Source organism: Salvelinus sp. IW2-2015, linkage group LG4q.1:29 (genome assembly GCF_002910315.2).
Source record: "Salvelinus sp. IW2-2015 linkage group LG4q.1:29, ASM291031v2, whole genome shotgun sequence".
NCBI lineage: Eukaryota > Metazoa > Chordata > Actinopteri > Salmoniformes > Salmonidae > Salvelinus > Salvelinus sp. IW2-2015.
In genome coordinates, this window is record NC_036842.1 from 82,664,793 (window position 1) to 82,736,881 (window position 72,089).

Sequence of the window (72,089 nt, forward strand, 5' to 3'; positions counted from 1 at the left end):
TTTCCTAAGCGCAATTGAGCAAACACCGCCTCCTAATCTGACCTTTGAATCTTGGTCCACGACCTTTCTTTGGAGGGCATATAAATGCCGGCCCTTGTGCTTAGAGTCTCATCTCTTCTGCCACACATCTATCAAAATAGCTCTGATCTTACATTTGGCCTCACCTCTACCCATTGGAACATTAATATCAATTATATCTCGTTTCAAAGCTCTTTTGGCTAACTGGTCTACAATTTCATTCCCTTCCACATACGAATGTGCTGGGACCAGGCAGAATCTCACTACTACACCCATTCTCTCAATTCTTCATAATAACATGAATACCTCCAATAGTAGGTCACTCCTATTAGATTTACCAGATGATAAACTATTCAATAAAGACAGAATCTGAGCATACTATAATTCTAACAGGTTGTATGTCCTCCACACACTGGAAGGCAACTATTATCGCCAACAGTTCAACTGAGTATACTGACAGTTCATCTGTTAGTCTTCTACATATCAGCACATCAAATTCAGGAACTTAAAACGTCTGCTCCTGTGCTCCACTATCTGGGTCCTTGGATCGATCTATGAAAAGTAGTAAAAAAGCATTAAAACTTCTACCAATGTAATTGTCAACCAGTTTCCCTATATCACTGACTTCTGACCAATCTTTCCTTTTCTCTACCAAGGTTAGATCAACAACAGGATCTGGGAGTAACCCACTCCCATCAGCAAGCTTTCCAAATGTCCAACCAAAACCACTGCCTTGTCTACTAGTATATTCCCAACAGTCATCTAACAGTAGCAGTGGGATGCTCAACCTCACAGCTTTTCAACCGAACCCAATAAACTAATGACCATGTTTTTGTATATCCAAAGGCATCTCACCTGCCTCCACTTGTAAGACACATACAGATGTTGATTTAAATGCTCCAATACATATCCTTAAAGCTATATACTGGATTCTGTCCAGCTTCTGAAGCCAAGTCTTTGCGCTGTTCCATAAACTATACACCCGTAATCAATTGAGCTTTATAAATATCCATCAACGATTGTCTGTCAGCAACCCATTCATAACCAGAGACCTAGCGCATAAGATTCACCACCTTCTTACACTTTGTTTCAACATTCATGACATGATCTTTCCATGAACGCTACTGCTCCAAAGTTTTAGAACACCTACTCATTCAAGGGTTTTTCTTTATTTGTAATATTTTCTACATTGTAGAATAATAGTGAAGATATCAGAACTATGAAATAACACATATGGAATCATGTAGTCATCAAAAAAAGTGTTAAACACATCAAAATATGTGTATATATATATATGTGTATATATATAAAATATATTTGAGACTCTTTGCCTTGATGACAGCTTGGCGCACTCTTGGCATTCTCTCAACCAGCTTCATGAGGTAGTCACCTGGAATGCATTTCAATTAACGGTGTGCCTTGTTAAAAGTTAATTTGTGGAATTTATTTCCTTCTTACTGTGTTTGAGCCAATCAGTTGTGTTATGACAAGGTAGTGGCAGGGGGGGGGGGGCTATTTGGTAAAAGACCAAGTCCATATTATGGCAAGAACAGCTCAACTAAGCAAAAAGAAACGACAGCCCATCATTACTTTAAGACATGAAGGTCAGTCAATACGGAACATTTCAAGAGCTTTTAAAGTTTCTTCAAATGCAGTTGCAAAAACCATCAAGAGCTATGATGAAACTGGCTCTCATGAGGACCGTCACAGGAATGGAAGACCCAGAGTTACCTCTGCTGCAGTGGATAAGTTCATTAGAGTTACCAGCCTCAGAAATTGCAGCCCAAATAAATGCTTCACAGAGTTCAAGGAACAGACACATCTCAACATCAATTGTTCAGAGGAGACTGCGTAAATCAGGCCTTCATGGCTGAATTGCTGCAAAGAAACCACTGCTAAAGGACACCAATAAGAAGAAGAGACTAGCTTGGGCCAAGAAATACGAGCAATGGACATTAAACTGGTGGAAATGTGTCCTTTGGTCTGGAGTCCAAATTTGAGATTTTTGGTTTCAACCGCCGTGTCTTTGTGAGAAGCGGTGTGGATGAACGGATGATTTTAGCATGTGTTTTTCCCAATGTAAAGCATGGAGGAATAGGTGTTATAGTGTGGGGGTGCTTTGCTGGTGACACTGTGATTTATTTAGAATTCAAGGCACACTTAACCAGCATGGCTACCACAGCATTCTGCAGCGATACGCCATCCTATCTGGATTCGGCTTAGTGGGACTATTATTTGTTTTTCAACAGGACAATGACCCAACACACCTCCAGGCAGTGTAGGGGCTATTTGACCAAGAAGGAGAGTGATGGAGTGCTGCATCAGCCTCCACAATCCCCCGACCTCAACTAAATTGAGATAGTTTGGGATGACTCGGACCGCAGAGTGAAGGAAAAGCAGCCAACAAGTGCTCAGTATATGTGGGAACTCCTTCAAGACTGTTGGAATAGCATTCCAGGAGAAGCTGGTTGAGAGAATGCCAAGAGTGTGCAAAGCTTTCATCAAGGCAAAGGGTGGCTATTTGAAGAATCTCAAATATAAAATATATTTTGATTTGTTTGACACTTTTTTGCTACAATTATTCTACAATGTAGAAAATAGTAAAAATAAAGAAAAACCCTTGAATGTGTAGGTGTTCTAAAAACACCAGTCTCAACGTCAACAGTGAAGTGGCGACTCCGGGATGCTGGCCTTCTAGGCAGAGTTCCTCTGTCCAGTGTCTGTGTTCTTTTGCCCATCTTAATATTTTCTATTTATTGTCCAGTCTGAGATATGACCTTTTCTTTGCAACTCTGTCTAGAAGGCCAGCATCGCGGAGTCACCTCTTCACTGTTGACGTTGAGACTGGTGTTTTGCGGGTACTATTTAATGAAGCTGCCAGTTGAGAACTTGTGAGGCGTCTGTTTCTCAAACTAGACACTAATGTACTTGTCCTCTTACTCAGTTGTGCACCGGGGCCTCCCACTCCTCTTTCTATTCTGGTTAGAGCCAGTTTGCGCTGTTCTGTGAAGGGAGTAGTACACAGCATTGTACGAGATCTTCAGTTTCTTGGCAATTTCTCACATGGAATAGCCTTCATTTCTCAGAACAAGAATAGACTGATGAGTTTCAGAAGAAAGTTCTTTGTTTCTGGCCATTTTGAGCCCGTAATCGAACCCACAAACTAGTCTAAAGAAGGCCAGTTTTATTGCTTCTTTAATCAGAACAACAGTTTTCAGCTGTGCTAACATAATTGCAAAAGTGTTTTCCAGTGATCTGTTAGCCTTTTAAAATGATAAACTTGGATTAGCTAACAAATGCCGAGCATCTGATGCCGAGCAGTTGCCATACCAGGCGGTGATGCAACCGGCCAGGATGCTCTTGATGGTGCAGCTGTATAACTTTTTGAGGATCTGGGGACCCATGCCAAATCTTGTCTCCTGAGTCTCCTGAGGGAGAAAAGGTGTTGTCGTGCCCTCTTCAGGACTGTCTTGTTCTGTTTGGACCATGGTAGTTTGTTGGTGATGTGGACACCAAGGGACTTGAATCTCTCTACCCACTCCACTACAGCCCCGTCGATGTGAATGGGGGGCGTATTCAGCCCGCCTTTTTTTGTAGTCCACGATCCGCTCTTATGTTTTGCTCACGTTAAGGGAGAGGATGTTTTCCTGGCACCACACTACAAGGTCTCTGACCTCCTCCCTATAAGCTGTCAAATCAAATTGTATTTGTCACATGCACTCCCTCTCCTGCCTCTAGGTCACCAGGCTGCTCGTTATGGCGCACACCTGTCACCATCGTTACACGCACCTGCACGTCATCTCTCACCTGGACTCCATCACCTTCTTGATTACCTGCCCTATATATGTCACTCCCTTTGGTTCCGGTACCGAGTGAATGTGCGGGGGTACAGGTTAGTCGAGGTAATTTGTAAAGTGTCTATGCATAGATAATAAACAGCGAGTAGCAGCAGTGTAAAAACAAAGTGGGTGGAGGGGCAATGTAAATAGTCCGGGAGGCCATTTGATTATCGTTGTCGGTGATCAGACTGTTGTGTCGTCAGCAAATGTAATGATGGTGTTGGGGGTACAGGAGGGGACTAAGCACGCACCCCTGAGGGGCCCTCGTGTTGAGAATCAGTGTGGGAGATGTGTTGTTGCATACCCTTACCACCTGACGGCGGCCTGTCAGGAAGTCTAGGATCCAGGTGTTTAGTCCCAGGGTCATTAGCTTAGTGATGAGCTGTGTGTGCACTAGGCTGTTGAACGTTGAGCTGTAGTCAATAAACAGCATTCTCACATTGGTGTTCCTTTTGTCCAGGTGGGAAAGGGCAGTGTGGAATGCGATTGAGATTGCGTCATTTGTGGATCTGTTGGGGTGGTATGTGAATTGGAATGGGTCTAGGGTTTCCGGGATGATGGTGTTGATGTGAGCCATGACCATCCTTTCAAAGCACTTCATGGCTACTGACTACGGGGCTGTAGTCATTTAGGTAGGTTACATTCGATTTCTTGGTCACAGGGACTATGGTGGTCTGCTTGAAACATGCAGGTATTACAGACTCAGTCAGGGAGAGGATGAAAATGTCAGTGAAGACACTTGCCAGTTGGTCCACTGGCAAGTGGTAAAGGCCAGTTGAAAGTGCTGAGCGTACTTTAATCCATACTTCTGATTCAACCACAAATGTGTCACACTCTCGAGTATAAAGTTCTTAACAGAAATAAAGATGGGAAAATATACAAGACATGAAATACATTATGTTAGAGCCGATTTGGACATATTTGTATAAATGACAGAACACACAAAGCTCCGTGTACATGTGTAAATATATTAATGTATATGATGAAATATTAGGTACGTACCTTTATGATTTATATTTACCTGATTGAGATATTGTCACGCCTTCCGCCGAAGTTGGTTCCTCTCCTTGTTCGGGCGGCGGTCGGCGTCGCCGGTCTTCTAGCCATCATCGATCCACTTTTAATTTTCCATTTGTTTTGTCTTGTGTTCCCACACACCTGGTTTCAATTCCATCATTACATGTTGTGTATTTAACCCTCTGTTTCCCCCATGTCCTTGTCCAGAATTGTTTATTGTAAGTGCTTGTGCACGTTATTCTGGTGTGCGACAGGTTTTGTACCCATTGTATTGATTGTTCTGTTTACGGTGATTTTTATTATTAAACTGCGCTGTTGTAACACAATGTTTGCTCTCCTGCGCCTGACTTCTCTGCCGCCAGTACGCACCCTTTAAAGATATATTATATTCCTTTGTTATTAGTGTAACTTAGTTTTTGCCCCCCCCCCATCGCCCATTCATTGTATTGTGGTAAGTGTGTTAGTGATAGGATAAATGCAGGAAGTTGGGCCTTCGGGGGAGGGGAGTCCTAGCTAAACACGGTAGCGGTTTAGTCTTTTGACCATATAGACATACTATGTATTTTTCACGTCAAGTAATCTATGCTTTAAATTGATTGGAGAATATTTTTTGGTTAGATATAAGAAGAATTAACCTTTTTGTTGCACCATATCCCTGGATCTCAATTAATGTTTTTCCGTTTGGAAACTTCGAATGTGGACTGTATGCATCTGAAACAACCCCGCTTCAGGCTTGGACAGTAGCTATGGTAAATTGGAAACTACACATTATTTTATCCACATCAACTGATAATTGAAATTTGTTTAAGTGCAGCTCATACAAACAAAAACAGTAGAACAGTAAACAAATCACAAAATAAAATAATAAACATCCATAAAAGCATTCATATTTGATGATCTTGAGGGCCTCTACATACTAGTGACAAGTGCTAACAAGAAGAGTATTGTCCGCACTGAAGTGCCTGTGAGAGGAACCTACTAAACTATTGAGACGCAGCCACAGTGTGTGTCCTCAAGGTGAGGTGTTGAAGGTGCCGCATAAGGGTCAGAGTGACGCTAAGGGGGAGAAGTCTATGCTCAGCCATCAACTCGTCCTGTAACACACACACACGTCAGGTCATGTTGGAAACTTAGAGGTTAGTGGTTTAAGAGTAGGGGGCTAGGTGAGAGTAGGGCTTAGTGGTTTAACAGTAAGGAGCTAGGTGAGAGTAGGGGGTAATGGTAGGGTGTAGGAAAAGACTAATAATATGTCGTCACCTTTCTGTCCAGGAACTTGGAGTGAATCTGCATGTCCTCCCACACCAGACGGCTCTTCTAAAACACTTGCTTAGCGTCCCTAAACTCCGACACACATACATGTAAATAGGGGAACATTCCTAACAGTGTGTGTGTGTCTGTGTACCTGTGTATGTGTGCAACTGTGTGTATTTGGGGAGGGAGCAGCCGGAGCCTCATCTTGACGGGAATGCCCACCTGCACTCGGCTGGCCAGGTACCTGTTCCTAGGCCGTCATTGAAAATAAGAAATTGTTCTTAACTGACTTGCCTAGTTAAATAAAGGTAAAATACATTTAAAAAATAAACACCTAAAAAGGAAATAAAATCACACAGGGAAAAAGATGGCAGGAGCAGTGGTGCCCTGTATGTCCCGTGTTACCCTGGTGTAGGCCGGATTACTGTAAAAGTGCTGATTTATTTGGATTCATTGATTGTAGAAGTGATGTGTACTTACCCATCAGGTAGGAGGTAGCAGTGTCCTCCACTGAGTCCACTGCCCTCTCCACCTCTCCCACTATCTGCTGTCTGGACCCCAGCTCCCTCTGCCCACAGTTTGACGTGCTGGCCCAACCAGACTCTCCACATTTGGGCGGAAGTGTCCGGGGAACGAGATTAAATCAAACAACTGAGAACACACATCAACTTCATAGAATAGTGAAAACACTTTTATGAGTAGGGCAGACTTAAACAACTGACGCGCGCGCGCGCAAGCACACATTGACACATATGTGGTGGTTGAGATTGTGTATCCTGGTGACAGAGCACATCGGGGCAACACTCACTCTGCACCCTTACCTCACACAATCACACACCACACAGACACACACACACAAATAAAACTCAGATTCTCATGCAGACTTTAAGCCTTTCTATGTGGAAATTATGACCATGTGTGTCTGTGTGTGCTCATCTGCAGCAGCTCCATGTCTATGGATGTTCTGCTGTCAACTGAACATGTGTAGGATAAGAGGGATTGTAAGATACTGTAATTCTGCATCCAGCATCTATGGAGAATGAAGCTTCTACACAGAGAGTCAAATACAAAGTCAATTTAGCTAATTGCACATTACACACTGTCCCTGTCCTTCTAGAAAAACAGATATAAATATGTTATTATACTCTAGTACGGGGATATTCAACTCTTACCCTAAGAGGTCCGGACCTTGTGGTTTTTCTGTTGTACCTCATAATTAATTGCACCCACCTGGTGTCCCAGGTCTAAATCAGTCCCTGATTAGAGGGGGGAAATTAAAAAAGGCAATGGAACTGGCTTCGGGGTCCAGAGTGTAGTTTGAGAACTCTAGTATATACAAAGCCATATCATGCAAGGCAAGGAATGGCATAAGTGTTGTGCAGAACCCCACCTGTTTTGAGCCCCACATTATTAGCAAAAAATAAATACAATTTGGTGGGGGCTTGCCTGTTTTGCATGTTATTTTGGCATTAATACGTGTCACATTTCAGTTTGCAAACAATGTAACCATTTTTTAAATCTTTGAGTTAATAAAGCCGCATACAAACATGGTCTCTTTTTTGATTTCTTGAGTAAGGCAACTCCAAAATGCAGGTGTTTCAGCCGAGCTCAGTGCTTTCTGTGGTGGTGGGGCAGCCAGCTGAAAATACGGAGCGTAGGGGTTGGTAATGTTCTCTAGTTGCGCCGTGATTGGCTCAGTGTTCTGTCACTCATGGAGACACTACGTCACCGCCAAGTGTAATGGTAGAGCTCAAAAATTCAAGCCTCTTGGTTGCTGCCATAGAGTTACAATAGAAGTGCCCATCCAAGAAGGCTCAAGGTCATTGGCCACAGATAAAATTACGTCTGGGATTAAGGCTCTCTTTTCCAAGCTTTACATGATAAACATTCAACATTGTCCATGCTGTCAATGAAGCATGATTTGTGCCGCGCTCAAAACAACTGTTAATGAAGGCTTGTGTACACTAGCATGTGGTAAATTGACGTGTGCTGTATTGGCCACCCAGAGTGGCTCGCTTGTGGGCGTGTTGCCAGCATATGGCAGCACGTTCGATTGTGCGTCAAAAATTCACCATAAGAAGTTTGTACAAAAGGTCTGGTTATTAAATGGGTAAATAGTTTAATCCATTCTCCATTTCATGAATTTATTCACAGATTTTTTAAATTTAACTAGGCAGTACGCCGCCCTATGGGACTCCCAATCAAAGCCGGTTGTGATACAGCCTGTTACCGTACCATGGTCTGTAGTGATGCCTCTAACACTGAGATGCAGCTCCTTAGACCGCTGCGCCACTCAGGAGCCCTAAACAGGTAAATAGTAATATGCTCTAAACCGCTGGTGACAAACAAACTCTGCTGACCTGTTTCCAATCGTCTATATGGCTGGAAGAATCTATTCAAGTAAGTTAATACATTTCGAAAATGTTTTTAAAAAAAAGATGTACAGTATTATTAGCTAACTAGCTACAGTGCAGACTAACTCAAATGAGCTGCTAACGTAGCTAGCTACGTTACATACTGAATAGAACTAGCTAAGTGAATTACATTTTACCAGCTACCTAACTTCATATTAGTTAGCTATCTTGATGTATTTACCACTGTAAAAAACAAACTCCATTTGCATTTGTAGGTAGCTAGCTCACAGCCATGGAGGAGGGTGAAAGGATACCAGCCCCAACTGTCAAAGTGAGAGAGTAGGCTATTCTGGAGAGGGCAGGTACTTTTGTGTAGTTCCAGTCCCTAGAAGTGAGGACAGAGAGAACATAATATACAGTGCTGTCTAATATATAATAATAATGAGGTATAATGAAGTCTGTTTCTTGTGAGGTTTTCTGTCCTCAGATACAGAAAGCCGTGAAAGCCTGTCTGCAGATGAAGAGCTCCCAATGAGGAGCAGTGGTTCTCAGTCCTGGCCCTTCGAAGAGGCTGCTGTTCCTTGGCAACACCATAGACTACACTATGCACAACCGAATGCTCTTTTAAGAGCACATTGTAATAAGAGTATTCTTCCATTTACTTAGCTATGTCAATGGCATGTATTAAATTCCCAGTTTCACTCTTTTTGATTTCTACTTCTCAGGTGAGGGTGCTGTTTAGGTAAGGGTGTAATGTCTGTACAAAAACAAAACAGGCTATTTTAAGTCACCCATATTGAACAAAAATAGAACAATTAGACACCCTATAACCCACACCTACACACTCATGTATCAATCTGATTGATMGATTGTGTTGTGCAGTAAGCAGGCTCAGGTGTATAACTGTGTCTCTTTCCACCTTCAAAGAACAGGCAAGAGGACCAACCATGGAGAATAGTAAGACACTTCATTATTTCTGTTTATATAACTACTCTATATTGTTTGTCATCGTGTGTCTGCAGCCATTTAGTGTGGACACCAGGTGAGCCCACATACGCACATTCCTGTTGAACATTGTCTCTTTAACTTCCTTATTTTCTCTCCTTCCCTTCATCCCTCTCCTTCTTCTCCCTAAATCATCTAGGTTATATCAGCTGTGTCGGTGAACTCCTCCTGCATCTGAACTGGCTGACACATAGAGGGCACAGCATGATCAGAGGTGAGAGGTCACTTGGTCGGGTCAACAGGAATATTATTAAAGAGATGCTTTACATTGAAATACAGATAGAGATGTAGTAGTCCCAGAGTTAATGATCCAAGGTCAGTTTTGCATTTCACCTCCTGATGATTATGATGACTGACAGTGTTAGAATAAAAAAAACAAGGCTTAATCATGCTCTCTCTATTTCCATCTGTCTCTCGTCTGCAGGTATGTTTTGATGTGAGAGAGGAAGCCAGTCCTGTCCTCGCCAACTGGGGGCCCAAGGCTGTTAGGAGACACCAGTAGAGACACTATTATGTAATTGTGATGAACTGAGAGAATATTAGGGTAGTAATTCATTAATCATATGGTGTCTTCCCTGCTCCTCTGTTCTTTCCTTTTCCTCTTTCCTCTTTCCTTTTCTGTCTTTTACACTCACTCATCTCTCTGCCCACCTCCTCTTTCTTCCTCTGTTTTTATGATGCACACTATATGTGCATTAAAGTGCAGCTTGAACTTGTATTTATAATATATTACAATTGTAATATTTATAATGCATGTATTATGTATTTATAACACTTGGATAAGGAACTTTTTTCAATAAAGCGTTTCACATTCTCCACTGGTTGAAATGAAGTCTCTCATTTGATGAAATACTACACCTATCCTGTGTCCTCAGATTAATTCAGATGAAGGGAGTCAGATATTGAGATGAACCGGTTTTAGAGTATTTACATGATGCATAGGAAGTGTTATGTACTGTTTTAAATTCAGTTTCTGTACATATGAATTACAAATCAGCATTTAACTACTTAAATCATGTTTTCGGGTCCAAATCAAATCAAATGCTTACTTACAAGCCCTTAACCAACAATGCAGTTAAGAAAACACATTAAGAAAAAATAAAAACAGAATAAAGATAGATTGTAACTATTGCATAGTTACAATGTGTGACCATTGATGTCTCAGGACCAGGAATGGTAAACACTGTTGAAGTGTATAATTGTAATACATTCATGCAGACACAGCATCATTCAAGGAATGGAGTTTGATACTCCTAGTATTGGATATGACTGAAAAAGAACGTCTCACAGACATTCATGCCTGAATCGCATCTTTATTTTCCAAGGTAGAGTACATGATCAGTGAATATATTCAATGTACAGGCTACACGTGGGGATCTCATGCTTGGTAATAACTACATGTATATACAGTTGATGTCGGAAATGTACATACAGCTTAGCCAAATACATTTCAAACTAGGTTTTTCACAATTCCTGACATTTAATCCTAGTAAAAATTCCCTGCCTTAAGTCAGTTAGGATCACCACTTTATTTTAAGAATGTGAAATGTCAGAATAATAGTAGATAATTATTTATTTCAGCTTTTATTTCTTTCATCACATTCCCAGTGGGTCAGAAGTTTACATTACACTCAATTAGTATTTGGTAGCATTGCATTTAAATTGTTTAACTTGGGTCCAACGTTTTGGGTAGCCTTCCACACGCTTTCCACAATAAGTTGGGTGAATTTTGGCCCATTCCTCCTGACAGAGCTGGTGTAACTGAGTCAGGTTTGTAGGCCTCCTTGCTCACACACTCTTTTTCAGTTCTGCCCACAATATTTCTATTGGATTGAGGTCAGGGCTTTGTGATGGCCAATCCAATACCTTGACTTTGTTGTCCTTAAGCTATTTTGCCACAACTTTGGAAGTATGCTTGGGGTCATTGTCCATTTGGAAGACCCATTTGTGACCAAGCTTTAACTTCCTGACTGATGTCTTGAGATGTTGCTTCAATATATCCACATAATTTTCTTTCCTCATGATGCCATCTATTTTGTGAAGTGCACCAGTCCCTCCTGCAGCAAAGCAACCCCACAACATGATGATGCCACCCCCGTGCTTCACGGTTGGGATGGTGTTCTTCGGCTTGCAAGCGTCCCCCTTTTTCCTCCAAACATAACAATGGTCATTATGGCCAAACAGTTCTATTTTTGTTTCATCAGACCAGAGGACATTTCTCCAAAAAGTACGATCTTTGTCCCTGTGCGCCGTTGCAAACCGTAGTCTGGCTTTTTTATTGCTGAGCGGACTTTCAGGTTATGTCGATATAGGACTCGTTTTACTGTGGATATAGATACTTCTGTACCGGTTTTCTCCAGCATCTTCACAAAATCCTTTGATGTTGTACTGGGATTGATTTGCACTTTTCGCACCAACGTACGTTCATCTCTAGGAGACGGAACGCGTCTCCTTCCTGAGCGGTATGACGGCTGCGTAGTCCCATGGTGTTTATACTTACGTACTATTGTTTGTACAGATGAACGTGGTACCTTCAGGCGTTTGGAAATTGCTCCCAAGGATGAACCAGACTTGTGGAGGTCTACAATTATCTGAGGTCTTGGCTGATTTCTTTTGATTTTCCCATGATGTCAAGCAAAGAGGCACTGAGTTTGAAGGTAGGCCTTCAAATACATCCACAAGTAAACCTCCAATTATGTCAATTAGCCTATCAGAAGCTTCTAAAGCCATGACATAATTTTCTGGAATTTTCCAAGCTGTTTAAAGGCACAGTCAACTTAGTCTATGTAAACTTCTGACCCACTGTCACGCCCTGACCTTAGAGAGCCTTTTTAGGTCTCTATTTGGTTTGGTCAGGGTGTGATTTGGGGTGGGCATTCTATGTTTTGTTTTCTATGATTTTGTGGTTCTATGTTTTGGCCGGGTATGGTTCTCAATCTGGGACAGCTGTCTATCGTTGTCTCTGATTGGGAACCATACTTAGGTAGCCCTTTTTCCCTCCTTTCGTTGTGGGTAGTTAACTTTGTTTGTGGCACTAATGCCCTGTAAGCTTCACGGTTGTTTCTTTCGTTTGTTGTTTTGTTGGCGACATTTTAAATAAAGAGGAAAATGTACGCTCACCACACTGCACCTTTTTTCCACTGTCTTTTTCCAGCAACAGCCGTGACACCCACTGGAATTGGGTCAGATACAGTGAATTATAATTGAAATAATCTGTCTGTAAACAATTGTTGGAAAAATTACTTGTGTCATGCACAAAGTAGATGTCCTAAACGACTTGCCAAAACTATAGTTTGTTAACAAGAAATTTGTGGAGTGGTTGAAAAACGAGTTTTAATGACTCCAACCTAAGTGTATGTAAACTTCCGACAACTGTAGGACTTGCATCCTTGGCACAATAAAGTTCTATTATATTCCACTCAATCCATAGGCTCCATTAATGTCATTCCGACTGTTTTGATGTCGATACAACAGGCTATGATAGCTGAGGTTCATAGCTAGGTTCTGAACTAATATTTATACCAAACGTTTTAGGGTCAAAACACAGATTGGCTACATAGCTAGCTACACATCCATAGGCATACAGGTATTTTTATCCTCCACTGCACAATAAGCAAGAAAATAGTTAGCTAGATACGTTACTTCATCTGCATTGCATGGGAAATATCAGCAAGGCAAGCTTACAAAATTGTACATTCAATTTGCAGTAAATGCTTTAACAAGCTTGATTCTTTACAGCCACTGTTTCACAAGACGACAGCTGGTTATCTCATGAGTCCCTAAAACATTAAACACGAATTACAATTTCATACTCATGTCACAACACCCATAAAGCTAGCTAGCTGGCTAATGTTAACTTTATGACAACAAAAAAAATAGGCATAATCGTTTGTCTCTACATCAGCAGCGACCCGTCATTCAGGGCTCTGCCCCACCTGTTTTGAGCACCACACTTTTTTTTGGGGGGGGGGGGGGGGGGCTTGCCTGTTACTTTGGCATTAATACGTGTCACATGTCAGTTTTCAAACAATGAAAAATATATATAATGGCATTGAGTTAATAAAGCCGCATACAAACATGGTCTCTTTTTGCTTTCTTGAGTAAGGCAGCTCCAAAATGGAAGTGTTTCAACCTAGCTCAGTGCTTTCTGTGGTGGTGGGGCTAGCCAGCAGAAAATATAGAGCGTTGTGCCTGATTAGCTCAGTTTTCTGTCATGATTGGCTCAGTTTTCTGTCACTCATGGGTCAGTACGTCATCCCCAATTCTAAGGTTAGAGCTCGAAAAATTTTGCCCCTTGGGCTCTGCCATAGCGTTATATTAGATGTGCCCATCAAAGAATGCTCAAGGTCATTGGCCACAGATGGAATGACAACAAACCACATTATATCAACAGTAGTTTTGATTGGATTTACTTTCAAAGTCTTAGCTAGCAGTCATCATCAGTTGTCATCAAGTCGACAAATATTTTTTTGTCCTTGTCATATGAAGAGAAATTATAGATAAAACGTATCGGTGTTCAATGGACATTGTACATAAAGATTACACAACAAGTTGGAAATCGCAAATTCAACAATGAGTTGTTTGGAAGGAATCAGTGGCTAACTGCAAGCATCGCAAAGAAACCACTAATGTTAGCCTGCTATTCAATAGAGTGGCTGTGTCGCCCCGGTATTGCCTCTTATCCGCTTGTCGTCCCCTTATGCCATAATTTGTACATCTAAATTCTCAGTAGAAGCCACAATTGTTTAAGCAAGTTTGCCAAATCAGCTATGTTTTTTTAAAAGGCAGTAAATGAGGCTGAATGAACTGTTTCGCTGCCAAACAAGTCTCCTCTGAAAGACAGGTTTAGCAGTGGTAAGGTGTTGGGACTCTGCTGTTGGGACAGTTTTATGTAGGCCCTAACAGTTTGTGGGCACTGTTTGTCGCCGTTTAGTGTTGTGTAGTGGCTTTGCTGGCACGCCTCCCACATATTATTTTTTTTGCCCCACCAAGATTTACATGCTAAAATCGCAGCTGGTCTACATTAAGTAACATATTCATCTCAACTGTACATTTTTTGCATGACTCGTTATGACATAATTACTTACATTTACTTCCATCGTAGTATTTTTGTCATCCATCTTAGCTGAAGAAAGTCACCAGCGATGGGTCGCATAGTGTCAAATTCGTCATGGGAACCACTCGATATGATTGGTCATTGCCCAGCGGTTGCCGCTGGTGGTTTCCATAAAGTTGGGAAATGCTGAACTTTCGCACCACCCAAAGGTCCACTGCCCTCTCCGCTTCTTACCGCTTTCCTTCCATTGAAAATGAATGGTGAAGCGGTGTTTAACAAGTAGTGTACACGGGCCGTAACGTCAGCTTTTACTTTGAGAACAGCTTGCACACGTATCCTGTTTCAGCCTCTCCTCTCTACGCCCACAGTCTCTGTTCATTAATTCAATCTTGTGGACGACATAAGAAAAATGAATTCATGCAGTCTAAATGATTATCCGTCTTAGTTGTTTAAGTTTGCATATTGATTGAACAAACCGCACACGGATCCAATAACTAGTAAAACAGTTCCGTTGTCATAGTCAAACATGTTCCCACAACGTTGATATCTACTTGGCTGAATGAATATTTGCTTTATTAGATTTAGCTATTAGCTATCTTTTTCAATATTAGTTTAAACCTAAAATGTAATAAATATTACTAGCCATTGGATCCATGTGCGGTTCGTTCAATCAATAATGCGAAATAAACAGAGGCGATGACATAAGAGACAAATGACAAAGCTCTGTCAAATAGTGTCCCTTCTTCTATAGTATAATGGCTTTCGTAACAATTTGATGTGCTTCCGCCACCTACTGTGCGGGTGAATAATAAGTATCACAAAAAAGGAAATAATGTGGGTAAAAATAAATCAAATATCATACAAACTATAAAAAAAGAAAGAAATTAACTAAACAAAAAACCTGCTTTCCCATAAAAAAAACGAATTCTAATCAGGTCCCTACACAAGCTCAAAAGACTCCTGTGAGGGCTGGACATTTCCTAGCAACAATAGTCCATGCAGTGCTTCTGCCGTGAAGTCTTGGAGCCCCAAAAACTTCTAGGCTGCAGATAATGATGTCCAGCTTCTTGGACTTCTTAGATACTTGTGCTTTACAATTAATCACTGTGGCTATAAAATCAACTTTCTTCACAATGAGTGTATCCATATCTTCAGCACTGTTGCCTCTTGCCTCTTTGACTCTCTTCACCGCCTCCACATAGGAGATCTGCTGCACAGCCCTGATCCTTGACACCTCGACATCCTTCACCCCAACAGGACACTCAAGGAAGTCTGGAGTATGATCCATACCACAGTTGCAAAATTATTTTGACAGACTCGTCAACACTATACTTCTCCCATCTGCAAACATGTCACACATGACCATATATTTGACAATTCCCACACTGTAATGGTTTGGACACAAATGCTCTCACCGCATACCTCACATATCCAAGCAGAGTTTCCTCAAACAACAATAATATCGATAGGCTTTTCTCCTTCCTTCCATTTACCATACGGGTCAGGCGACGTGCACTGACCACTCCTGGGATTTTCTGACTAAGGTACTCGTCATCTACAGTGCCTTCCGAAAGTATTCAGACCGCTTAACTTTTTCCACATTTTGTTAGGTTACAGCCTTATTCTAAAATGTATTAAATCGTTTCCCCCCCCTCATCAATCTACACATACAACACCCCATAATGACAAAGCAAAAACAGGTCTTTATAAGTTTTTTATAATTTATATTTAAAAAATAATGAAATATCACATTTACATAAGTATACAGACCCTCTACTCAGTACTTTGTTGAAGCACCTTGGCTGCGCTTTACAGCCTCCAATCTACTTGGGTATAACGCTACAAGCTTTGCACAACTGTATTTGGGCAGTTTCTCCCATTCTTCTCTGCAGATCCTCTCAAGCTCTGTGAGGTTGGATGGGGAGTGTTGCTGCAAAGCTATTTTCAGGTCTCTCCAGAGATGTTCGATCAGGTTCAAGTCCAGTCTCTGGCTAGTCCACTCAAGGACATTCAGAGACTTGTCCCAAAGCCACTCCTGCGTTGTCTTGGCTGTGTGCTTATGGTTGTTGTCCTGTTGGAAGGTGAACCTTGGCCCCAGTCTGAGGTCCTGAGCGCTCTGGAGCACATTTTCAACAAGGATCTCTCTGCACTTTACTCCGTTCATCTTTGCCTTGATCCTGACTAGTCTCCCAGTCCCCGCCGCTGAAAACAACCACACAGCATGATACTGCCACCACCATGCTTCACCGTAGGGATGTTGCTAGGTTTCCAGACGTGACACTTGGCATTCAGGCCAAAGAGTTCAATCTTGGTTTCACCAGACCAAAGAATCTTGTTTCTCATGGTCTGAGAGTGTATAGGTGCCTTTTGGCAAACTCCAAGCGGGCTGTCATGTGCCTTTTACTGCGGAATGACTTCCATTGTGACGTGATAAGAATGGACCCAGGTGCAGAGAAGAGACCCGATAAGGAATCAGTGGTTAAGGATAAACATTTACTGAGAAACAGTTGCCGCAGGATCACAGTACATTTTGGGGGAAAAACACACACAAAAAAAAAAAAAAAAACACTATGTCTCAAACCTCACTCAGGAAACGACCAGACACAGTGAACAATTCAAGCTTCTGCAAAGGACCACAGAAAACACCTATTTTAACAGGGACTTAATCATGAAATAATTAGACACACCTGATCCATTAAAAATCTCTAGGGCGGTCTCTGCCGCCCTCTTGTGCCAGGAGGAACCCTGACATCCGTCTGGCCACTCTACCATAAAGGCCTGATTGGTGGTGCTGCAGAGATGGTTGTCCTTCTGGAAGGTTCTTCCATCTCCACAGAGGAACTGTAGAGCTCTGTCAGAGTGACCATTGGGTTCTTGGTCACCACCTTGGCCAAGGCCCTGAAGTGTGTGACGGAACAATTTACGGATTTACCAATTTACAGATTACTCAGTTTGCCCCGGCATCCAGCTCTGGGAAGAATCTTGGTGGTTCCAAACTTCTTCCATTTAAGAATGATGGAGGCCACTGTGTTCTTATGCCTTCAGTGCTGCAGACATTTTTTGGTACCCTTCCCCAGATCTGTTCCTTGACACAATCCTGTCTCTGAGCTCTAAGGACAATTCCTTTGACCTCATGGCTTGGTTTTTGCTCTGACATGGACCGTCAACTGTGGGATCTTATATAGACTAGTGTGCCTTTTTCCAAATCATGTCTAATCAATTGGATTTACCACAGGTGGACTCTAATCAAGTTGTAGAGGCATCTCAAGGATGATAAATGGAAACGGGATGCACCTGAGCTCAATTTCAAGTCTCATAGCAAAGGGTCTGAATAGTTATGTAAATAAAGCATTTATTTTTTTAAATAAATTTGCAAACATTTCTAAAAACCTGTTTTCACTGTCATTCTGCGGTATTGTGTGTAGATTGCTGAGGATTTAATTTAAAAAAATATATATTTTAGAAAAAGGCTGTAATGTGACGAAATTTGGAAAAAGTCAAGTATATACTGTATATACAATGAGATTCCAGCTATAACTCCTTTGCCAAAAACACAGTCCAATAAGAAATGCATTATTGGACCAGTCCTTGTCTTCTACTTCAACTTTTGCTCGTGTTGTTCCATTGTTTGATTTCACTATTTTCACTTGCCGCTCTTTCAGATTCAAGTACAGTCACCATTTCCTCTCTCCAGCTCCCGACCAATAGTGTCCTTCCAACAAACATTTGAATAACTAGTGCAGTGTAGTGTAAAATAAAAATATTTAATTTAAGTATTCAAACATTAAGATCATTATAAAAACACATTTGAATAAATACTGGCAATTTTCTGACTTTGTTTCATCTTCTGATTTTCACTCGACAAAAACGGATTTCAACGTGCAAGCACAGAGTTTCTAACCGGTTTCCACTAGTTACCACAGCCACAAAGTATATATCATGAAAACCAAATTGTGCTTTTTGGTCTTAATTTAAGGTTAGGGTTAGGCATAAAGTTAGCAGTGTGGTTGAGGTTAGGGTTAGGTTTAAAATCAGATTTTAAGAAGAGAAATTGCAGAAATGGGCGGGTTTATGACTTTGCGACTGTGGTAACTAGTGACGACTTTTCTAAACCTAGAGGCGCAACATCGCGGGATCTTCTGGAAAGCTTGCGAGACAAAAACATACCAAGTAGACCAGGCCGGGGTTTGGGGTTTGAGAAGTCAATGAGAGAAGTGAACAAAATATTATTTTATTGGTTACTTTTATGTAAATCAAAAGACACAACCTAGATTCGAGCCAATGTCTTAAGTAGTTGAACATGTTATTACTCCAATCTCGTGAAAGTGACAAACTGACACGTTTTCATTTTCGTCAAAAACAACTTTATATCGAAGGAGTGCCTTTGATTTGACGGTTTGCACATGCGCCGTACGGCTGGAGAATACCTTTAGACCCATTGATGTGTTACTGCGCATGAGCTTAACTAGCAATGTCGCCATGACATTGCCTACAAGCGTTATCCGGGATTTCAGTTTCTGCCTATCTTTATAGTGTACTGTCTTTGGTGCAATGATCTAACAAATAGTCCATGAAATCCGGTTTCCGCCCTTTTCTTTCCTCTTCCTCCTCCGAAAGGTAACGTGGTCTCTTCGTGTGCTAGTCGTCGTATGCAAAAGTTACATTTTTGACCGGTCTGTTGTTTAGGTTGCTAATCGTTTAACAACATAATAACTTAAATTATTATTACATAGGTGTGATATTGTTTGTACCGATAATTTGATCGAATGTTTAATATAAATACTTCAAATCTGTCATTCTGCTGCTAGGCCCAACTCGGTCTGCTATGCTAGCTGGCGAGGTTCAGCCAATGCAAGAACCCGGGTCTTCGCTCTTTGTCCTCATTTGTAATCTGGTTACTGTCAATTTGATCAATTGTTGGCATGGTAATGCATTAATTTATGTCTTTAATCGGAAGGGTTTGACAATACCGTGTTAAGTCCCCACGCCACTGAAACATGTTCAATTAATTTATCTAGATAGCTAGCTACTGTAGCTTCCTACCCAATTTAATCAAAGTTAAAAAGCCCGTTTTACATCAGCAGATGTCAAAGTGCTATACAGAAACCCAGCCTAAAACCCCAAACAGCAAGCAATGCAGATGTAAAATTGTATTTATTTAACCTTTATTTATCTAGGCAAGTCAGTCAAGAACAAATTCTTATTTACAATGACGGCCTACCAAAGGCAAAAGTCCTATGGGGGCTGGGATAAAAAAAAGAAATGTGTGTATATATATGTACGTGTGTGTGTGTGTGTATGTATGTATTTATATATATATGACAAAAAGCACATCATGACAAGAGACAACAACATAGCAAGGCAGCAACACATGACAACACAGCATGGTTGCAACAACATGATAGTAGCACAAAACATGGTACAAACATTGGGCACAGACAACAGCACAAAGGGCAAGAAGGTAGAGCCAACAATGTCACGCAAAGCAGCTACAACTGTCAGTAAGGGTGTCCATGATTGAGATAAAACTGTCCAGTTTGAGTGTTTGTTGCAGCTCGTTCCAGTCGCGAACTGAAAAGAGGAGGACCCAGGGATGTGTGTGCTTTGGGGACCTTTAACAGAATGTGACTGGCAGAACGAGTGGAGGATGAGGGCTGCAGTAGATAACTCAGATAAGGGGGAGTGAGGCCTAAGAGGGTTTTATAAATAAGCATCAACCAGTGAGTCTTGCGACAGGTATACAGAGATGCCCAGTTTACAGAGGAGTATAGAATGCAGTGATGTGTCCTATAAGGAGCATTGGTGGCAAATCTGAGGGCCGAATGGTAAAGAACATCTAACCGCTCGAGAGCATCCTTATCTGCCGATCTATAAATTATATCTCCGTAATCTAGCATGGGTAGGATGGTCATCTGAATCAGGGTTAGTTTGGCAGCTGGGGTGAAAGAGGAGTGATTACGATAGAGGAAACCAAGTCTAGATTTAACTTGAATCGGCAGCTTTGATATGTGCTGAGAGAAGGACAGTGCACCGTCTAGCCATACTCGCAAGTACTTGAATGAGGTGCCTACCTCAAGCTCTAAACCCTCAGAGGTATTAATAACACCTGTGGGGAAGCACAGTGGCTAGGAAAAACTTGATAGCCATTTAGTAAATTAAATTTACTTCAGTTCGCCAACGTGGATGGTAAGTTAGGTACATTTTTGATAACTACAGGAAATGGGACTTAAACCGGTCCTGAAAAATTTATGTTTTATAGCCTGGTTTTTAGCAAACGTTAGAACAAGTACTGAGAGTAAGCTAATGTTAGTTTTTGGGGGAACATGTCTTTGGTTACTGTTATGTAACTTCTATTGACGCTTCTTGTCTGCCCCAGGTTAGTCAACATGTCGTCTCATCTGCAGTGGATGGTCATTAGGAACTGCTCCAGCTTCCTCATCAAGAGGAACGGACAGACCTACAGTACCGTGAGTACAACTGACAGATGGTCCTAGTAAGAGTACCCCACAATTGCACGTGGATCATGAAGTAGAGCATGCATGCAGTCACATGCTCTTTGAGTGTGTTGATATCTTCGGAATGTGTCTATGGTCTGAATGTACATGATTGACCATGCAGGGTCTTGTTGCAGGATTTGTTCTTGTTGCAGGATTTGAGGATTTAGGATTTGTTAGTCAAATGTATTTCTCATTTGTTTACCAGGAGCCCAACAACCTGAAGTCCAAGAACTCTTTCCGTTTCAACGGCCTAGTGCACAGAAAGACTGTTGGTGTTCAGCCTGCAGCTGATGGCAAGGGTGTGGTTATTGTGCTGAAGAAACGTGCAGGTAAACATGGTTGTCCAAAATACCAATGATAGATATTTTTAAGTCCTTTATACGAAATGGTTTCGGGTGCGTAGGAGTCAAATTTAGGATACTAGAAGAAATGGGAGACCTATTGAAGTTTTTGATATATCCCTTTGAGGCTTGAATGCCAAACTAAAGATGTTTATTTAGACCTCATAGTGGCCAAAAGTTTTATAGTGCAGTAAAGTGTATAAATAAAAGATGAAAACCAAAAGTTTTGGCATCAAGCAATCATCCGTGTGAAATGGCTGGCACACACACCTGGCTTCTATTTCAAGGATGTGTCACATGATCAAGCAAGAAAATTGGCAAGATGTATGTCACTACGTAGTACAATGGAATACATGATCTACATTATTCAGTGTTTTCCACAAGTACATGGAGTAGCCAGTCAAATGGAAAAAGTAGCCGGGGGAGCTCTATTTTGGTGGCCTCTGGTACATTCTAATGCCTTGATTCCATCCAAAATGCACACAATTATTGAATACTTGATAGAATTTCCCACCCAGATTTGAAAAATGTGTTGCACTATTGTGTAGAAAGACAAGACTTTTACAATTTTAATTGCTGAAAATTAGAGATGTGCATCCTTTCATGAAAGACTCAAAACATGTATAGATGCATGTGCTCTGATATGATACAGGAACGATACGGTTTGACTAGGGGGCATGAATTGATGAGGTACAATTCAATGTACTAAATGTTTTTGCATGAACACATTCATATTCCATTTAAAATGAATTGCTGCTGATGGGAGCTCAGGAGCTGGGCCTCTAAGCTGGATCTTTCAGATTACTTATCCTTGCCCTGTGTGTCAGTTAATGGTTTGGGTGTAGGCATGTGAGCTGAGCCATAGGGTAGACTGAGAATCTACCACCCCATTGTCAGATTGGAAATAGTTAGAATTTATGTTTATGCACAATATTCTAAATGGCTGTATCGCAGAATCAAGGTATTTTGTATTTTTTGTTTTTGAGCATTTATGTCCACTTGTTCTCATGTTGACTTTTTGGTCTGGTCACGTTCACACCTTCCCATTTACATCAGAGAGCTGTATTAGAGGTCGACCGATTATGATTTTTCAATACCGATACCAATTATTGGAGGACCAGAAAATAACGATTAATCGGCCGATTTTAAAAAATATATATATATTTTTTTATTATTATTTATAATAATGACAATTACAACAATACTGAATGAACACTTATTTTAACTTAATATAATACATCAATAAAATCAATTTAGCCTCAAATATATAATGAAACATGTTCAATTTAGTTTAAATAATGCAAAAACAAAGTGTTGGAGAAGAAAGTAAAAGTGCAATATGTGCCATGTAAGAAAGCTAACGTTTAAGTTCCTTGCTCAGAACATGAGAACATATGAAAGCTGGTGGTTCATTTTAACATGAGTCTTCAATGTTCCCAGGAAAGAAGTTTTAGGTTGTAGTTATTATAGGAATTATAGGACTATTTCTCTCTATACGATTTGTATTTCATATACCTTTGACTATTGGATGTTCTTATAGGCACTTTAGTATTGCCAGTGTAACAGTATAGCTTCCATCCCTCTCCTCGCCGCTACCTGGGCTCGAACCAGGAACACATCGACAACAACCACCCTCGATGCAGCGTTACCCATGCAGAGCAAGGGGAACAACTACTCCAACTCTCAGAGCGAGTGACGTTTGAAACGCTATTAGCGCGCACCCTGCTAACTAGCTAGCCATTTCACATCAGTTACACCAGCCTAATCTCGGGAGTTGATAGGCTTGAAGTCATAAACAGAGCAATGCTTGAAGTATTGCGAAGAGCTGCTGGCAAAACGCACGAAAGTGCTGTTTGAATGAATGCTTACAAGCCTGCTGGTGCCTACCATAGCTCAGTCAGACTGCTCTATCAAATCATATACTTAATTATAACATAGAAATACTAGCCTTGGGTCATTAATATGTATTTTATCTAACGGGTGGCATCCATAAGTCTAAATATTACTGTTACATTGCACAACCCTCAATGTTATGTCATAATTACGTAAAATTAGTTCGCAATGAGCCAGGCGGCCCAAACTGTTGCATATACCCTGACTCTGCGCCCAATGAACGCAAGAGAAGTGACACAATTTCACCTGGTTAATATTGCCTGCTAGCCTGGATTTCTTGTACATCTGTGTATTGATTTTAAGAAGGGCATTGATGTTTATGGTTAGGTACACGTTGGAGCAACAACAGTCCTTTTTCGCGAATGCGCACTGCAACGATTATATGCAACGCAGGACACGCTAGATAAACTAGTAATATCATCAACCATGTGTAGTTATAACTAGTGATTATGATTGATTGTTTTTTATAAGATAAGTTTAACCTTTCTAGGACACACGTTCCTCTAGCGGAACCCCCCCACAACATTCCGCTGAAAAGGCAGCGCGGGAAATTCAAAAATATTTTTTTGAAATATGTAGCTTTCACACATTAACAAGTCCAATACAGCAAATGAAAGATAAACCTATTGTTAATCTACCCATCGTGTCCGATTTTAAAAATGCTTTACAGCGAAAACACAACATATGATTATGTTAGATCACCACCAAGTTCAAAAAACACAGCCATTTTCCCAGCCAAAGATAGGAGTCACAAATAAAACAGAAATAGAGATAAAATGAATCACTAACCTTTGATCTTCATCAGATGACACTCAGGACATCATGTTACACAATACATGTATTTTTTGTTCGATAATGTGCATATTTATATCCACAAATCTCGGTTTACATTGGCGCCATGTTCAGAAATGCCTCCAAAATATCCTGAGAAATTGCAGAGAGCCACGTCAAATAACAGAAATACTCATCATAAACTTTGATCAAAGATACATGTTTTACATAGAATTAAAGATACACTTATTCTTAATGCAACCGCTGTGTCAGATTTAAAATAAAAAAAACTTTACGGAAAAAGCACACCATGCAATAATCTGAGACGGCGCTCAGATAAAAACAAAATTTCTCCGCCATGTTGGAGTCAACAGAAATACGGAATTACATCATAAATATTTCCTTACCTTTGATAATCTTCATCAGAATGCACTCCCAGGAATCCTAGTTCGACAATAAATTGTTGTTTTGTTCGATAATGTCAAATATTTATGTCCAAGTAGCTACTTTTGCTAGCGCGCTTAGTACACATATCCAAACGCTCGTGCAAGTCACGCATAACGTCGGACGAAAACTTCAAAAAGTTATATACAGGTCGAATAAACTGGTCAAACTTAGTAGAGAATCAATCTTCAGGATGTTGTTATCATATATATCCAATAACGTTCCAACCGGAGCATTCCTTCGTGTCTGTATAAGTTATGGAACGCAAGGCGATATCATGTGGAATGTGCGTGACCAGGAACTGGCAATCTGCCAGACCACTGACTCATTCCCCTCTCATCCGGCCCCACAACACAGTATAAACTTCAATCAACGTTCTACCGGCTGTTGACATCTAGTGGAAGGCGTAGGAAGTGCCATCAAATCCATATCTTCCTGGGATTTGAATAGGCGATGAGTTGAAAAACAACCAGCCTCAGAATTTCCAGTTCCTGTTTGGAAGTTTGCCGGCCATATGAGTTATGTTATACTCACAGACATAATTCAAACAGTTTTAGAAACTTCAGAGTGTTTTCTATCCAATAGTAATAATAATATGCATATATTAGCATCTGGGACAGAGTAGGAGGCAGTTCACTATGGGCACGCTATTTATCCAAAATGAAAATGCTGCACCCTATCCCTAAAAAGTTAATGCTAGCTTAGCAACTTACCGTGGCTTCTTACTGCATTCGCGTAACAGGCAGGCTCCTCGTGAGGCAGGTGGTTAGAGCGTTGGACTAGTTAACCGTAAGGTTGAAAGATTGAATCCCTGAGCTGACAAGGTAAAAATCTGTCGTTCTGCCCCTGAACAAGGCAGTTAACCCACCGTTCCTAGGCCGTCATTGAAAATAAGAATGTGTTCTTAACTGACTTGCCTAGTTAAATAAAGGCGGGGGGAAAAACAGCAAAATCGGCGTCCAAAATTACCGATTTCCGATTGTTATGAAAACTTGAAATCAGCCCTAATTAATCATCCATTCCGATTAATCGATCGACCTCTAATCTGTATATAATGACTAGATGCTCATGTCTCCGCCCTAACAATGGGATTCGTTGTCCCTTAAGCGGGAGGGCAGGCAACAAGCTTAGGTTCAAAATAAGTGCATAGAAACGCATTGGGATTATTTTGGACTGATTATGGCGAGAGTGAAACTTCTCGCTTCACTGCTATCTCCCAAGCCCCTCCCCCTACCACTCACAACAACAAAGATGAGAGATCACGTCTTCCTCTCTGACAAATGGTTTCAACTCGAACACAGATGTACACAGACACAGACACTACGAACACAGACGAACACAGACACTACGAACACAGATGTACCAATAAACATTCATTCTGGAAAATGAATGATCAGTTTGTCACGCGTGCATTACGGTACAACGTATCACTAGCAGTACTTTAGTCAAGAGTGTTATACTAGCTGTGTGTGCTGACCTTTTTACACTGATGATGGTGTGATGCCGAAACATTTGGTTTGTTTTTCACCCCTCCATAATAACAACCAGGAAATGCAAGAACTGTTCACATACCTTTATGTGGTGATGCTTTGATACATGTCATGATAATCCACCTCGGTCGTAAATCACCGTAGCAAAGTTGTCTCGCTACTTCGTGTTGTTGTAAAGATATTAGGTCGCTGTTGTGCCTGTGATCCACGTTCATGTGGATCTAACCGCTCATGACTCATTGCTTTAAGTCAGAGCGTACTCCGAGAATTGAGGGAGCTTGGTCATGTTAATGATACCTTTTCTTGTTATTCCTCAGGCCAGCGCAAGCCTGCCACTTCATATGAGAAGATCACCATCAACAAGAACTCCCGCGCCACTCTGAACAGCCTGAGGCACATCATCCGCAAGAACAACTACAGGAACGACCTGCGCATGGTGAGCCCTCTATCTACTAAACCTCATGTTTTTCTGTTGGTCTTCAATATTGGTCCTTGGGACCAACAGGGTGTGATGGCTTTTGTTCCAGCCCAGCACTATATGTTGAATCGGGTGTGTTAGCGCTGGGTTGGAACAAAAGCCTGTATACCTTGTGGGATTCAGGACTAGGATTGCAGACTGCTGTAGTGCTACCCAAGCTTACAGCCGAGACATTGAGTATCTATCTCACTGACGGTGAATTTTTTTCTTTTTCTGACATGGATTAATCCTGGCCCTGGACTAAAGTATGTTCAATGTCAGTTACCGAATGAAATAGCTTTTTTTAGTCCAGCTGTAGGCTTAATCAGTGTCCAGGAAACTGGCCCTTGCCGCTATAGACCTTGAATAAACCTGTAGGGCTTAAGGTTGTATTATGGATTAATGGTTAGACCCTAAGCAAGTAAAGCACAAGTCTCAAACTCATTCCACGGAGGGCTGAGTGGCTGCGGGTTTTCGCTCCTCCCTTGTACTTGATTGATGAATTAAGGTCACTAATTAGTAAAGAACTCCCCACGCCTAGTTGTCTAGGACTTAATTGAAAGGAAAAAAACAAAAACCTGCAGACACTAGGCCCTACATGGAATGAGTTTGACACCTTGAGGTAAAGATCGATCTCAGTCTAACATCTTGAGTCATTAGTTGAGTGGTGTGCTTTGTTTTCCTAGGCTGCACTGCGTCGTGCCAGCGCCATCCTGATGAGCCAGAAGCCTGTGGTGGTAAAGAAAAGGCGTTCCAAGGCTGCCAAAACCGCATAAATAGTTGCAAAATTACGACAAATAAATAAAAACTTTTTTTTTTGAAAAACACTACCCTGTCATGTCTTAAATGTTTTATATTTTAATAAGAATAAAGCGCAATGTGTTTAGCATGTTTGTAAGCTAGATAAATTGGCTAGCTAAACAGAAAAAGCTAAGCTACTTTAATTTGCCACGCTACAAGCTAGGCAATAATTGGATATACCAAATAGAGCTGCAAACCCAGCCTGACAATGACAATAAGCTAATTGTGTTTAAGTGTGGAGTCAATCGAGGGGACTATTTCATAAAGCCATTAGAAGAATGTTGCAGATCTCTATTTCGGCTGCTGCTGACAACTGCATGCGAGTTGTTCTACATTATAATTGTCTTCAAATTGTTTGCATATAATAACATTCTAAACTATGCTGGTATTCTTTTGTCCATTCTTTAATTGTTAAATTATATTCTTAGCAAACATGTTTAATAATAGCCATAATTCATAAATGGCACCATGCAGGGTTCTATACTGAACAAAAATATAAACGCAACATGTAAAGGGTTGGTCCCATGTTTCATGAGCTGAAAGAAAAAAAATCCCAGAAATGTTCCATACGCACAAAAAGCTCATTTCAAATTTTTGGCACACATTGGTTTACATCCCTGTTAGCATTTCTCTTTTGTCAAGATAATCCATCCACCTGGCAAGTATGGCATATCAAGAAGCAGATTAAACCGTGAACTTGTGCTGGGGACTAAAGGCAACTCTAAAATGTCCAGTTTTATCACACAACACAAAACCACAGATGTATTGAGGTAGCGAGCAATTGGCATGCTGACTGCAGGAATGTCCACCATTGTTGTTGCCAGAGAATTGAATTAATTTCTCTACCATAAGCCGCTTCCAATGTCGTTTTAGACAATTTGGCAGTACATCCAACCGGCCTCACAACCGCAGGCCACGTGTGACCACGCTAGCCCAGGACATCCACATCCGGCTTCTTCACCTGCAGGATTGTCTGAGACCAGCCACTCGGACAGCTGATATAACTGGGTTTGAACCAGTGAAGAATTTCTGCACAAACTGTCATAAACAGTCTCAGGGAAGCTCAGCTGCATGCTCGCCCTTCTCATCTTGGTCTTGACCTGACTGCAGTTCAGCGTCATAACTGACTTCAGTGTGCAAATGCTCACCTTTGATGGCCAATGGCACGCTGGAGAAGTTCTCTTCACGAATAAATCCTGGTTTCAACTGTACCGGGACAGCGTGTCTGGCGTCGTGTGGACGAGCGGTCTGCTGATGTCAATGTTGTGAACAGAGTGCCCCATGGTGGATATTGAGTTATTGTATGGGCAGGCATAAGCTACGGACAACAAACAGCATTTTATTGATGGCAATTTGAATGCACAGAGATACCGTGATGATATCCTGACGCCCGTTGTCGTGCCATTCATCCGCCGCCATCACCTCATGTTTCACAGCCCCACGTTGCAAGAATCTGTACACAATTCCTGGAAGCTGAAATGTCCCAGCTCTTACTTAGCCTGCATACTGTATTACTTCACCAGATACTGTATGTCACCCATTGAGCATGTTTTGGGATGCTCCGACAGGTACGACAGCGTGTTCCATTTCCCGCCAATATCCAGCAACTTCACACAGCCAATGATATGTACATAATGTTGCCGCTACTGTCTCTTATGACCGAAAATAACTTCAAGACATCAGGACTGCGATTACTCACCACGGACTAGCAGAATCCTTTTTCTTCTTTCACGACTCTGACGAGGCAGAGGATATACGTCTCCCTCGGGAACGGGCCCTGACCCCAGTGAACTGCGTGAAGAGGAGGCGGAGAAAGAGAGGCCGGAGAGCCGGCTGCCTTCTGAGAAGTCGGAGGAGATCGAATAAACCCCCACTTCCCTCAATTCTGCTAGCAAACATACAATCTTTCGACAATAAAATGGACAAGTTACTGGGAAGATTAAACTACCAACGGGACATTAAAAAATAACATCTTATGCTTCATGGAGTCGTGGCTGAACGACGACAATATCAACATACAGCTGGCAAATCTGACCATAAATCCATCCTCCTAATTCCTGTTTACAAGCAAAAATTAAAGCAGGAAGCACCAGTGACTAGATCAATAAAAAAGTGGTCAGGTGAAGCAGATAAACCATTAGACTACAAAGGGAAGCACAGCCGCGAGCTGCCCAGTGACACAAGCCTACCGGATGAGCTAAACTACTTCTAGGCTCGATTTGAGGCAAATAACACTGAAACATGCATGAGAGCACCAGCTGTACCGGAAGACTCTGATCATGCTCTCCGCAGCCGATGTAAGACCTTTAGACAGGTCAACAGGCCGCAGGGCCAGACGGATTACCAGGACGTGTACTGCGAGCATGCGCTGACCAACTAGCAAGTATCTTCACTGACATTTTCAACCTCTCCCTGTCAGTCTGTAATACCTGTGTGTGCTCAGCCCCCTCCTATACTCCCTGTTCACTCATGACTGCACAGCCAGGCACGACTCCAACACCATCACTAAATTTGCTGATGACACAACAGTGGTAGGCCTGATCACCAACAACAAGACAGCCTATAGGGACGTGGTCAGAGACCTGGCTGTGTGGTGCCAGGGCAACAACCTCTCCCTCAACGTGATGAAGACAAAGAAGATGATTGTGGACTACAGGAAAAAGAGGACCGAGCCCGCCGCCATTCTCATCGACGGGGCTGCAGTGGAGCAGGTTGAGAGCTTCAAGTTCCTTGGTGTCCACATCACCAACAAACTAACATGGTCCAAACACACCAAGACAGTCGTGAAGTGAGCACCACAACACCTTTTCTCCCTCAGTGGACTGAAAAGATACACCCCAGTACGTCACTGGGGCCAAGCTTCCTGCCATCCATGACCTCTATTCTAGGCGGTGTCAGAGGAATGCCCAAAATAATGTCAAAAACTCCAGTCACCCAAGTCATAGATTGTTCTCTGCTACCGCACGGCAAACGGTCAGGAGCGCCAAGTCTAGGTCCAAAAGGCTCCTTAACAGCTTCTACCACCACTTGCACATTGACTGGGTACCGGTACACCCTGTATATAGTCTCATTATTCGTATTTTATTGTGTTACTTAAAAACATTTTTTTACATTAGTTTATTTAGTAAATATTTTCTTAACTGCATTGTTGGTTAAGGGCTTGTCAGTAAACATTTCAAAGTAAGTTCTGTACCTGTATTCGGCGCATGTGACAAATCACATTTTATTTAGATTTTATTCTATTTGTCAAAGTTTACTAAGGGTTGGTAACAAGCTGATTGGTCGGCTGTTTGAGCCAGTAAAGAGTGCGTCGCTATTCTTGGTTAGCAGAATGACTTTTGCTTCATGAGGGCACACACTTTCCTGAAGACTTAGATTGAAGAGATAGCAAATAAGAGTGGCAATATCTTCCTCAGTAATATTTTAACCATTACGGCGCGAACGCATATGAAGTGGTTATGTTGAGCGTAAAACTGATGCTAGATTTATAGTCATTTGGCAACTTTAGTTGTGAATGATAGAAACCTTTGAATGTCTTAGAAATCAAAACATATATGGGCTTCATGGTGCAACTATAGGCTAGTGATGATTTGACAAAGTAGCAAAAAGAGCTTGCACTCTGCTCCTTGCCTCAGGCTGCACAGCTGTTCTCTAATCAAGTGATCATATTTTCAACCATCAGACTATTCTCAATTTAATCTCATCTTTACTACTATGTAAAAATTTGTTTCGATTTAGAATGGCCCATTATCTAATGAGCAGGAACGGGGGCATTAGAAAAAGTTGTCATCTGGTATGCACTTGAATAGCGAATGGAGGTCGCATGCTTTCCCACCGGTCCGTTTTGTAGGCTATTTCGGTTTTATAGCGGAGCTGTGCTTAATTTGAGCACCTTAAAAATAAATATAAATACACTTATTTTACTCCACGCATCAACCACTGATTGAGGAGCATGCTCTCACTGCCCCAACAGGTGATATTCCGCCCAAACAATGTATACCATGGGATCTCCAACCTTGTTCCTGCAGCTACCCAGTGCTTAATTTGGGAAACCAAGTTAAATCTGTTCGGGAACATCGAACAAACTGTTGACATCCCGTCTGCACGCTCGAGAAAGGAATAAAGGACAGAAGTCAACAAATGAGAGCACCTGGGGACACACAGGGCCTGGGTTAACCTTTACATCACCCGAGGAACAGAGGAGGAGTAGGATGAGGGTACGGCTAAAGTCTATCCAAACTGGTTGTCTAGTGCGTTGGGGACAGAGAATAAAAGGAGCAGATTTCAGGGCGTGGTAGAATAGATTCAGGGCATAATGTACAGACGGGTATGGTGGGGTGTGGGTACAGTCGAGGTAAACTGAGGCATTGAGTGACGATAAGAGAGGTTGCATCTCTGGAGGTACTAGTTATGCTAGGCGAGGTCACCCTATGTGTGGGAGGTGGGACAAAGGACGTATCTGAGGCATGTTGCGTGGGACTAGGGGCTCCACAGTAAAATAAAACAATGATAACTACCCTAAACAACAGTATACAAGGCATATTGACATTAGAGAGAGACATAAAGCAAAGCATAAAGTAATCACAGGTGTTGATTGGGAGAGCTAGCTAAGACAACGGGTAAGATAACAACAGCTAATCATCTAAGACAACAACAACAGGTAAAATGTCGATGAATGGGCAGAGAGGGTCAGTTAACTACACACAGGGCCTGAGTTCGAGGCTGGGGCCGACAGATAAACAAAATGGAGTACCGTGATTAATGAACAGTCCAGCAGGCATCAGCTATGTAGCCAGGTGATCATAGGGTCCAGTGAACAGCAATAGTTGGAACAGGGAAGTTGTTACACTCTAGCAAGCGGGAGACACGGTGTTCATAAAGTTAGCAGGCCGGGGCTAGCAGAAGCGTCTTCATCGACGTCCGACAAAGGCCGGTTGAGGGCACATCGGATGGAATTACGTCGGCAGCCCAGTCGTGACGGATCTGCGGGGCTCCGTGTCGACAAAGGGTCCAGGCCAATTGGCAAAAGAGGTCATGTAGCTGGAGTAATATCGTTTGCTAGCCGGGAGTTAGCAATAGCTAGCCTATAGCTATGAGTTCTATATTGGTTTAATTTCTGATGATCTTCATGAGTCCAGCGCTGGGTGCCAGCTGGTGACCAGGATGCATCTTACTGCCTAAACCTGGTGAGGCTCGTTGTGACAGAATTACCCCCATGGGGTACTGCCAAACAGGGTATGCCACTGATTGTCGTAGCCCCCAAACCCAGAGTGGACTGGGCTTCAGCCTAAAACTTAGCGCATACACATGGTTGTCTCAACCCAAAGTTCCACAGTGTTCATTGGTGTCAAAAGGGTTGCTTCTGCCACGTGGGTGCAATGAAAGTGTCTCTTCTCCACATAGACGGTTGTTACGGTTCATGCGTCCTGGCAATTGTTTCACCACCATCAACCTAAAGGATGCGTACTGTCATGTGCCCATTTGCCCCAGTCAAAGAAAGTCCCTGAGGTTCCATTACGAGGCGACAGCCTATAATTTTTTGGTCCTCCCATTCGGCTTGTCCCTCTCGCCTTGCGTCTTTTCACAGGTGGTGAAGACAGTTCTGGCACCCATGAGGGGCCAGTGGCTGAGGGTGTTGGCCTATCTGGACGATTGGCTGATAGCAGCAGAGTCAAGGGAACAAGCTGTGTTACACACATCCAGGCTAGTGTCCCATGTTCAGTATCTAGGTTTTATTGTAAACCAGAAAAAGAGCTGTTTAACCCAATTGCAGCGCTTTTCTATCCCCGGAGAAGATATCCGGGTTCCAGCGCTACTTGGCCCAATTTTGGTTGGGGAGCACAGTACGTTTTCACCAGTTCCCACGCCTAATGGGGATGATGGCTTCTATGATAGTGGTCATTCCCATGAAACTATTATTGATGCGGCTATTCCAGTGCTGGGTGCTATCCAGGCGCTTGGATGCATCTCGCAACCTAAACCAGTCGATTCAGGTGTCCTTGACATGTTTTCGGGGATGACAGGTGTTGTTCCGCAAGGTGGTCACAACAGACGTGTGCCCCCAAGTGTGGGGCGTGCTTTGCAAGGGTTGCTTAATTCGGGGAGTATGGACTGTGTCACAGAGTGGCCCTCTTCCTCAGGAGTCGAGACTACACACCTGGGTGGCTGCCCAGATATTGGGAGGGCTTATCATTGATTCTTGTGGCTCCTCATTGGCCCAGGCAGCCTTGGTCTGCAGAAATCATTTGCCTTTTAGGCGGGGACCAGTGGCAACTTCATTGTGCAGGGACCTGTTGTCTCAGGCGCACGGGCAGGTTTGGCACACGAGGCCGGAGATTTGGTTCCTATGGGCCTGGCCCCTGAGAGGGCCAATCTGATGGCTAGAGGTATACCTCTGAATCTCCATGAGAGGGCTTTATAAAAGGCTGGTTCCTTTTCAGTGCTCTCTTTGTGCGGTTCTTAAAAGGTGTACACCATTTCAGACCAGTTTCTAAACCTATTGCACCCACACAGTACTGGCACTGGTTTTGGAGGCACTGTGTGTGGCTGCACACATGCCTTTGAGCCTCTGGAGTCAGTGGATCTGAAGATCATCTCTTACAAAACCACCCTGCTCATGGCTTTGGCCTCGGCTAAACGTATCGGGGACCTCCACGCCTTATCCGTATACTCTTCCAATGATGCAAAGCTAAATAAATATAAAACTTGGTTTATCTATTTTTTCATGTTTCATGATGTCTGTCTCACTCGTACATTTCAACCCTGTTAGGCTAAATTATAGAGAAAATGTATCAAATAAAATAAAAAATATGTAAATACGTTTGATATAGAAGTTAAAATCCTTTTCAAGTGTTTACCATTATGCTAGTGCAATCTCAATCACCCACAGAGCTATTATACACCTAAAAGGGTGGAAATATGTCATGGTCCATGTGTGAACAATCTGCCTACAATTATTAGGATGTTAGTGCCTGAGCTTGACCAATATGTTTTTCTGAAAGTCAAACATGTTCTTTTTCTAATGGAATACTTATTCTCCAAAAGTTATGAGGTCCATAGTAGGTTTGCAGCTATCTAGGCAGCATATCAAACACATATCAGACACAGACACACAGTCTAGTTAGCGATGTAATGTTTCTCTTTCATCATCATTGCAAACATTGGCTATAGACAGGCAGTCAAAGTAGTAGTGTTCATTTTCAGCAACTTTGGCTAGTGGCTTCGATATGGCAGCAACTTAAAGATTAGCCTACATCATCAGACAAAACATGGATCGTTTTTGATTCAAAGCAATGTGTAGGGACAGCGTCCTACTTGTGCAACTGCAATATCCGTTACAACAGATGTAGCCTTCATAATATATACAGTGGCAAGAAAAAGTATGTGAACCCTTTGGAATTACCTGGATTTCTGCATAAATTGGTCATCAAATTTGATCTGATCTTCATCTGAGAAACAACAATAGACAAACATAGTGTGCTTAAACTAATAACACACACTATATTGAATACATCATTTAAACTTTCACAGTGTAGGTTGGAAAAGTATGTGAACCCCTAGACTAATGACTTCTCCAAAAGCTAATTGGAGTCAGGAGTCAGCAAACCTGGAGTCCAATCAATGAGACGAGATTGGAAATGTTATTTAGAGCCGCCTTGCCTTATAAAAAACAGTCACAAAATTTGAGTTTGCTATACACAAGACGCATTGCCTGATGTGAACAATGCCTCGAACAAAAGAGATCTCAGAAGACCGAAGATTAAGAATTGTTGACTTGCATAAAGCTGGAAAGTGTTACAAAAGTATCTCTAAAAGCCTTGATGTTCATCAGTCCACAGTAAGACAAATTGTCTATAAATGGAGAAAGTTCAGCACTGTTGCTACTCTCCCTAGGAGTGGCCGTCCTGCAAAGATGACTACAAGAGCACAGTGCAGAATGCTCAATGAGGTTAAGAAGAATCCTAGAGTGTCAGCTAAAGACTTACAGAAATTTCTGTAACATGCTAACATCTCTGGTGACGAGTCTACGATACGTTAAACACTAAACAAGAATGGTGTTCATGGGAGGACACCACGGAAGAAGACACTGCTGTCCAAAAAAAACATTGCTGCACGTCTGAAGTTTGCAAAAGTGCACCTGGATGTTCCACAGTGCTACTGGCCAAATATTATGTAGACAGATGAAACTACAGTTGAGTTGTTTGGAAGGAACATACAACACTGTGTGAAGGAAAAAAAGGCACAGCACACCAACATCAAAAATCCCAACTGTAAAGTATGGTGAAGGGAGCATCATGGTTTGGGGCTGCTTTGCTGCCTCGGGGCCTGGACCGCTTGCTATCATCGACGTAAAAATGAAATCCCAAGTTTATCAAGACATTTTGCAAGAGAATATACGGCTCTCTGTCCGCCAATTGAAGCTCAACAAAAGTTGGGTGATGCAACTGGACAACAACTCAAAACACAGAAGTAAATCAACAACAGAATGGCTTCAACAGAAGAAAATATGCCTTCTGGAGTGGCCCAGTCAGAGTCCTGACCTCAACCCGATTGAGATGTTGTGGCATGACCTCAAGATTGCAGTTCACACCAGACATCCCAAGAATATTGCTGAACTGAAACAGTTTTGTAAAGAGGAACGGTCCAAAATTCCTCCTGACCGTTGTGCAGGTCTGATCCGCAACTACAGAAAACGTTTGGTTGAGGTTATTGCTGCCAAAGGAGCTATTAAATCCAAGGATTCACATACTTTTCCCACCGCGCACTGTGAATGTTTACACAGTGTGTTCAATAAAGACATACAAACGTATAATTGTTTGTGTGTTATTAGTTTAACCTCTCTGGGATATGTGGGACGGTAGCGTCCCACCTGGCCAACATCCAGTGAAAATGCAGAGCGCCAAATTCAAATAAATTACTATAAAAATTTAACTTTCATGAAATCACACATTCAATATACCAAATTAAAGCTACACTTGTTGTGAATCCAGCCAACGTGTCAGATTTCAAAAATGCTTTACGGCGAAAGCAAACAATGCTATTATCTGAGGATAGCACCATAGTAAACAAACACTGACAAGCATATTTCAACCCTCACGGCGCGACACAAAACGCAGAAATAAAGATATAATTCATGCATTACCTTTGACGAGCTTCTTCTGTTGGCACTCCAATATGTCCCATAAACATCACAAATGGTCCTTTTGTTCGATTAATTCCGTCGATATATATCCAAAATGTCCATTTATTTGGCGCATTTGATCCAGAAAAACACCGGTTCCAACTTGCACAACGTGACTACAAAATATCTCAAAAGTTACCTGTAAGCTTTGTCCAAACATTTCAAACTACTTTTGTAATACAACTTTAGGTATTTTTAACGTAAATAATCGATAAAATTGAAGACGGGATGATTTGTGTTCAATACCGGAGGAAAACAATGTGTAGCATGGTTTCTGGTCATGCGCCTCTAACAAACAGTACACTTCACTGGAGTCTCATTCTGAACATGGCTACTTCTTCATTTCTCAAAGGAAAAACCTCAACCAATTTCTAAAGACTGTTGACATCCAGTGGAAGCGATAGGAACTGCAGGAAGGTCCCTTAGAAATCTAGATTCCCAATGAAAACTCATTGAAAAGAGAGTGACCTCAAAAAAAGAATTCTGAATGGTTTGTCCTCGGGGTTTTGCCTGCTAAATAAGTTCTGTTATAGTCACAGACATGATTCAAACAGTTTTGGAAACTTCAGAGTGTTTTCTATCCAATACTACTAATAATATGCATATATTAGCATCTGGGACTGAGTAGGAGGCAGTTTACTCTGGGCACGCTTTTCATCCAAATGTGAAAATGCTGCCCCCTATCCACAAGAAGTTGCAGACTGTGTTTGTCTATTGTTGTGACCTAGATGAAGATCAGATTTATGCAGAAATACAGGTATTTCCAAAGGGTTCACATACTTTTTCTTGCCACTGTGTGTATATATATTGTAAATGATGCAGACAATTACATTGATGGAAGCTACAATCCATCTGCAATATTAAAGTTGATCTGCCCCCTGAAATATATATACAGTACCAGTCAAACGTTTGGACACCTACTCATTCAAGGGTTTTTCTATTTCCTACATTATAGAATAATAGTGAAGACAATATGCAAAGAGTGTGCAAAGCTGTCAAGGCAAAGGGTAGCTACTTTGAGGAATCTCAAATATATAATACATCTTGATTTGGTTAACACTTCTTTGGTTACTACATGATTCCATATGTGTTATTTCATGGTTTTCATGTCTTTACTATTATTCTACAATGTAGAAAATAAAGAAAAATCATTGAATGAGTAGGTGTGTCCAAACTGTTGACTGGTGCAGTGTGTGTGTGTATGTATATATAAATAAAAAGAACGAGGTCTGTCCAACAATGATTCAATATCCTGACCAGCTAATTTCTGCTCCATCTATCTTTTGACTAAAAGTGTGCCACTTTGGTATTTCAAAACGTTGGGTGGTGATAAATACAAACATGAAACTGTTCTCCATTTTTCTGTAGCTTCTACAGTGTTCGAGGGAGGAATGATTACTAACTTCCTTTTCATGACGTTTGATTTTCTGGCTTCTTCTGTGAGGGTTTAAGAGGTGCCGCCATCTACTGTAGGTAGTGTGAATTTCTCTTTTGGCAGGTTGTAGGAGCGTATGAATAATAGACTAGCAGTATTTCATCTAACACAAATAATATTACTTGCCGAAAAGGTGGTAGTTCAAAAGGCTGACATCCGCCCCAAATAAATGACTATGGGTCATGAAGTTTAGCAGTGCATGCTATTCATTGAAATTTACATTGCTACTTGCAACAGTAGCTGTGGCTTCGATTTGAACATAGTTTGAAGTAATAAACAGGCCATGCAATTAAATTTACATTGGAATGTAGGCTGTGTATTAATGGCCTCAATACAATAGACTAAAATTGGCTTCATGACCACCGATAATTTCACCCTTAATGATACTGAGGTGAGACCCAGATGCAGACACAGGAGGCAGATGGTTAGAGTCCAAGATGATTAACAATCCAAAATGGATAGGCAAGAGAATGGTCGTGGACAGGCAAAAGGTCAAAACCAGTTCAGAGGTACAGTAATCCTCAGTCATTTTCAAATCCAACTTGTTAGACACAGGTGGCTTGTCATTATTGATAGACAACAATACTTTTTTTACCTCTTCCACACTCACTTTTCGGAATTCAAAATTGCAATGCTTGTCCTTCATAATTTTATCAGTTATACTTGAATGTGTAGTGTCAGCGTTTGTTGCTGGCATGTCATGCCTAAGTTTGCTAATCTTGCCAATTAAAAAAGTATTAAAGTAGTTGGCAATATTGGTGGTTTTTGTGATAAATGAGCCATCTGATTCAATTAATTATGGAGCTGAGTTTGCCTTTTTGCCCAAAATTTCATTTAATGTGCTCCAAAGCTTTTTACTATCATTCTTTATATAATTAACCTTTGATTCATAGAATAGTTTATTCTGCTTTTTATTCAGTTTAGTCACATGATTTCTCAATTTGCAGTAAGTTTGCCAATCGGTTGTTCAGCCAGAATGATTTGCCATTCCTTTTGCCTCATCCCTCCCAACCATACAATTTTTCAATTCCTCATCAATCCACAGGGATTTAACAGTTTTTACATTTATTTTCTTAATGGGTGCATGCTTATTAGTAATTGGAATAAGCAATTTCATAAATGTGTCAAGTGCAGTGTCTGGCTGCTCCTCATTACACACCACAGACCAGCAAATATTCTTTGCATCCTCAACAAAGGTAAACCAAACTTTGGAACTTTGGTTTTCCTAGATATGGCTACGATATTGTGATCACTACATCTGATAGATTTGGATACTGCTTTAAAGCAGATTTCTGCAGCATTAGTAAATATGTGATCAATACATGTTGATGATTTCATTCCTGTGCTGTTTGTAAATACCCTGGTAGGTTGACTGATAACCCGAATCAGGTTCCAGTCACTGGTTATAGTTAAAAGCTTTTTCTTGAGTGGGCAGCTTGATGAAAGCCAGTCAATATTAAGGTCACCCAGAAAATACACCTCTGTTGATATCACATACATTATCAAGAATTTCATACATATTATCCAGATACTGACTGTTAGCACTTGGTGGTCTATAGCAGCTTCCCACAAGAATAGGCTTTGCGTGAGGCAGGTGAACCTGTAGCCATTTTACTTCAACAGTATTTAACATGAGATCCGCTCTAAGCTTTACAGGAATGTGCCTCTGGATACACGTCATGTAAAGCATATTACTGTACAGCCACTGTGTTGCAATTAAGGTGTTTATCAGTGCCCAAATCTGCCATTTTCAACCCATATACGGGTATGAATGTAAAGGGTGACATTTCAGTCATATATTTTTTGCTTTAACCCCTGGGGCTATAACAACACTGTACAGCATGTGTTTGATGGGGTTCCTAGAAACACTTTTATTTTATCCTAATGGTGCTGATTAGACTGGCATCTGGTGGGTGTAATTGGTTTGTTTAGGCTGACCTAATTTAAATGGAGCTGTGCAACATCCCCTGTTCTGGAGAAGCTTGTGTTTCTGATTCATTCCATCTGGTTCAAACCCACAGCCCAGGTCCTGTCCCTTGACTCGAACTGCTGCTGTTCACCAGAGCATGTAACCAAATGGGTTGCACCTAATTAAAAATCAAATTGTGGCCATCCCATGTGTATTGCTATTGATTACCTATAGTCCCATGCAAATAAATATGTTTTGACACTCCTATGATGTAAATCTTGCTTTTCATGAACAGGACCTCTGACTTGATTTGTAGCATGTGAAGGAGGTTAAAATGTAACATTGTTTGCAGTTTGGTGTTTCATTTACTAATGGAGAGCAGCAGAGCCCAGTTGTTGGAAACTCAGGCACTGTTGTCACTAGCTCTAATCAACAGCGTGGAAACATTGGATTGATTTATTTGAAAGTAGTTCAGCTGAGTTTCCACCTCCGGCTTTGTGAAAAAAAGTTTTGTCACCTCCCCTCGCTATAAGATAAAAGTATCCAAAGTTAAAGGATGTTTCAGTGGTGAAGTGAGACACATAGCTTCTATGGGATTTGGATGTTACAGAATGTTACATTTTTGCAGAGGATGAAGCTCCAATGGTTTGTGTGTATTGGGGAAACAACTCTGTGGTCGGTATGAGGATGAGGGGACCCAGGCTAGTGCTGTTTCTGCCCCTGGCACTACTGATCCTGCAGGGCCGGGGCTTTGAGCTGCAGGACACCATCCATGCTCTCATCGAGGAGAACATCCATCTCCACGACCAGCTGGAGAACCTCACTCAGGCCCTCAGAGAGCTCAAACAGCTGCTGTGGCACCATTCCAACGGTCAGCTCTCTCCTTTACACAATGCCGTTTCTAGCTCTACCTCTTCCCTGTTGCCTCAGTTTTCTCATATTTTGTGTTCCATCCCTATTTTCCTCTTACTCTGTACTTATTTAACCTCATGTTACATGTTTGGTTCAGGTGTTCATCTCCTTTTCTATTCTCCTCTTGACAGTTACAGAATGTATTTTCTCTCCTTTGCACCCTCTTTGACACTGAAGTCGAGTTTCTGAAGTATTTGTGCTGGTCATACATTAGAACATGATTAAATATGGGAAATTTAATTTCATGTAGATGATCAAAGTAGGATTTTGGAGATTATGGAATTGAACACACTATATACTGCACAGTTAATAGAGTTATTGGTTGACGTTACATCTGTTTCCAGGGTGTATTTTAACTTGGTATAATAAGCATAATTACTTTGTGTTTTGGACACAGACCCTAACCATGAGCATGATGTGGATATTCAGCATCTCTGGGATGAATGGTCAGAACATGGTCAGTAACCAATCTGATTTCTCCTTTCCCCTCTCCTCTGCAAATCTAACCGTTGCACACTGGCTATCCAGCCATATCATATATCTGATGTGAATACATGAACAGATCTAGAGCAAGGGCACTGCATTCAAAGAACAGGGGAAAGAGATGGCATAGACCGTTAGTCCACATGAATCATATGCCTAAATGAGGCAGCTGGGTCACAGTGGTGGTGTTACCACCATTGGGCCAATACCACAGGCAAATGTTTTTTGTACATCAACTCTTTTACCTAACAACAACAGTCCTGTAAAATGTAATTGTCTTGTGACAAGATAGCCATAAAAATAAATGTAAGCCCATGATTTCAGTGGTTTGTTTGATGTAATGCAGTCCTAAATTTGCAGAGATATACAGTACCAGGCAAAAGTTTGGACACCTACTCATTCCAGGGTTTTTCTTTACCTTTACTGTTTTCTACATTGTAGAATAATAGAGAAGACATGAAAACTATGAAATAACACATATGGAATCATGTAGTATCCAAAAAGTGTTAAACAAATCAAAATATTTTATATGTGAGATTCTTCAAAGTACCCACCCTTTGCCTTGATGACAGTTTTGCACACACTTGGCATTTTCTCAACCAGCTCCACGAGGTAGTTACCTGGAATGCATTTCAATTAACAGGTGTGCCTTGTTAAAAGTTAATTTGTGGAATTTCTTTCCTTAATGCATTTGAGGCAATCATTTGTGTTGTGACAAGGTAGGAGTGGAATACAGAAGATAGCCCTATTTGGTAAAAGTCCAAGTCCATATTATGGCAAGAACAGCTCAAATAAGCAAAGAGAAATGACAGTCCATCATTACTTTATGACATGAAGGTCAGTCAATTCGGAAAATTTGAAGAACTTTGAAAGTTTCTTCGAGTGCAGTCGCAAAAACCATCAAGAGCGATGATGAAACTGGCTCTCATGAGGACCGACACAGGAAAGGAAGACCCAGAGTTACCTCTGCTGTAGAGGATAAGTTCATTAGAATTACCAGCCTCAGAAATCGCAGCCCAAATAAATGCTTCACAGAGTTCAAGTAACAGTAACATCTCAACTACAACTGTTCAGAGGAGACTGTGTGAATCAGGCCTTCATGGTCAAATTGCTGCAAAGAAACCACTACTAAAGGACACCAATAAGAAGAGACTTGCTTGGGCCAAGAAACACAGGCAATAGACATTAGACCGGTGGAAATCTGTCCTTTGGTCTGATGAGTCCAAATATGAGATTTTTGGTTCCAACCGCTGTGTCTTTGTGAGACGCAGAGAAGGTGAACGGATGATCTCCGCATGTGTGGTTCCCACCTTGAAGCATGGAGGAGATGCGATGGTGACACTGTCTGTGATTTATTTAGATTTCAAGGCACACTTAACCAGCATGGCTACCACAGCATGGTTTGCGCTTAGTGGGACTATCATTTGTTTTTCAACAGGACATTGATCCAACACACTTCCAGGCTGTGTAAGGGCTATTTGACCAAAGAGAGTGATGGAGTGCTGCATCAGATGACCTGGTCTCCACAATCACCCAACCTCAACCGAATTGAGATGGTTTGGGATGAGTTGGACCACAGAGTGAAGGAAAAGCAGCCAACAAGTGCTCAGCATATGTGGGAACTCATTCAAGACTGTTGGAAAAGCATTCCAGGTGAAGCTGGATGAGAGAATGCCAAGAGTGAGCAAAGCTGTCATCAAGTCAAAGGGTGGCTACTTTGAAGCATCTCAAATATATTTTGATTTGTTTAACACTTTTTTGGTTACTACATGATTCCATATGTGTTATTTCATAGTTTTGATGTCTTCACTATTATTATTATTACAATGTAGAAAATAGTACAAATAAAGAAAAACCCTTGAATGAGTAGGTGTGTCCACACTTTTGACTGGTACTGTATGTATTGGGAAAGTGAAGCTAAAATAGTTTTGGCTCTATACTCCAAGATTTTGGATTTGAGATTGAATGATGAATACGAGGCGACAGTACCAAATGTCACCTTTCGGTTGAGGGTATTCGCAAATGTATTTTTTCCCCATTTGTGACTCCAAAATGACAAGACATGATATTCATAATAAGTTACTTTTGAGCACTGTAACTACTGGTGAGGGAGGTCTACCTGGTAGTAGTTGTAGGTTTTTACATTACCCAAGATCAGTCTGTGCTTTTATTTGACCATGAGGAAAAAGAGCTGTGTAAATACCACGACGCAGGTTTGATCGATTTGAGCCCATAGTCACTGTACAAATGATCAAGGTTGCTCTCTCTCTCTTGCAGGCATCAGTGCAGAGACCCATCTCCTGTTGGAGCATGCTCTGTGTGGACATGACGCCCATGGTTCAGCCAGTCCTCTCCATGTGCACCCCCCCCTCTTTTTGATAACGCTCCCCTGTATCACTGTCCTCCTGCTGGGAGCATTTTAGGCTACATTGACTGGTTTAAATTGGCTGTCATCATTGGTTGGACAATCTCTACAGGGCTTTTTGCAATCTGCAAAGGAACATATTGGTGATTAGAGGACGCTCTTTCAGAATAATAATATGGTGCTCTTGAAACGTCAGTATTTGGGTTGCTGGCTGATTTGACTGACCATTTACAATGCTGGTCTTGAAATAAGACCTTCAATCGTATTATAATTAATCAATGTGATATATTGTTTGGTCTGCTATGAACTATATGTAGTGAAATGTATATGCACTTTTAGTGTATTTGGAAATCACCAGTGGGGCAATGTTAAGTTCTATGCATGAATGCCTCTTGATTTTTCAGCTGTCTTAAAAACTGACCAACAATGTGATATTGTTAGCTTAGCATAGCTTTGAGCTTTCTGTAATGTGCAATCACTGTTGTGTTGGGCACAATATGGTCTGCTTCCCAATTCTCCACACTTCTCCCAAAGTGTGCACACTTCCAATCATGTCTTTAAAAGCAATGGATTGGTGTAATCATTGTCTGGAGAGTTTCCACCATTGCTGAATTCCTGACAACTTCAGTGAATGTGCACACTTTGGGAAAAGGGTGTGGAATCAGCATGTAGCCATGGTCTCCCTGCAGTGATTTACAACAATGTTACTGAAAAGAAGTGTCTGAATAAAACTTACAAACCAAGCAACAGCTATTATTGTTGTACTGGTAGCCTTTGCACCAGGTTGTTCAAATGTTCACTACTTCACTGTCAGTAAATCAAGAGTAATTGTAAATGGTGAACAACTTCTGAGATTAAAAAAAATAAAAAAATAAAAAGTGTGTATCATTGCCATTATTATACCCCAGAAGAAGAAGCTGCATGCTTTGTGAATGCATACTACCCCTTAAACAAAAATACACCATGTGCAGCCTAAGTCAAATCAAGCTAGTTTATTTTATTCCATAATATTAACAGGTATAAAACTAACAAAATGTCCCTTTGGACAGAACATTTTCTACAGGGTGAGCTAGTTTGATAAACATGCACAAATAAGAGACATTGGACCAGAAAAAAAACTAAACAATGCATTGTCACAATTAAAAACAAATAAGTTAAAGCTCAAACATCAAAACATAATAATGTCTGCGTATCATTGTAAAACAAGTAATAGGTCTCAGTCTTGGTTTATTCATGTAACTAGGTAAACTAACATGACGTGTAAATGAAGCATATAACTTATGTGAATAAATATCATAATTAATAGGGAATGTATAGGTCCTTTAGGTCCTGTCGATCACATCAACCCACTTCACTAGCTGCAGGCAAATTCAAATCTGGACCTTGAAGCCAGTTCCACTGCTGTTTTCCGTTGTTTTCCTCTAATCAGGCACTGATTTAGACGTGGGACACCATGTGGGTGCAATTCATTTCCCAGGTAGAACAGGTCATGGCTACGAGGACACAGTCTTTTCACAACACTTTGATACAAAGTGATTTTTGTAGCAGGTTAGGAAAGCATTTTCGCTAACCTTAACCTCAGTCTCCTAACCTGCTACGAAAAAGTCACTTCGGTATCAAAGTGCCGTGATAAGCGTTTCCCCATGGCTAGAACGGATGCAGCTAATGTCAAAGTGAGATCAAAAGTTGAGTGTTCGATGTGGCGCTGGGCGAATTTTTGCTTTTTAGCTAACCCTAACCTATTTCTCCTAACCTGCTACGTACATTTTTATAACCTGCTGCGTAAGTTCTCCTAACCGGCAAGAAAAAGGTCCCTTCTGACATTCGCTGCATCCCATCTAGTCAACCGATAGAGCAGCACTACTCTGGACCTCTAGGCTCAGATTTGAATACCCCTGCATTAGGGTACTGTTTTTTGAATTAGCATTTTTCTAATATTGCCAATATGGTGTCCAGTACAACTCTATCGCCGTTTAAAACTGAGCGACTCCACAACATGAAATTACTTCCTGTAACGCCCATGACAAAATTTCACACCATCGTCAAAGGGAGTCGCAAATTTGTCAACAAGCTATTTGCGGAAAGTAATCGCATGTTGAGTTCCTCAATTACGAACAACTCTGGCGGTATCAAGCACTGACTAGCCCAGAGATAATGTGGTAGTGGAAACCACGCTATTGAATTTGAGCGCATTCAACAGTCTGTCTTAGTTGTAGGTCAAATCACACCTATATAAATATGTGAGTACGTATGGGTTCTAGTCTGTCGACCGTGTGTGTGTGCACGTAGGGGTTCTAGTCTGTCGACCGTGTGTGTGTGTGTGTGTGTGTGTGTGTGTGTGTGCGCACGAAGGGGTTCTAGTCTGTCGACCGTGCGTGTGTGCACGTAGGGGTTCTAGTCTGTCGACCGTGTGTGTATGTGAGTACGTAGGGGTTCTAGTCTGTCAACTGTGTGTGTGTACATAGGGGTTCTAGTCTGTCGAGTGTGTGTACGTAGGGGTTCTAGTCTGTCGACTGTGTGTGTGTACATAGGGGTTCTAGTCTGTCGACTGTGTGTGTGTGTACATAGGGGTTCTAGTCTGTCGACTGTGTGTGGTGCACGTGGGGTTTCTAGTCTGTCGACCGTGTGTGTGTGCACGTAGGGTTCTAGTCTGTCGACCGTGTGTGTGTGGTGTGTACATAGGGGTTCTAGTCTGTCGACCGTGTGTGTGTACATAGGGGTTCTAGTCTGTCGACTGTGTGTGTGTGTGCGTGCATAGGGGTTGTAGTCTGTCGACCGTGTGTGTGTGTGTGTACTAGGGGTTCTAGTCTGTCGACCGTGTGTGTGTGCATAGGGGTTCTAGTCTGTCGACTGTGTGTGTGTGTGTACATAGGGGTTCTAGTCTGTCGACCGTGTGTGGTGCACGTAGGGGTTCTAGTCTGTCGACCGTGTGTGGTGTGTGTGTTGTGTACATAGGGGTTCTAGTCTGTCGACTGTGGTGTGCACGTAGGGGTTCTAGTCTGTCGACTGTGGTGTGTGTGTGGTACATTGGGGTTCTAGTCTGTCGACTGTGTGTGTGTGTGTGTGTGCGTGCATAGGGGTTCTAGTCTGTCGACCGGTGTGTGTGTGTGTGTTATAGTAGGGGTTCTAGTCTGTCGACCGTGTGTGTGTGTGTGTGGTACGTGAGGGGTTCTAGTCCTGTCGACCGGTGTGTGTGTGTGTGTGTGTGTGTGTACGTGGGGTTCTAGTCTGTCGACCGTGTGTGTGTGTATGTACATAGGGGTTCTAGTCTGTCGACTGTGTACGCGCATAGGGTTTCTAGTCTGTCGACTGTGTACACACAGGGGTTCTAGTCTGTGTGTGTGTGTGCGTACACATAGGGGTTCTAGTCTATGTTGAGTGTGTGTGTGTGTACACATAGGGGTTCTAGTCTATGTTTCTATACATGTGCAGGTCTGTTCTCTAGTCTATGTCAAGGTCAGAGTCATCGCTCTGTGTGATGGCGGCGTTGCGGATGGTCTTAGCGACAAGGACAGGTTTGTCCGGCAGCAGCCCATACTCCTGCAGCAGCGCCTCCACATCCACAGCATAGAAGTCCTCTCCTAGCTGGTCTGTGATGCGCACAAAGTTCCCAATCAGGTCTCCTCCTTTGTACACCAGCAGGGCTGGCAAGGCGCTGCCCCTGAACTGGGCACTGGTGCCGATAACCGACCCACGCACGCTACAGAACTTGACCAGGGGGTATTCCTGTGCCAGGCACAGCAGGCTGCCCATCATGGCCTCGCAGGCAGGCACCTCGCCCTCGTAGATGTGGATCATAACCAGGCAGGCCTTGTCCTCCTTGTCCACAGCCTCCAGGAACTCCTCACCACTGTTGAGCTCGTAGACCTGCTCGAAGCGCTTACCGCGTAACACCTTCCGGCGCATCTCCTCGATGCGCTGCTTCCTGTACTGCTGGAGGAAGTCCTCGTCATCCTCGTCTTCCTGGAGCATGTTGTACTCCTGCATGGTCATCTGAGGGATGCGGAGGACACACTCAATAACAACTTTTCTGAAAAACTCAATTCCATTTTAGAACTTTTATTTGTGTGTTGGCGTCCTCAACTCAAACGTATGTCATATTGGTATACGGAACTATTATGCTGCAAAGCGTTCAGTATCCCTCTCCCCTTCTTCACTCACCTTGTGCTGGATCTTGTCCTGCATCTCTTTCTGTTTAATGGCGTCGGCTTCGTCGTCCAGGTCGGAGCGGCAGGTCATGGACAGCTTCTTGATGAGTCTCTCCATCTCCTCCTTCTGCTCCTGCTTCTGCTCCACCTTCAGCTGTTTGTACTTCCTCCAGTCATTAATCACCCCCTTGGGCCCTGCACAAGTACCATCATCATCATCACTTTGGTACAACTGTGCCAATGTACAGATGCAGCTGCCTACAACAACACTTCTTCATAGTCATGGTTGCTAGACGACTGGGGCATCTTCAACAAAATGTACAAATTGAAAACATATTGTGTAGAACAGAGATGTTTCTCAATCTCGGTCATGCAAAATAGAGAAATGTTCATAAATGTATGCACCGCAACAATGTAAACCCCAGGCGTGTGTTACCTGTGTTGACGGCACTACCGTCGGCGCTGTATTCTAGCTCAGGCTCCAGTACATCTGGGTTGCGGATGGTCTTGTGCTCCCCCTCGTCATCCTCCTTGTCACTTTCCTCATCCTCACTGCTGCTGTAGTAGTACTGCAGCTTCTCCCCCAGGATCTTGTCATCCAACGTTGTCATGACTTCACACCTAACTGGGGAAGAGTTCAGTTGTGAGAGAAGAGGACAGGGGGCAGACGATCCCTGCAGAAAATAAATACTTTGAATAGGCAAACTAATGGGGTAAGCATGATGGTGTAACGTTTCAGTGTGAGTGAACCGGGGGCAACTTTGTCAGGTCATTGTTGACATTGTGCATGCTCACTAGTCATTACACACACAGTCATTCTGAAGAGTTGAATAGAATGCCACTTAAAAATGTCCATTGTGTACATAATCACAGGCTACCTGGGCATTGTCATGATAGTGCACCTTGGGGAATGTTTTTGTGAGTGTGGGGACTGAACTGAAACGGGATAACTTCTCAAATAACAAATAGCCTAGCTTAACTAACTAGACTAAACAAATAGCCTATATTTTGGAGAATAATGTAAGTATGACGTCATAACAATGCATACACAAATTGTCAATTATGTTCTGACAAGCTAACCTAGAAGGCTACATCATTTGCAAGTAGAATAATAACTAGAAAGACGAGTTGCTTCCGGCAATGTACCAATGCTCCAGTTTAATGGTCATGCCTAGATGGGATACCGTTTATCTCAAATTGACTTGAAGTTGCATTTTAGCTTACCCTAACCTACTACAAAAAGTCAGTTCTGACCAACTGTATACCATCTAGTCAAAACACATCTTAAAACGTCAGTCGGGACAGTGGACGAGTCGGAAATGGGTGCTTCTTGCCCTAGCCTAGCTAAACATCAGCATTTTAACACCGCATTTTAAGCCCTGCCCACCAGAGGGCGTCAGAATTTGAGGTTTTAAAATGTAGCCTAGTACACTAAGAGAAGACTTTGCACTAAACACATTAGGGCATCACTTAAACCTTTTGGCAGTAGAACATGGGGCAATGAGACCATTAGGTCTACCACCTGTATTCAGAAGGCAGTCATCTGCTAGATTAACACAAATGTAATCTCTGTGGATTAGTTTTCAGAGCCCACACATGAAGCAATATTGTTGATCCGAGAGTTCTGACATCAACCGCACTCAAGCTAACTGACTAGTTTGCTAGATACTTCCAGACACAAATGAGATCACGCCTCACTTCGACCATTTTACTCGCCCTAGCAGAGCTGGCTAGGCTGTTTTCATGTTATCTAGAGCGTTGATGTTGGTAACTGTGCTGCTGCAACAATTTACTTTCGTTTTTTTGCAGACGTTTACTGACACTGGTCATATTCAACCGGTGTTGCGCGTTCGTAAATACGTCAATTATTCTGCGCTCTGGCACACTCACACGAGAGTGCTCTGAAATCGGAGTAAATAGCCAGAGTGAATTTACGAAAGCACTCAAAAATAAGAACTGATATTTCCCGGGAACAGAAAAAGCACCGCATTATAGGATGGCCCAGCTAAGGTTAATGGTAGCTACCTAGCTACTACTGACTACTTGCGCGAACTGTGAAAAATAAAGATACCCTGGGGAATGACGATAACCAACTAACGTTAGCTGGTGTTCCCCATATGATGTACATGTACTTTCACTCTGGGCCTGTGATATCTGCTTTTTGCATGGATTTTCTACTGTAATTCAAAACCAAGCAGAGCTTGCCAGCTAGGAATGACAAAAAGATAGCTAGAGAACTAAGTTAACGCTGAATAACTCGTTCAGTGCTAACGTTAATTAGCTAACTTAGATAGCTCTCTTGTCGTCATTCCTTGCTGGCATTCCTTTGAGCTTAACTACTAAACGAAACGAGCTGTATTGCTAATCAAGCAGATACGGTAGGCTAGTGGAAATGGGCAAGCCAATTAAAGCTGGATTTCCACCAACTAGCCTAGTACTAGGCCGCCTTGACGTCTCCACCTTTGTAGCTAGCTAGGTCAATGGAATTGATTGTTAGCTAGCTACAAGGTAGCCTATTAACGCTCAGTGATTCTTCTACTTCGACATTTAATTGCAGTCAAATAGTTACTTTTATATGAAGCTAGATTGACAAATAATATTATAGCGACCTTACCTCGATTGAATCAACAACTGTTTCAAATCCTACTTCCCTAGCGCAGCGTTGACAAAAAAAACATGATCCGTTTTCTTCTTCTTCAAATTTGTGTTGCCGATTCGCAACCAACATCAAGGTGCATACACCGCCACCTACTGTAATGGAGTGTAAAGGCCGGTAATTCTCCTATCAAGCCCTTTTTCCGGCTACTGCTCTGGAGTGTGAATTCATTACACTTTGTGACACAAAAGGTAAGGGGAAAAGTACGGGGAAAGGGGAAGAAAAAGTGTCCTACCAGCTACCCCTACACCCATTAAAACCAGCTGCCACTACAATATCTATTTCCTGTGATTTATGTTCCATTTCAGCAGTACAGTTGATAACCATGGCAATGAACGCTAAGAAACCAACCTTACTGAAACACGTTATTTCTATCACTCTCTATTGGCCTCGGCCTACTCCCTGTGCCTCTTAGGATCCATGCACTGGACCCATCTCTTGGGCTCACAATTGGCGCAGCGGTCTAAGGCACTGCATCTCAGTGCTAGAGGCATCACTCCAGACACCCTGGTTTGAATCCAAGCTATATCACAACCGGCTGTGATTGGGAGTCCCATGGGGGTTTGGCTGTGGTAGGCTGTCTTAACTGACTTGCTTAGTTCAATTTAAAGGTCAATTAAAAAAAATATCCTGTAGTACTCTTTTCACTGCCTCAGCATATGACACTTGCAGGGTTGGGGTGTAATGGATTACAACAACAAAAAAACGAACTGTAATCAGTAATGTTACCAGCAAAAATATTGTAATCCGATTAAAGATACTTTTGAAAAAAATACATGATTACTTCTAGGATTGCTTTTAAAATTAGAAAGGATGTGACACTTTTTTGACAGCTTTCCTTTTTCTCAATTACATTCAAATCAGCGGTGAAAAAAGGCTCAAATTTAAATTTGTTCTGCCTGAGCGGGTCTGACCACAAGTCAGAGACTACTAAAATGATACACAAAATGCGTTTGATGGATTGCAGGAAATAGCAGGAATAGGCTTTTGTAGGCTACTGTCCAAGCTACTGTATGTCTTCCAATGGAGCAGTGGTGATTTTAGCAAGTAAATCTTGGTAGGGCAAACTCAATAATTGTTTTGCCAAAGCGCTAAACAATATATGAATTGCACTATAACGGCGACAAGCGGTGCCCACACACTGTTAGAGCCTACATAAAGCTGTCCCAACAGCAGAGCTTTCTTTCCAGCACAATGTAGTGAATTCTTACCACCGCTACACCTGTCAATCAGCGGAGCCTTGTCTGGAATTAATTCAGCCTTGTTTACTGCCTTTTTAAAAAAAACATAGCTGATATGGCTGACCATATCTCCCTGGCATATTACATCATTTATGCAACAAAAAACTACATTTTTGGATTCACCTTGTTGTGCGCAGCGATCCTTCTATGGCAAATTTTGTCATCAAAGAAAAAGATTTACAATTCCGAGTTGGATGACCGTTCAAACCGTATTTTCTCAGTCTGACTTCCCAGTTGCAATGCTTGCGGTTAGCCACTGTCACCGATTCCTTCCAAAGAGCTCATTGTTGAATTTGCGATTTCCAACTTGTTGTGTAATGTTTATGTCCAATGGCCGATGAGCACCGATACGTTTTATCTATAATTTCTCTTCATTATTTCTCTTCATATGACAGGGATTAAAAAGGTATTGCCAGTAGATTGTGTACTTAATTTATGATGATGACTGCTAGCTAAGATTTTGAAAGTAAGATGTTGACATGATCAGTCCAATCAAAGCTACTGTAGATATAACGTGATTTGACGTCATTTTATCTGCAGCCAAAGACCTTGAGCCTCCTTGGAAGGGCACTTCTAATCTAAGTCTTTTTTGATGTCTTCCCTTACTAAAGGCAGGTGACGTAATGTCCCCATGAGTGACATTGCAATGCTGAGCCAATCACAGTGCAATGCTCCTATTTTCTGCTTGCCTGCCCCACCACCACAGAACGCATTTACATTACATTTACATTTAAGTCATTTAGCAGACGCTCTTGAGCGACTTACAAATTGGTGCATTCACCTTATGATATCCAGTGGAACAACCACTTTACAATAGTGCATCTAACTCTTTTTAAAGGTGGGGGGGGGGGGTTAGAAGGATTACTTTATCCTATCCTAGGTTTATTCCTTAAAGAGGTGGCGTTTCAGGGTGTCTCCGGAAGGTGGTGATTGACTCCTGGACCTGGCGTCGTGAGGGAGTTTGTTTCCATTGGGGTGCCAGAGCAGCGAACAGTTTTGAACTGGGCTGAGCGGGAAACTGTACTTCCTCAGAGGTAGGGAGGCGAGCAGGCCAGGAGGTGGATGAACGCAGTGCATTGTTTGGGGTGTAGGGCCTGATCAGAGCCTGAAGGTACGGAGGGTGCCGTTCCCCTCACAGCTCCATAGGCAAGCACCATGGTCTTGTAGGGATGCGAGCTTCAACTGAAGCCAGTGGAGAGAGCGGAGGAGCGGCGGTGACGTGAGAGAACTTGGAAGGTTGAACACCAGACGGGCTTGCGGCGTTCTGGATGAGTTGTAGGGGTTTAATGGCACAGGCAGGAGCCCAGCCAACAGCGAGTTGCAGTAATCCAGACGGGAGATGACAAGTGCCTGGATTAGGACCTGCGCCGCTTCCTGTGTGAGGCAGGGTCGTACTCTGCGAATGTTGTAGAGCATGAACCTACAGGACGGGTCACCGCCTTGATGTTAGTTGAGAACGACAGGGTGTTGTCCAGGATCACGCCAAGGTTCTTAGCACTCTGGGAGGAGGACACAATGGAGTTGTCAACCGTGATGGCGAGATCATGGAACGGGCAGTCCTTCCCCGGGAGGAAGAGCAGCTCCGTCTTGCCGAGGTTCAGCTTGAGGTGGTGATCCGTCATCCACACTGATATGTCTGCCAGACATGCAGAGATGCGATTCGCCACCTGGTTATCAGAAGGGGGAAAGGAGAAATTAATTGTGGTGTCGTCTGACATAGCAATGATAGGAGAGACCATGTGAGGATATGACAGAGCCAAGTGACTTGGTGTATAGCGAGAATAGGAAGGGCTCTAGAACAGAGCCCTGGGGACACCAGTGGTGAGAGCACGTGGTGGCGGAGACAGATTCTCGCCACGCCACCTGGTAGGAGCGACCTGTCAGGTAGGACACAATCCAAGCGTGGGCGCGCGCCGGAGATGCCCAACTCGGAGAGGGTGGAGAGGAGGATCTGATGGTTCACAGTATCAAAGGCAGTCGATAGGTCTAGAAAGGATGAGAGCAGAGGAGAGATTAGCTTTAGCAGTGCGGAGCGCCTCCGTGACACAGAGAAGAGCAGTCTCAGTTGAATGACTAGTCTTGAAACCTGACTGATTTGGATCAAGAAGGTCATTCTGAGAGAGATAGCAGGAGAGCTGGCCAAGGACGGCACGTTCAAGAGTTTTGGAGAGAAAAAGAAGAAGGATACTGGTCTGTAGTTGTTGACATCGGAGGGATCGAGTGAGTTTTTTCAGAAGGGGTTTAACTCTCGCTCTCTTGGAAGACGGAAGGGACGTAGCCAGCGGTCAAGGATGAGTTGATGAGCGAGTGAGGTAAGGGAGAAGGTCTCCGGAAATGGTCTGGAGAAGAGAGGAGGGATAGGGTCAAGCGGGCAGGTTGTTGGCGGCCGGCCGTCACAAAGACCGGAATTTCATCTGGAGAGAGAGGGGAGAAAGGGTCAAAGCACAGGGTAGGGCAGTGTGAGCAGAACCAGCGGTGTCGTTTGACTTAGCAAACGAGGATCGGATGTCGTCGACCTTCTTTTCAAAATGGTTGACGAAGTCATCCGCAGAGAGGAGGGGGGGGGGGGCGGGGGGGAGGAGGATTCAGGAGGGAGGAGAGGTGGCAAAGAGCTTCCTAGGGTTAGAGGCAGATGCTTGGAATTTAGAGTGGTAGAAAGTGGCTTTAGCAGCAGAGACAGAAGAGGAGAATGTAGAGAGGAGGGAGTGAAAGGATGCCAGGTCCGCAGGGAGGCGAGTTTTCCTCCATTCCGCTCGGCTGCCCGGACCCCTGTAACGCACTGAGCTAGCCTGAAACACTTGCATTTTGGAGCTGCCTGTTTGTATGCGGCTTTATTAACACAATTATATATATATTATTTTTTTTACATAGTTTGCAAACTGATATGTGACACGTATTAATGCCAAAATAACATGCTAAACAGGCAAGCCCCCCCCCCCCCAATTTTTACACCCAAGTCCCATATATACACCTATTTTATTTGTTTATTTTTTTGCAAAAAATGTGGGGTTCAAAACAAGCTCTGCCCCACCTGCCCTGAATGACGGGTCGCCACTGCAATGGCGTGACTGCTGTTTGCATCCAAAGATTATTACATTTGACATTTTCGTCATTTAGCAGATGCGCTTCTCCAGGACGCTTGCAGGCAAGGTTGACAGTAGTGCTATCACTTGATATCAAGGCTACATAGCACATTGATGTGAATCGCACCGCTGCTCTCTCATTTAGCTATTTGCGCCGTACGGATTGTGGATGTTGTGAATATGGATGGCTGTTCACAAATGTATATGTGTATTTTAATCTAATAATGGTTGAATTGAAAAAGTTTAAGCTACCTATAAATCATTGTTTTTGCGACCAGGTGTGTATTCATTAAGGAAACCTTTTACTGTTTAAGAACCAAACAGAAGATAAAAAGAGAGCAAATAATAGTTTCTATTGTACAAATTCAGGTAGGTCCCTACCGTTTCGTTGCGTTTGCTTCCATTTAAGAAACATTTTGCAACAGAATTGGCATAATGCGGATCCCAGGCAATGGAAAAAAAGTTTGAGGGAGTTCCTCCCTTCTCAACTCCCCCGTTGTATTGTGCTGCATACTGTCAAAAACCATTTTAATTTAAGAATATTTTTATTTAAGAATACCGCGAGTGGGGATTTTATTGCTGAATCGAGTGCTGATTAAAATCATATGCCTAATGAACACATGCTGAAACTTGTGCAATTTTGATAGACTTACAATGCTGCAAATTATCAAGATATCAAAGTGTCACCAACAAAAGCGTAAACAATAGGTCTCTATAGAAAATGCAACATATGGCATACATTTTTCACATGTAAAAAGTGCTTTTCAAGCATGACATTCCTAGAGCAGCATTTATTTTTCAACTCAAAGCAATGAGCCCAATCAGTCATCCATGACAACAAAATCATAAACAACATAGTAGGCTAATTAGTCCTTCATTTTTGGGTTATGCTCAGGTAAAACAATTTGGCTGATCTACAGTAGCTTCGGGAAAGTATTCAGACCCCTTGACTTTTTCCCCCAAAAAATTTACGACAGCCTTATTCTAAAATGGATTAAAGAAAACAACTCCTCAGCAATCTGCACACTATACCACATAATGACAAAGCGAAAACAGGTTTTTAGAAAAAGTGAAATATCACATCTACAGAAGTATTCTGACCCTTTGCTATGAGACCTGAAATTGAGCTCAGGTGCATCTTGTTTCCATTGGTCATCCTTGAGATGTTTATACAACTTGATTGGAGTCCACCTGTGGTAGATGCAATTGATTGGACATGATTTGGAAAGGTACCCACACACCTGTATATATATATATATATATATATATATAAGGTCCCACAGCTGACAGTGCATGTCAGAGCAAAAATCAAGCCATGAGGTCAAAGGAATTGTCCGTAGAACCCTGAGACAGGATTGTGTCAAGGCACAGATCTGGGGAAGGGTACCAAAAAATGTCTGCAGCACTGAAGGTCCCCAAGAACACAGTGGCCTCCATCATTCTTAAATGGAAGAAGTTTGGAACCACCAAGACTCTTCCTAGAGCTGGCCGACCAGCCAAACTGAGCAATCAGGGGAGAAGGGCCTTGGTCAAGAACCTGATGGTCACTCTGACAGTGCTCTAGAGTTCCTCTGGAGATGGGAGAACCTTCCAGAAGGACAACCATCTCTGCAGCACTCCAGCAATCAGGCCTTTATGGTAGAGTGGCCAGACAAAAGCCACTTCTCAGTAAAAGGCACATGACAGCCCGCTTGGAGTTTGCCAAAAGGCACCTAAAGGACACTCAGACCATGAGAAACAAGATTCTCTGGTCTGATGAAACCAAGATTCAACTCTTTGGTCTGAATGCCAAGCTCCACGTCTGGAGGAAACCTGGCACCATCCCTACAGTGAAGCATGGTGGTGGCAGCATCATGCTGTGGGGGTGTTTTTCAGCAGCAGGGACTGGGAGACTAGTCCGGATCGAGGCAAAGATGAATGGAGCAAAGTACAGAGAGATCCTGGATGAAAACTGTCACGTTGGTATAAAGGGTCGGGAGATATACGCAGGAATGCGTAATAGGGCTTTTTATTACCCCAAATTACAGCGTGCCATGTAAAGGCACGGGCACGAAGACTATACAAAAGATACAAAACACAGGGTAGAAACCAAACAAAAGAGCCGTGTGATAATCGCACAATGATTATCACACGGGACAGGACGGGACAGGACCCGTAATCATCTGCACAATATACGTGGCACAAAAGCCAAAACACACAGCACAGGTACTCACACGACCAACGGACATAGTAACAATAATCGCCAGGACAATGGTAAACCAAGGACACACTTCTACAATTACGAATCACTGGGAATAGGGGCCAGGTGTGCGTAATGAAAGTTCCGGAGGGATCCGTGACTGTACCACCCCCCTGACGCGCTGCACAAGCAGCGCAACGACACCGGCCTCAAGGACAATCACAGGAACGCAGTGCGGGTCGATCAGGACCGGATGCAGCTGCCGAAGTTGCGTCGTCATCAGACGGGCCAGTTGCCGCTGCCAAAGTTGGATGACCAGTAGCGGCAGACGACCAGTAGCAGTGGACGGACCGGTTGTGGCGGCGTCGGACAGGCCAGTTGTGGCTGCTAGTTGACGGCAACGGCTCCCGGGTATGTTCGAGACGTTGCACACAGCGAAGAACCTCTTCCAATGCCATCCCCAGTTGTGCCAGCTGGTCATGGTGTTGACGTAGAAGGTATCCCTGCTCGTCGACCGCCTGGGAGATATTCTGTTTTCCTGCTGCTTCCATTGTTGGAGTCAGTATTCTGTAACGGAGACGCTGAGAGTCGAGAAGCAGGTGAAACGTTTAATAAAACAACAAACATGGACCGCGACAACATAAAAGTAGCATCTACGCATAAACACAGGAACAATACTGACTGGGGAAAGAACCTAAGGGAGTGCCAAATATAGGTGAGGTAATACGTGAGGTAATGGAGTCCAGGTGTGCCCGATGATGACTTGCAGGTGTGCATAATGATTGATGTCAGGTGTGCGTAATGATGGATCCCAGGACCGGTGGTTAGTATACAGGCGACGTCGAACGCCGGAGTGGAAGTAGACGTGACAGATGAAAAACAAAAAGAACTGGAGGAACTTATTCAAGAAAGATCAAGTGTAATATATTATAAAAATTATGCGAACTGAATGGAATATTGTGAAAAATGCACCAAATAACTTTTAAATCTTCAACATAGAAATGCTACCAAAAATAATTTACTGAAATTTGTTACAAATGACAGAGTCACCCATACTTTTTTCTATTAATAATATAAATTAACAGCTGTACAGAAAGACTCATGTGAAGGCCAAATTACAGAGGAGGAATTTCTATATGCAATTAAAGCCTTTAAGTATGGGAAAACTCCAGGGCTGGATGGCATACCAGTTGAGGTATATCAAACCTTTTTTTATGTACTCAGAGGTCCGTTATTAGCATGTTTTAACCACTCCATTAAAAGCGGTACATTATCAGATACTAAGCATAGAGATATGATTTCACTATTACTGAAACAGGACCCAGGAGGTAAATATAATCAGGTCCATTTTTTTTAAACGGGAGGCCCCTTACACTTCAGTGTTGTGATGCATAATGCATAGTGCATAGAATAAAAAGGTATTGTTGGATATTGGTCATCCTAATCAGGCAGGTTTTTTACATGGACGATTTTTGTATTTTTATTAACCTTTATTTATACAGTTTTTCTCATTGAGATGAAATGTCTTTTTCAAGAGAGACCTGGTCCAACAGCAGCAGGGGGAACAAAGTTAAAGCCTTTAACGATACATTGTAGATAATATAAGACAAGTATTGGAAACAATAGAACACTATGAAACATCTGGGAAACAAGGCCTGGTATTCATAGCTAACTTTGAAAATGCCTTTGATAAAGTACGACTGGAATTTATATATCATTTTGGAGAATCTGCTATACAATGCGTTGAAGTTATGTATAGTAACCCCAGGTGTTAAATAGTAAATAATGGGTACTTCTCAGAAAGTATTAAAAACCTCTTAGGGATCCCTTAACGCTTGAATCCCGTTAGCAGGATAGATTTGACAACATCCGGTGAAATTGCAGAGAGCCAAATTCAAACTACAGAAATATAAATATTTAACATTCATATAAATACAAGTGTAATACATCAAAATAAAACTTAACTTCCTGTTAATCCAGCCGCTGTGTCAGATTTCAAAAAGGCTTTACGGCGAAAGCACACCATGCGATTATCTGAGGACAGCGCCTCGCATACAAAAACATGAAAACCATTTTTCAACCAGGCATCAAAGTCAGAAATAGCGATATAATAAATGCCTTTACCTTTGAAGAGCTTCATCTTTTTGCAATCCCAAACGTCTCAGTGGCACAATGAATGGTCGTTTTGTTCGATAAATTCGTTCTTTATATCCCCAAAATGTCCATTTATTTGGCGCGTTTATTCAGAGATACACCGGTTCCAACTCGCCCAACGTGACTACAAAGTATCAAATAAGTTATCTGTAAACTTGGTCTAAACATTTCAAACAACGTTTCTAATCCAACCTCAGGTACCCTAAAATGTAAATAATCGATAAAATTTAAGATGGGATAAACTGTTTCCAATACCGGAGAAAAATAACGAGCTCCTGTTCACGCACACCAAAAGACTTGAGTCCATCTGAGTGACACATGGAAAGAATAGGACTACTTCTTCATTTCTCAAAAGAAAAACATTGAACAATTTCTAAAGACTGTTCACATCTAGTGGAAGCCATAGGAACAGCAATGTGGGCCCTAATAAATCAGATTTCCCATAGAAAAGCATTGGAAAACACAATGACCTCAAAAAAATCTTTCCCTGGATGGACTGTGCTCAGGGTGTTGCCTGCCAAATCAGTTCTGTTATACTCACAGACATTATTTTAACAGTTTTAGAAACTTTAGAGTGTTTTCTATCCAATACTACCATGCATATGCATATCTTTGGGCACGCTTTTCATCCGGACATGAAAATACTGCCCCCTAGCCCAAAGAGGTTTAAAATAGCTGTGCAAAGTTGCTAATTTTGGCGGGAACTGGTACACGCTGTGGTACACGTCAATCCAGAGCATCCCCAAACATGCTCAATGGGTGACAAGTCTGGTGAGTATGCAGGCCATGCAAGAACTGGGACATTTGCAGTTTCCAGGAATTGTGTATAGATCCTTGCGACATGGGGCCGTGCATTATCATGCTGAAACATGAGGTGATGGAGGCAGATGAATGGCACAACAGTGGGCCTCAGGATCTCGTAACTATATCTCTGTGCATTCAAATTGTGCTCATTGTCCGTAGCTTATGCCTACCCCACCGCCACCATGGGGAGCTCTATTCCCAATGTTGAAATCAGCAAATCACTCGCCCCCACACGATGCCATACACACTATCTGCCATCTGCCCGGTAAAGCTGAAACCGGGATTCATCCGTGAAGAGCGGCTCAAGACCCTGGTGAGGACTACAAGCATGCAGATGTGCAGAAATTCTTCAGTTGTGCAAACCCACACTTTCATCAGCTGTCCAGTTGTCTTTTCTCAGACGATCCTGCAAGTAAAAAAGCCGGATTTGGAGGTCCTGGGCTGGCGTGGTTACACATGGTCTGCAGTTGTGAGGCCGGTTGGACGTACTGTCCATTTAATTCTTTGGCAACAGCTCTGGTGGACATTCCTGTAGTCAGCATGCAAATTGCACGCTCCCTTAAAACTTGAGACATCTGTGGCATTGTGTTATGTGATAAAACTGCATATTTTAGAGTGGCTTTTTATTGTCCCCCAGTACAAGGTGCACCTGTGTAATGATCATGCTGTTTAACCAGCTTCTTGATATGCCACACCTGTCAGGTGGATGGATTATCTTGGCAAAGGAGAAATGCTCACTAACAGGGCTGTAAACTAATTAACATTTTAGAGAAATAACCTTGTTGTGCTCACAAAAAATGTCTGTGATATTTTATTTCAGCTCATGAAACCTGGGACCAACACTTTACATGTTGTTTGCTCAGTGTACTCATGGCACTGCCTACATCTAACGACTTGTTTTTTAAATTATATGAACAAAAATGATTCCACTTTATGTGGAACTGCAAGCCAGACAAAATTAAACGGGCCTATTTATATAATGAATATGAATTCGGAGGGCAGAAATGATTAAATATACAAGCATTAGACCTCTCACTAAAGGCGTCAGTCATACAAAAGTTATACTTAAATCCGAACTGGTTCTCCAGCAGATTAGTAAGAATGGCCTTTTTCCCTTTATTCAGATTACAACGTCTCACTTTCGGTTATTTGAAAAATCTGGTTGCAATTTCAGTTTAATCAAATCAAATCAAATTGTATTTGTCACATACACATGGTTAGCAGATGTTAATGCGAGTGTAGCGAAATGCTTGTGCTTCTAGTTCCGACAATGCAGTAATAACCAACGAGTAATCTCACCTAACAATTTCACAACAACTACATTATACACACAAGTGTAAAGGGATGAAGAATATGTACATAAAAAAATGTGAATGAGTGATGGTACAGAACGGCATAGGCAAGATGCAGTAGATGGTATAGAGTCCAGTATATACATATGAGATGAGTAATGTAGGGTATGTAAACATAAAGTGGCATAGTTTAAAGTGGCTAGTGATACATTTTTTACATCAATTTTTCCATTATTAAAGTGGCTGGAGTTGAGTCAGTATGTTGGCAGCAGCCACTCAATGTTAATGTTAGTGGCCACTGATGCAAACAGTTCATGATGATAATTGCGCATCACAAATAGCCTACGAACCAACACTTCGGACTAAATGTCCAATTGTTGCCTTGGTTAGCATTTACTGGTAGACATCATCAGTTGATATGTCTTTCTTACCCTACCGGCAACCGATGTCATTCTTCTGTGAGCTGCTCCATGCCAAAACCAGTAGAGCGCTGCTGTTAGTGGAATTAAATTATTCCTCTAATGTACTCATTAGTTAAATTCAATCTGTCTATTTATAAGAATTTGTAAGATACTTATTAACATAAAATAGACAGGATACAGTCTTATTAAAATTAGATAATATAATTTATTCTCGGAGCACGCTCCCATTTGATCATAAACACAGGTTTATATACAAGATATGACGTCATAGGTTACAGAATAAGTCTCATTGTCCTGACAAATAGAAAACAGGTTCAAAAGTTCATTCCAACTTCACAGCGCACACACATGACACACAATATAATCAATTATCCTGAAGGCTCACTATAATTTATTACCACTTTAGCAGACAACTCAAGATAATGGAAGACCTAAAAAGTTACCCACAGCCTTATCTAAACATCTCAGGGCTAAGTTGGGTCAGTTCAACCATAGTTTAATGACCCTTTCTGCTTACTTTATAACCCACAACACAAATCTCTTTTCACCAGGCGTGCAGAGTTCAATTAGTTATAGTTTTATCTAAAGCTAGGAATTGTTTTAATTATTTATTAACAAAATTCCTAACAGCTGCACACTCTTGTTGCCTGCAGATGATATCCCGCTGTAACTAGGCTATGTGTGCTGCACGCATGTGAATATATTTCACGGTCGTTGCAGTCGTGTAGGCTACTTTGTGCATGATTTCTCTATTGTACTACATAATTGATCATTTATTTTTTACATGTTTTTATTTAACCTTTATTTAACTAGGCAAGTCAGTAGATAAGTCGTATACCTCCACTTCGCTACTTTGAAACGCAGCTATTAAGTAGTGAGTATATGCAATGCCCACTGAAAAAAAAGTGGGTTTAAAGCATACACCTGCATATACCCTCCACTACACCACTGGCCCTTTGTGTTCTACAAAAAGTGCTCCCTCCTACATGAGTGCTCTGGTATTATGGTTGCTGTCCTTTCAGAATTACCAACCTGTGACTCTCCTACATGAGTGCTGTAAGCGCTGTGTTAATCGAATCCGGTATCAGGATAAATAAAAAGCAATGTCTGCTAACTTTCTTTAATTGTGTTTAATTAACGCAAGCAATAAATGGCAAATGCAATTTTCATATATACGGGTTCGCTGTATCACCGCGCAGGGTAAAAACTGTGCGCAAACAACAGTTATTATACTATGACAGCCATAGTTCCAACCTGTCCGTTGGCCTATCACAAGCAGAGGCTGAGCGTGGTTTAAACTTTGCTCAGCCTATCGCTGCCACTCAGACTGGTCCCAGTCTCTTGGTGCTCTCAGGTGTCTGCATCTGGTCTTTGGGTAGATTAGATCTGTCTTTTGCCGCTCCCCAGATGCTACACTCAAACAGTTCCTTTTATGGTATTGTCCAGTGTCCTACCCTCCCTGGTTGGCCTAGAGATATGCACCCCTCCCCTCTCCAGATTGACCACAGCTTTTATAGCATGTCACTCTATGTTGCTCAGTCTTTACACACATACACACACACACAAACAATGCAGATGTAACAAAACAATATTCATCTTCATACAATATGGTAGCAGGCTATAGTGCATAAACATAAATCCTAACAGTGCGCTGGTATTACCGTTGCTGTCCTTTCAGAATCACAAACCTGTCGCACACTGAAGGCCTATAAGTTCGCCACTGCGCAAACATGTCTATAATAGACGTAAAGATTGTTAAGATATTAATGTTTCAAGAAAGGAGTGTATATATTTGGCTTGGATAAGCGGTTTTATAGCTGATTGAACGGAAGCTGATAATTATGAGTTTTTTACTCCGCTGGTCTCAGGAAGAAATTGCATGTTCTCACTGTCCGAAACAATGTCAAGTACAACCAAGTACAACCAAGTCAAGTACAAATGTATCCGAGACACTCAATATGTGGTCTCGAGACCGGACTCGAGACAGAGACCGTTCTCGAGTACTACAACACTGCGCACTACCTTCTGTAGCGCCTTGCGGTCGGATGCCTAGCAGTTGCCATACCAAGTGGTGATGTAGCCAGTCAAGATGCTCTCAATGGTGCAGTTGTAGAACTTTTTGAGGATCTGACGGCCCATGCTGAATCGTTTCACACTCCTGAGGAGGAAGAGGCATTGTCATGCTTTCTTCACGACTGTGTTGGTGTGTGTGGACCATGATAATTCCTTCAAGAGAAACTTGAAGCTCTCGACCAGTTCCACTACAGCCCCGTCGATGTGGATGGGGGTGCGCTCGGCCCTCCGTTTCCTGTAGTCAACGATCAGATCCTTTGTCTTGCTGACGTTGAGGGAGAGGTTGTTATGCTGGCACAACACTCCAGGTCACTTACCTCATCCCTATAGCTGTTTCATTGGTGATCAGGCCAACCACATCGTGTCGTCAGCAAACTTAATGATGGTGTTGGAGTCTTGCACGGCCACGCAGTCGAGGGGTGAATAGGGAGGGCAGGCGGGAATAAGCACACACCCCTGAGCAGCCACCGTGTTGATGGTCAGAGTGGCGGATGTGCTCTGAGTACGCGTCCTGGTAATCCGTCTGGACCCGCGACCTTGTGAATGTTAATCTGTTTAAAGGTCTTACTCACATCGGCAACAGAGAGTGAGATCACACAGTCGTTCGAAACAGCTGGTGCTCTTATGCTTGATTCAGTGTTGCTTGCCTCGAAGCAACCATAGAAGAAATGTAGCTTGTCTCGTAGGCTAATGTCACTGGGCAGCTCACGGCTGGCTCGCAGCAATACTATTTATTTCTGATAATTCATACAAAATACAACATTTCATGTTGTTGTGAATAAATAAATTAATGTTATTTCCAAATAAGACTGCTTTGGTGAACAAACACACATAGGGACGACAACTGCTTCCATCAATCTGAGCTTTGAAATTCCCACAACAATGACACAATTCATATTTCAGAACACAATGTCCACAAACTTTCCATGTATTCATTTAATGACAGATATTTCTGTAGTGAGTGAAGAATTCCCGCCAGTTCCTTCTCATACTGCTTTAAGGAGTCCATTATTTTAACATTCAATGTTATACTATTGCGAGCACGTACTTGATTTTCATGTTGTGAGGGAAATGTTATCCTGTAAAGAGACTTGTTAATCTTGTCTTTCGTAAATAATCGTTGGTTCCTGCCTGTGCTGGTCATCTGTCAGAATGCCCAGAATATGTTCTAAAAGTTAAGATAGGATACGGTGCCAGACACATGCAGGAACCAACCCTATGAACCACGCCTATGAAACTTGATTTATATACAGTTGAAGTCGGAAGTTTACATACACTTAGGTTGGAGTCGTTAACTAGTTTTTCAACCATTCCAAACATTTCTTGTTAACAAACTATAGTTTTGGCAAGTCGATTAGGACATCTAGTTTGTGGATGACACAATAAATTTTTGCAACAATTGTTTACAGACAGATTATTTCACTTATAATTCACTGTATCACAATTCGAGGGGGTCAGAAGTTTACATACACTAAGTTTACTGTGCCTTTAACAGCTTGGAAAATTCCAGAAAATGATGTCATGGCTTTAGAAGCTTCTGATAGACTAATTGGCATCGTTTGAGTCAATTGGAGGTGTACCTATGTATGTATTTCAACGCCTATCCTTCAAATTCAGTGCCTCTTTGCTTGACCATGGGAAAATCAAAAGTAATCAGCCAAGACCTCAGACAAAAAATTGTAGATCTCCACAAGTCTGGTTCATTTTTGGGAGCAATTTCCAAACGCCTGAAGGTACCACGTTCATCTGTACAAACAATAGTACGCAAGTATAAACACCATGGGACCACGCAGCCGTCATACCGCTCAGGAAGGAGACGCATTCTGTTTCCTAGAGATGAACGTGCGTTGGTGCGAAAAGTGCAAATCAATCCCAGAACAACAGCAAAGGACCTTGTGAAGATGCTGAAGGAAACAGGTACAAAAGTATCTATATCCACAATAAAACGAGCCCTATATTGACATAACCTGAAATGCCGCTCAGCAAGGAAGAAGCCACTGCTCCAAAACCGCCAGACTACGGTTTGCAACTGAACATGGGGACAAAGATCATACTTTTTGGAGAAATGTCCTCTGGTCTGATGAAACAAAAATTGAACCGTTTGGCCATAATGACCATTGTCATGTTTGGAGGAAAAAGGGGGATGCTTGCAAGTCGAAGAACACCATCCCAACCGTGAAGCACGGGGGTGGCATCATCATGTTGTGGGGGTGCTTTGCTGCAGGAGGGACTGGTGCACTTCACAAAATAGATGGCAACATGAGGAAGGAAAATTATGTAGATATATTGAAGCAAAATCTCAAGACATCAGTCAGGAAGTTAAAGCTTGATCGCAAATGGGTCTTCCAAATGGACAATGACCCCAAGCATACTTCCAAAGTTGTGGCAAAATGGCTTAAGGACACCAATGTCAAGGTATTGGAGTGCCCATCACAACACCCTGACCTCAATCCTATAAAAAAATGTGGGCAGACTGAAAAAGCGTGTGCGAGCAAGGAGGCCTACAAACCTGACTCAGTTACACACAGCTCTATCAGGAGGAATGGCCAAAATTCATCCAACTTATTGTGGGGAGCTTGTGGAAGGCTACCCAAAACGTTTGAGTTAAAGTTAAGAATTTAACAATTTAAGTTAAACAATTTAAAGGCAATGCTACCAAATACTAATTGAGTGTATGTAAACTTCTGACCCACTGGGAATATGGTGAAGAAATAAAAGCTGAAATAAATCCTTCTCTCTACTATTACTCTGACATTTCACATTCTTAAAATAAAGTGGTGATCCTAACTGACCTAAGACAGGGAATTTTTACTTGAATTAAATGTCAGGAATTGTGAAAAAACTGACTTTAAATGTATTTGGCTAAGGTGTATGTAAACCTCCGACTTCAACTATATACTGAGATCAGGTGACTCTTTATTTAACTAATTATGTGACTTCTGAAGGTAATTGGTTGCACCAGATCTTATTTAGGGGCTTCATAGCAAAGGGGTTGAATACATATGCAGCACCACTTCTCCCGTTATTTTTAAGTCATTTTTGTAATTTCACTTCACCATTTGGACTATTTTGTGTTATATCCATTACATGAATCCAAATAAAAATCAATTTAAATTACAGGTTGTAATGCAACAAAATAGGAAAAATGCCAACGGAGGTGAATACTTTTGCAAGGCATTGTACTTCGACACTGAAAGCCAGTGGCATGTCATTAGTAAATATTGAAAAAAGTAAGGGGCCTAGACAGTTGCCCTTGGGAATTCCTGATTCTTCTTGGATTATGTTGGAGAGGCTTTTCGTTAAAGAACAGCCTCTGTGTTCTGTTAGACAGGTAACTCTTTATCCACAATATACAGGGGTGTTACGCCATAACACATACGTTTTTCCATCAGCAGACTATGATTGATAATGTCAAAAGCCGCACTGAAGTCTAACAAAACAGCTTTTAATTTTTTTTTTTTTTTTATACTTTGTTTTTATTGTAGGAACACAAGAAAAGTACAAATAAAGTAAAATAAAAGAACAAAAAGATCTGGCAGTTACAGTGCACTTCATACCTTTATCATCATATTAGTTACATTAGCATCTTTGAATTAGACCTTTTCCAAGTATGAAACTCATTTCTCCCAGTATTCTGACCTCTCTCCTGTTGAGTTTCTTAAAGCAAAGGTCATACGCTCCATGTGGTGTATTTCTTCTACAATGTCTATCCATTGTGTCACTGTGGGAGGGTCTTTTTGTAGCCATTTCCTAGTGATAGCCTTTTTACTGGCTGCCAGTATGTCACGATCGTCTATGGGTGAGAGAGAGGACCAAGGCGCAGCGTGTGCAAAATACATTCTCCTTTATTTAGAGAAAGGAAAAAACCACGAAACGAACACTGATAACAAACTAAACAAAAACAACCGTGAAAGCTAACGACGTAGGTGCATACACAAGCAACAAACGTTCAACATAGACAATTACCCCAAAACCCAATGCCTATGACTGCCTTAAATATGGCTCTCAATCAGAGACAATGAACCACAGCTGCCTCTAATTGAGAACCAATCTAGGCAGCCATAGACATACAAACACCTAGACAAGACACTGACCCATATCATACAAAAACCTTCTAGACATAAAAAACACATACATTCCCCATGTCACCCCCCTGACCTAACTAAAATAATCAAGAAAACAAAGAATACTAAGGGCCAGGGCGTGACAGTACCCCCCCCCCCCAAAGGTGGCGGACTCCGGCCGCACCAACCTGACATTGAAGGGGAGGGTCCGGGGTGGGCCTTATTATGGCGCGGCTCGGGTGCGGGACGTGGCCCCCACTCCACCATAGTTTATACCGCGCTTTGGTGGCGCCTCTGGAGCGGCGACCCTTGTAGCAAGTCCGGGACTGAAGACCATCCCAGAGGGCGCCACCGGACGGATGGGTAGCTCCGGACTGAGGGGTAGCTTCCGGACTGAGGGGTAGCTCCGGACTGATGGGGTAGCTCCGGACTGAGGGGTAGCTCCGGATGAGGGGTACTCCGGACTGAGGGGTAGCTCCGGACTGAGGGGTAGCTCCGGACTGAGGGTAGCTCCAGGCTGAGGGTGTAGCTCCGGACTGGAGGGCAAGCTCCGGACTGGAGGGCAGCTCATGAGCTGAGGGACGGCAGCTCATGACTGAGGGACGGCAGCTCATGACTGAGGGACGGCAAGCTGCATGACTGAGGGAAGGCAAGCTCTGGAACTGAGGGACGGCAGCTCCGGACTGAGGACGGCAGCTCCGGACTGAGGACGGCAGCTCCGGACTGAGGGACGGCAGCTCCGGACTGAGGGACGGAAGCTCCGGACTGAGGGCGGCAGCTCGCGGACTGAGAGACGGGCTGCTCATGGCTGGCTGACGGATCTGGCTGCTCCATGGCTGGCTGACGGATCTGGCTGCTCATGCTGGCTGACGGATCTGGCTGCTCATGGCTGGCTGACGGATCTGGCTGCTCATGGGCTGGCTGACGGATCTGGCTGCTCATGGCTGGCTGACGGATCTGGCTGCTCATGGCTGGCTGACGGATCTGGCTGCTCCTGGCTGACTGCGGCTCTTGGCAGATCCTGGCTTGACTGGCGGCTCTGGCAGATCCTGGCTGACTGGCGGGCTCTGGCAGATCCTGGCTGACTGGCGGCTCTGGCAGATCCTGGCTGACTGGCGGCTCTGGAGATCCTGGGTGATGGCGCTCTGGCAGATCCTGGCTGACTGGCGGCTCAGATGGCGCTGGGCAGACGGCATGGCTCAGATGGCGCTGGCAGACGGATGGCTCAGATGGCGCTGGGCAGACGGATGGCTCAGATGGCGCTGGGCAGACGGATGGCTCAGATGGCGCTGGGCCAGTACGGATGGCTCAGATGGCGCTGGGCAGACGGCATACTCTGCCGGCTGAGGCGCACTTTAGGCCTGGTGCGTGGTACCGGAACTGGAGGTACGGGCTAAGGACACGCACCTTCAGGCTAGTGCGGGGAGAAGGAACAGGGCATACTGGACCCTGGAGACGCCACATTAGGCCTAGTGCGTGGTGCCGGCACTGGTGGTACCGGGCCTGGGGACACGCATCTCAGGGCTAGTGCGGGGAGCAGCAACAGGAACGCACCAGGATTCTGGAGACGCACAGGAGGCGTGGTGCGTGGTGTAGGCACTGGTGGTAATGGGCTGGAGACACGCACCATAGGGCTAGTGCGTGGAGGAGGAACAGGGCTCTGGAGACGCACAGAAAGCCTGGTGCGTGGTGTAGGCACTGGTGGTACTGGGTTGGGTGTGGGGAGGTGGCGTCGAAAATACCGGACCGTGCAGGCGTACTGGCTCCCTTGAGCACTGAGCCTGCCCAAACGCTTACCTGGTTGTATGCTCCCCGTCGCCGCCGATGCGGGGAGGTGGAATAACTCGCACCGGGTCTATGTAGGCGAACCGGGGACACCATGCGTAAGGCTGGTGCCATGTAAGCCGGCCCGAGGAGACGCACTGGTGGCCAGATGCGTTGGGCCGGCTTCATGACATCCGGCTCAATCCTCAATCTAGCCCTGCCAGTGCGGGGAGGTGGAATAACCGCGCACCGGGCTATGAAACACGCATCAGGAGACACCATGCGCTCTACTGCGTAACACGGTGTCCTGCCCGTACTCTCGCTCTCCACGGTAAGTACAGGGAGTATGCGCAGGTCTCCCTACTGACTTCGTCACACTCCTTTAAGCCCCCTCCCAATAATTTTTGGGGGCTGACTCACAGCTTCCTACCGCGTCTTCGTGCTGCCTCCATTCGCGCGTATCCCTCCTCGCACTGCGCCAGAGAATCCCAGGCGGGCTCCGGCACTCGCCCTGGGTCGATCGCCCACCTGTCGATCTCCTCCCATGTAGTGTATCCCAGATCTGCTGCCTCATTTCCATAAATCCTGTGTGTATTGCTCCTGTTGCCGCTTGACACGCTGCTTGGTCCCGTTTTGGTGGGTAAATTCTGTCACACGATCGTCTATGGGTGAGAGAGAGGACCAAGGCGCAGCGGTGTGCAAAATACATTCTCCTTTATTTAGAGAAGGAAAAAACCACAAATGAACACTGATCAAACTAAACAAAAACAACAAACGACCGTGAAGCTAACGACGTAGGTGCATACACCAAGCTACAAAACGTTCAACATAGACAATTACCCACAAAACCGCAATGCCTATGACTGCCTTAAATATGGCTCTCAATCAGAGACAATGAACCACAGCTGCTCTAATTGAGAACCAATCTAGGCAGCCTAGACATCAAACACCTAGACAAGACACTGACCCATATACCATACAAAACCCCTAGACAATAACAAACACATACATTCCCCATGTCACCCCCTGACCTAACTAAAATAATCAAGAAAAACAAAGAATACTAAGGCCAGGGCGTGACACAGTAGGACCTTCAAGAGGTACTTTTCTCCATATGTAAGTTATCAGGTATTTCACCCAAGTACAAAGAAATGAATGTTTGTTCTATGTCAAGTCCCATTATTTTTCCAATGTTAGATCTTATTTCTCCCCAGTAAGTTTCGATTGCGGGGCAGGACCAAAAGATATGAGAGTGGTCCGCCCTCAATAGACGCGCATTCTCTCCAACAAGGGTGTGGTGAGCCAGTCTGTTTTGATTTCAGTTTAGGTGTTATGAAGAAACGTATAACATTCTTCAACAGAATTCTCTCCATGATCTTGAGTTTGGTGGAGCTTTGTTGAGTCTCTAATATGTTCAACCATGTTTCATCAGTTTATTTCAATGTTAAGTTCCTCCTCCCATTTTCTTTTTAATATAGTTGGTAGAATGTTTCTTTGAGGATTGAATACCCAAGTAGAGATTTGAATCGTTTTTTTGTTTACTCCCCCAAGTTGTTGCGTTAGTGAATACTTGGATGTAATTTTGGAGGTGCTCGAGGGTCAGTCACTTTTATCTCCCTTAAGAAAATAGTGTCGGACTTGTAGGTATCTGTAAAATCTTGTTTATCCAAGCCATGTTTTTTACTTAGGTCCTGGAAGTTATCTAGGTTCCCATTCCTTATAATTGTACTGAATGATGTGATGCCTTCTGCGTCCATTGTTTAAATCTGCTTGTCCTGAGTTTGCAGGGATGAAGCTGCGGTCGTATGCGGGCCAACTCAGCAGGTTTGATCTCTCTGTCTAAATTATTTTGCTTAACTACCCTAAACCATGTCTTCAGAGGAGAAATTAATCCACTGATTTTGTCTATTGTATATTTCTTTTACCCATGTCCTTATTTCCAAAACTGACTGTATGGGTATCTCTGTCAAAGTAGTCTCGATGTCTTCCATTTGGATTCGTTATTCTGAATTGCAACCAACAAACCAGAGGGTCTCATTGGGGTGACACATAATAATGCTTTTAGGTTTGGTAAGGCATACCCCCACAGTTTTTTGGTAATTGTAATGTTGTTATATCTAGTTCTTGGTCTCTTACTGTTCAGATAAACCTTGATATTCCGTTTATCCCATTCCCTAAACTGTTTAGGTGGGATTTCTATGGGCAGTGATTGGAACAAATACAGTAACCTCGGCAGGATGTTCATTTTTGATTGTTTCAATTCTACTACTAAGAATCTAAGGGAAGTGAGTTCCACCTGTCTAGGTCATCAATATATTTTCTTGTTGGTGTGATGTAATTCATGCCAATAAAGTTTGGGTGTATCTTTTGGTAGGTATACTCCAAGATATTTAATGGATGAAGAGGTCCAGGTTAAAGTTATACCTACTCTTCAGCCTCTTCCTGTTGGGGTAAAATTATATACTAGGGCTTGGGGTCTTGTGTACGTTAAGCACATACCCTGAATATGTTCCACCATGTTTGTAAGAACATCCATCAATCTAGGTACGCTTGAGCTGGGTCTTAAGAATAACAGAACGTCATCAGCATACATGCATATCTTATGTTCACAATCTCTTATTGTTATTCCCTCTAAGGTTGGGTCCTGTCTTATTGGCCTGTGCTAATGGTTCCGAGGTAACAAGGAGAAG

The 72,089-nt window shown here is 42.6% G+C and overlaps 2 protein-coding genes and 1 long non-coding RNA gene across 5 annotated transcripts; 2 read left to right on the plus strand and 1 right to left on the minus strand.

Moving 5' to 3' along the window:
* Positions 1 to 19,013: 19,013 nt before the first annotated feature.
* LOC111962652 (large ribosomal subunit protein eL28) lies at positions 19,014 to 27,260 on the plus strand. Its single transcript, XM_023985909.2, has 5 exons — positions 19,014 to 19,157; positions 20,917 to 21,007; positions 21,243 to 21,366; positions 26,294 to 26,412; positions 27,120 to 27,260. The coding sequence occupies exons 1-5, from the start codon at positions 19,111 to 19,113 to the stop codon at positions 27,207 to 27,209; spliced, it is 471 nt and encodes a 156-aa protein (XP_023841677.1). The 5' UTR covers positions 19,014 to 19,110; the 3' UTR covers positions 27,210 to 27,260.
* Positions 27,261 to 46,192: 18,932 nt separating this feature from the next.
* LOC139027592 (uncharacterized) lies at positions 46,193 to 46,687 on the plus strand. Its single transcript, XR_011479714.1, has 3 exons — positions 46,193 to 46,269; positions 46,353 to 46,423; positions 46,638 to 46,687. It is a non-coding gene; the product is annotated as an uncharacterized lncRNA (long non-coding RNA).
* A 22-nt stretch (positions 46,688 to 46,709) lies between these two features.
* On the minus strand, positions 46,710 to 50,381 carry pdcl (phosducin-like). 3 transcript variants are annotated; one of them, XM_023985905.2, is made up of 4 exons: positions 50,282 to 50,381; positions 48,104 to 48,292; positions 47,681 to 47,862; positions 46,710 to 47,512 (listed from the first exon to the last, which is right to left on the minus strand). In XM_023985905.2, exons 2-4 carry the CDS (start codon positions 48,276 to 48,278, stop codon positions 46,961 to 46,963), a joined length of 909 nt encoding a protein of 302 aa, XP_023841673.1. In that variant the 5' UTR covers positions 48,279 to 48,292; positions 50,282 to 50,381; the 3' UTR covers positions 46,710 to 46,960. The 3 variants fall into 3 exon arrangements, with proteins under 3 accessions (XP_023841673.1, XP_023841674.1, XP_023841672.1); XM_023985906.2 differs by having other exon boundaries at positions 48,104 to 48,288; positions 50,282 to 50,380; XM_023985904.2 differs by having other exon boundaries at positions 48,104 to 48,341; positions 50,282 to 50,373.
* Between the last annotated feature and the right edge of the window lie 21,708 nt (positions 50,382 to 72,089).

Bases quoted from the DNA above. Each gene is read 5' to 3' on its own strand.
- LOC111962652 (XM_023985909.2), top strand. From the start codon at position 19,111: ATGAAATCCGGTTTCCGCCCTTTTCTTTCCTCTTCCTCCTCCGAAAG. The intron at 19,158-20,916 runs GTAACGTGGTCT...TGTCTGCCCCAG, and splicing joins TCCTCTTCCTCCTCCGAAAG to GTTAGTCAACATGTCGTCTC. The intron at 21,367-26,293 runs GTAAACATGGTT...GTTATTCCTCAG, and splicing joins TGTGCTGAAGAAACGTGCAG to GCCAGCGCAAGCCTGCCACT.
- pdcl (XM_023985905.2), bottom strand. From the start codon at position 48,278: ATGACAACGTTGGATGACAAGATCCTGGGGGAGAAGCTGCAGTACTAC. The intron at 47,863-48,103 runs GTAACACACGCC...GTACTTGTGCAG, and splicing joins CGGTAGTGCCGTCAACACAG to GGCCCAAGGGGGTGATTAAT. The intron at 47,513-47,680 runs GTGAGTGAAGAA...CGCATCCCTCAG, and splicing joins AGGACAAGATCCAGCACAAG to ATGACCATGCAGGAGTACAA.